Here is a 72,089-nt window from a genome sequence, read left to right on the forward strand (position 1 = left end):
GGTAGAGAGGGGTAGAGAGTACTCAGCCTCTGCTTCTAGAGTATCTAGCATGAAATCAGGAAATGTATATTCCAGAAGCTTCTCAACATAAATATTACATGTGCTGTCATATGAGTATTTGTTCCATTTAAACAGATGAGAAGTTGCAAAGGTTATGTTACATAACAGACACCTCTGTGGTACTGTATTGCCTTTAGCATGACCTTATGTGGAGTAGTACCTATTGCATAACTTCCCATTCAAACTTAAAATTATACATTTTATGCTGTGAGTAGTTCTTCGCAGGAAACATGTATGGCGCCAATATAGGGCCCTCTGCATTTCCCTCTATGACCCCAAACATTGGAATTCGCTTTTTGTTTAACTGTAGCAAGATTAGACTAGGATCTGACCAGGGTGATTGAGTGACGATTGTAAAGGCATGTAAAGGTTGTGCCACACTCCCTTAACCCTTCTTCTTCTTCTTGGTCTTTGTTAGTTTGTAACTACATTGTGAATATATTGTGTAGGTGGAAGTGACATTGTGATATGTTTTCTCACAAGTTGTGTCTTTCTTGCAAAGACTCAAAAAAATTACAGAAAGGTCACAAAGTTCCAAGTGAGCTTGGGTTTTCTTGAAAACTGGAATTTTCACTGATATTTTTCACACACATGTGATCTGTGTTGAGTTGCTCATAAAAAGTAGAGCAGAGTGTGTACCGCTGGTTCAAAATACTTGTGAGGTATAGTGGCAACATATTTTTCAGACACTTATAAGAAAGCACTAAACAAGATGTGCACTCAGATACAAAATACTTATGCATTGCCAGAGCAGCATGGGATCAGAGTACACTTGAGATAAAGCTAAGCAAATATACAACCCTCATACAAACTGCTTGCAGTTTAAAGGCACCAGCTAACACTTGCAAAAGTAAACTACACAAGTGTGCTGGTGAAGAATAAGGTGGAATCCCTACAAATTATCAGTAGATCGATAATTTGGCAATCCTGAAAACAAGGCTTGTGTTATAAAACAGCATAGGCACCTAATTTTGTAGGAGTGGCATCTGCGCTTCAGACCACTAAGTCACTAGCACTACTGACTGCACATTTCCTCCCATTCTTTTCTCTGCACCTCGTTAGGTGTGGAGATTTTGAGGTCTGTTGATATAGTTGTGAGCATTTTTGTCTTATGCAAACCACTTTTGCTTCATAAACACCCCTGCCATCCTGGCGTCTCCTGGCACTGCTGCAGTAAGCCACATCAGGTCTGAGCAAGCAAGAGCAAGTACTCTGACAACAAGCACTTGCAATGCAAGGGGTCTCGTGTTTGCTCACGTTAGAGCTATTAGTGTTGTAAACTCCTAACCAGACTTTTCTTGCTACATAAACTAATAATGAAAGGTAAAACAGTTTCACATATGCAAGCCGATGGTCGATATGAGCGTGAAGGAGACACAGAAAAGGAAACAGAAGTTTGCTTGCAGTGAAACTTATCGGCAAAAGTGCAATTATCCATGTTACCGGCAAAAGTGCAATTATCCATGTAACAAGCAAAAGTGCAATTATCCATGTAACAGGGTCAATGTCATGCAAAGCGCTCGACTTCTGCCCAGCGAGATCGTGCTGTGCAGGAAATGAAAAGATAAAGTAGTCCAGAAACCAGTTGAAAACATGAAGCCTCGTATGTTTTCAGTAGTTCACCTATGAGCTCAAGGAGGGCTAAACATCGGACAAGGCATGACGTATGCATGCCTTTCACAATGGAATGAATTGATTTTTAAAAGGCAAGCCCACAAACTAGTGAAAGTGACGAGCGTGACATGGGCGTGGTTAGAAGCCTACAAAATAAATAATAACAAATAGAAAGCAATTTTACTGAACTACACAATTAACACTTTTTGGATTCTTGAATTATGTTACTTGAACAAGTGCTGTCCTATGCAAAAGTGATGTGTTTTATTTCTAATTATGGCTGTCCCACGCTGGGTGATTTCCAGAGAAATGAGCCTTCTTACAGAATATCAGCATTCCATTGCAGTTAAGGACAATATAAGTGTTGAAAGAGGAAGTTCCTACTGGTTAGCCGCTGGTGGGTTGCTGTGCCATACAATGTTTTGGGAGTACCTGCATTAAATCAAAGAACATTTAGGTAAAAGCAGAAAACCAAGTGAAAATATGGACTGTGCTTGCCTTCATCAGACCATTACCTCTTGAGTACCTTTATCCCTCATTTATCAGTGGCATACGGGTGGTCAACAAGAGCCTATACCTAGCCAGAACAAAGTCCAGTAGGTCCTAAACTAAGATATAGGTCCCAATTTAGGGATTTTAGAATATTATGGGGCTTCAGACAGGAAATGAAACCCATCATCAAATACACATTTAAAGACAGCCTACAGTAACCATAAGGGAAGCCAAAAGGAACCTAAAAGGACCATGTTCTAGAAAATATGTGCACCACATAAGGCCATTCTCTTTTCTCAAGCTAACCAAAGAAATTGCATTCATTATTTCAGTGAGGACCTCCTTTATCTTTTGGATGGCACTGCTGACCCACTTTATTACTTATTTAGCATGAAATCAAAGTTAATCTACAGAAAAGAATAAAATGGGCCCACTCTAAGACTCATCCAAGAGGAAATATGATACAACCTTTTAAAGTTGTATATTCTCCTATAACATCCATGGACATCAGAGCGCATGGGCTAGTATGCTCCTTTCTATAACAGGTAAAGCTACAAACCATATACTGTTAAAGTCAGAGTCGTATATGTTGTCTGAGAGCCCACCAGTCCCATATAACCGATGGAAATACAAGGACTGCACATCTCTCCCTCTCTAGTTTATGAAGTAGGAGTGGTTTACTACAAATGTTTCATGATGGCTACAGGAGCCAGCTCCCTAACTGTGCTCGCCCACAGAAAGCAAGAACTATTTTTGTAGTGGATATTATACATCACGTTCAGCCATATGAATGTGATTAAAAGAAGCTTCATTACCACGACTGCCCTGAGCAGCTTGTCTTGATTCCAGCCGAGCTCCATCTCCCACTTTCAAAACTCAGTAGCTCCAATGTTCTGTGTTCCACACTCCTTCACATACCATTGGCTCTGCCTTCTACATTGGGCAACCATAAAACATAACAATGTTCGATCCTTAAAGATGTCTATACGAATTTCTGTAGCTAAAGTCCTAACTACTGTATAGCTATCCAACGACGTCAAGCTACCCGGTCAGGTCTGGCTGGAAACCACGTTATACAAAATATTCTAGAATACAAATGTTCAAAGTAAGCTGATTTATTTGAGATGAAGCTTCTGCTGGTGATATTACTTAGGCAAGGCCGCTTCACGATTACCCTTTAATGAGAAACACTTGTATTCCACGTGCACCACAGCTTTGTGAAATATAAAACCCAATATGCTATTGTGAGCACTGAAGTTAACATTAATAATTATTTCTTACGTAATCATACTTATGTTTTGATACATGAAATGTTTAACACTGAAATTAACTTATAACACATATTGTGCCTTGTTTATTGGCCGCCATAAAGTGTGAAACCTGCACGAAAATGCACAACATGAATAATGTACTAACGTTGTATTAAGAACCATGTCTCTTTTAGAGCGTTTCTAAAATGAATAGCTGAAATAACATGAGTATTTCTTGTTCTCTGCTGGGCCTGAAACTGAACAAGGTCTCAGTGAGAAGTTATTTAACTCTCGATGTTCTTGCAATGTAACAACTGTATGAGCTCATATCCACTGTATAACAGGTTCTATTGATTGAGTTTCAGACTTGTCCGACTCGGTACCGACTCGCAATTTGTGAATGCAACTCGCAAATAGGAAGGGGTGTTCCCTTCCTATTTGCGACTCGCATCGCAATTCAGAGTTGCTTTGTGACCGCGAATGCGGTCGCAAACCAACTCGCAGTTACCACCAGTGTCACACTGGTGGTAACTAATTCGCAAAAGGGAAGGGGTCCCCATGGGACCCATTCCCCTTTGTGAATGTCGACAAAAATATTTTTTCAGAGCAGGCAGTGGTCCTATGGACCACTGCCTGCTCTGAAAAAAACGAAACCAAATGGTTTCAGTATTCTTTTTCATTTTGCAACTCGTTTTCCTTTAAGGAAAACGGGCTGCAAAATGAAAAAAAAAACTGCTTTATTTAAAAAGCAGTCACAGACATGGAGGTCTGCTGACTACAGCAGGCCACCATCTCTGTGAGTGCAGGGACTCGCTATGGTGTCGCAAAATGCGACCCACCTCATGAATATTGATGAGGTGGGTCTTTGCGACCCCATAGCGAGTCGCAGAAGGTGTCTGAGACACCATTCTGCATCCGATTTTGCGACTTGCAAATTGCGAGTCGCTCAGACTCGCAATTTGCAAGTCGCAAAATCGGATTTTGCTACATCTGGCCCTTCATGTCTTACCAGATAGTCCACTGACGTCCTAGTACTTTATTATTTTCTGAGTTTACCTTGTCTGTTCAATATGGAACTAATGATCTGATGGTTTAGTAATCTTATAGTCCAAACTTCTAAACCGTCCCCCTTTCCCTGTTTCTGTCTTGATGCTGATGCTGCTGACCCCCTAAAGAAGCTTAGCTGCTTTGCTGTTTCTATAACGCTACGTAATATGAAATACTGTGTATTGTTATTTGTCTTTTGTTTTCAGGTACCAACTGCTGCCGATTTTGATAGAGCCATAGCTAGATGTTTACTAAATTAGTGTTACTAAATGTTTTGAATGAAGCCCAACATGCCAATGCTAATCTGTAGTTAGTGAGGTGTTACCTTTACACTTATGATCTAAATACTATTCCGTTGCTAAACAATTGTATGGCATTTATCTTGCTCAGATATTGTTTGTGTATTCTCTATGGAGATTATTGTACTTGTTGCTTTGTTTAAGCTAAGATTCTTTGGTGGATTTGGATAGCCTGTGTTGTTTCTTGACATGTATCATTTGGTTTTGTGATTAACATTCCTAACCTTAGCATTGTTAACCTAGGGAAGTAAATACTTTAATTGATAATCAAACTGTGTGGTTATTCATAGCCAAAGAGGCCATGGTGCATTCTTTACTGACTCCCGAATGAAATCTATTGTATTGCTTTGTATGTGGTTTTGTCATGTTGAAGCTACACAATGTAAGGTCATTTGAAAACAGTATAAAAGGTCCATCAACCTTAGAGGTGCGTCTGCTTTCTAGTTATCATAACTATAGATAGTCAAGACTCGCTCCCGCACTATTGTAGCTGCATTATTAAAAGAGGCATACAGCAGTCACACAGAACAGCACCATATGTCAAAAGTACAACAAAAAAACAGTAAACGTTCTTTGCTGCTTGAAGAGGATATAAAATACATTTCCATCAAGGTATTTCAGGGTGCACATGTATGCTCCATGTTTAATATAATTTATCTTCTAGGAACAATACTTCATTTTTTTCGGAAAATAGACAAGGTGCATGCTGAGGAAGAATTTATGCTAGCTCCGTGCTTTTACATTCGTTAAACTGGCAGCACTCCTGTTTGCTTTGCACAGTCCTAGTCATAACAATTTATGAAAAACAATTTTGAAAGGTCTCTGTGCGTTCAGAAAGGCTATTTGTTCTGTGTGAGAAGCAGCAACATTTGTCAAGTCTGTCAGAAGCCTCAACTCTCGAACAGCAATCTTCAATTACCAAGCAGCACAATATTTAGACGATCCCTATTATTTCTACTGTTTGCTCGCAATGCGATGTTTCGCCAGAAAAAGTCATATTAAACGAGTATGTGAAATACTCAAAGTCTGTTTACAATGCCTCCCTAATTATGTTTTTTTTCCCCACTGGTTATTTCTTAACGGGAAACTCACAAATGTCTTTAACCTGTTTTCGTGGCAGGTCGGAACGACTGTCCCAATGACTTAGCTGTATTTCATACCGTGGCCAGGGAGAAATTCCCCTTTGACGTAAGGGAAAGCCGGCCGGCTATATTATGAACCTATCACGTCTGCCTCTGCCGTCTATGTAGGTAACCTTAAAAATGAATCCTACAAACAAAAGTATTTACTTCCTAGCCGCCATTCAGTAAGAAGGCAACCCCTGTTCTGCAAGACTGGAATAACAGCAGCAAAAACCTAGAATAATCAGGATAAATGAACAAATACTTTTCAACTGACTAATCTTTACGAAGTAACTTTCACTTTTGAGTAATTTACACCTTTGAGTAAATTTACTACTTTTGGCCAATCACCAAATCCCAGTGTAAATTACCACTGAAAAAAACAGTGATAAATCCAGCACCACACATGGCCAACCATAGGTACTATAAAACCCTTCATTAAAAATAAGGAATGTAGGAAATTAAAATAAAACCTGAAAGGAGATAAAGTTTAATGAAATAAAAAATATTTAAAGTAGTTGAACAAATAAATATAATTTAATGCTAAAAAAAATATACATTACTACATATTTTGCATTTATTTATAAAATATTTGAATACTCTATTTTGAATGTAAACAATAATGTAACAGTATTTTTATTAAAACAGAACAACATTAATTTTACTAAGCATTAACCCCTTCACTGCTACGCCTCTCTCCTACTCCCTCCCCCTATGCTGGGCCTTTTTTAGGCTATTGGGGTAATTCACACTTAGGCCTTCATAAGTTTTTGTCCACATAAGCTATCCACACCAAACTTGTGTCCCTTTTTTTCCAACATACTGGGGATTCTACAAGTACCCAGGGTTTGTGGATTCCCCTGGAGAAGACCGAGACAATAGCCAAAATACAGCTAATCTTTGTTTTTTTGGGAAGAATGGGGAAAATGTCTGCAGAAGAAAGTGTCTGTTTTTTCCCGTGTGAATGGCAGCAACAAAGGGTTTAGGTGCTAAAATCACCATCTTCACAGCTTTCAGGAAGAGGCAGACCTGAATAAGAAAAACACATTTTTCATCACAGTTTTGGCCCTTTACTAGGCCACAGCCAATGTTTCTATTTTTGTGCTTTCAACAAATGGTGGATCCCGAAAAGCTATACACTTCTGAAAAGTAGATAACATTCTGAATTCCATAAGGGGTAATTTGTATAGATCATTCAAGGCTTTCCTGTAGAAAGTAACAGTTGAAATAAAACAAATATTGAAATTGAGTTGACAAAAACAGCTATTTGTGTCTCTGTTTTCATCTTTCATCTGTAACTTTTTCTAAATGCAGAGTTTTGAAAGGAATATACTGTTATGTCCAGTGGACCCTTCTGGTTGCTGGACATATAGGCCTCATATGTTCACCAAGAACCCCAGGTACCCAGAGCCAATAACTGAGCTGCACCTTGCAATGGTTTTTAATTGTGTACCAGGTATACAGCAATTCATTTGCTCTAGTATAAAGAGTGAAAAATAGGTGTCAAGAAAACCTATGTATTTCCAAAATGGGCTCACAGTATGGAGTTTAGAAGCACTAGTTTTTTGCACATCTCTGAATTTGTGGATACCCATACTAGCATGTGAATTAAAGGCCATTTCTCAAAGTGACTTCTTTCTTACACACTGTCTTACATCTGGAAAATGCAAATGCAGAGAAAGACACTTGGTAATAGCACTTGTTCTACTATTCTACTATTCTGTGTTCCCCCAAGTCTCCCGATAAAAATGGTACCTCTACCTCACTTGTGGGGGTAAGCCTAGTTCCCGTGACAGGAAGTGACCCAGAACTCAACGTAGACACATCACATTTTTCCATTGAACATGGACTCATTTTTTTCAGTGTGCCTAGCTGTGGATTGTCGGCCATAGCACAGCTGGCACCTAGAGAAACGTAGCAAACCTTTACATTTTCGAAAACTAGACACCCAGGGATATCCACGATGGGGTGATTTGTGTGGCTCCCATCAGGTTCTGCCAACCAAAATCTCTTGCAAACCTCAAAAGGTGTCTAAAATATATTTTCTTCACATTTCTCTGATGGAAACTTCTGGGATCTGTAGGGAGCCACGAACTTCCTTCCACCCAGCAGTCCCCCAAGTCTCCAGAGAAAAATGGTACCTCACTTGTGGAGGTAGGACTAGTGCCCATGACAGGAAAAGGCCCAAAATGCACCATGGAAACATCAATATTTTCCATGCAAAACAGACCTGTTTTTTGCAAAGTACCTAGCTGTGGATTTTTGGGCTCTAGCTCAGCCGGGACGTAAGGAAACCTAACAAACTTGTACATTTTTGAAAACTAGACACCTAGAGAAAGCCAGGATGGGATGCCTTGTGTGGCTCTCAATCGTTTTTTTTATCCAAAATCCCTTGCAAACCTCAACATTTGTCTAAAAAACACAATTTCCTAAGATTTCTGTGATGGTTAATTCTGGAATTTGCACAGAGCCATAAATTTCCTTCCACCCAGCATTCTCCTAAGTCTCCCAATAAAAATGGTACCTCACTTGTGTGGGTGGCCTGGTGCCAGCAGCAGGGAACGGTCCAAAACACAGCATGGATGCATTACATTTTTCCATTGAAATTTCAATGTTCCTAGCTGTGGTTTTGGACTTTTGTTCAGCCGGCACCTAGGAAAACCTAGCACACCTGTACATTTTTTAAAACTAGACATCCAGAGGAATCCAGGATGTGGTGACTTATGCGGCCCTCAACAGGTTCTGGTACCCAGAATCCCTTGAAAACCTCAAAATATGACTGAAAAAACACATTTTCCTCAAAGTTCTATGATGGAAAGTTCTGGAATCTGCACAGAGCCATACATTTCTTTCCACCCAGCATTCTCCTAAGTCTTCTGATACAATTGTTACCTCACATGAGTGTCTGGGCCTAGTGCTAGTAACAGGACCTTATCAAACCGAGGGCAATAGTAGCAGTTGCTTGATGACTACTGATGGCATCGGTTGGATATGTCCCTGTCCATGGCACTAGGCCCAACCCCACAAGTGGCACAGCATTTTTATCAGTGGACGTGGTGCAATGATGGGTTTTAGAAAATGTGTGGATTCCCGCAGATTCCAGAAGTTTCATCACAGAAATGTAAGGGAAAATGTGTATTTTTAGTCAGCCTTTGAGGTTTGTAGGGCATTGTTTGTAAGACAGTGGTGTGGGATGGATGTGAAGCACACCACCCTGGACTACCCCAGATGTCTAGTTTTCAGAACTGTCTGGGTCTGGTAGGTTTTCCCAGGTGGCAGCCCACACAAGCCCAAAAAGGGCAGCTGTTCACCATGGCAAGTGGGATGATACTTGGAGTTAGCCAAACTCTTCTGGCCCACTTGTAAAAACAACACCCAAAAGAACCAAATACCGTCTTGCTTGCCTTTGGGATGGAATGCTTTAGTCCGCAGGGGAGCAGAAAGACTCTTGCCCCATTTTTGAGGGGCTGAGGGCATGGTCATGCCCATCTGGGCAGGCCTCAACCTTAAAAAAAAAAGTAATCCCTAGTGTCCAGGGGTCGGAAAGACATTCCCTTTCTTGTAGGGGGGGGTTTGTCTTTGTCCATGGTGGGCAGCTGCCACCAATATAAACAGAAAAAGTAATCCCAAGTGTCTGGTGGGCTTTCTGACCACCCAGGGGCAGATGGTGGTAATTAGCCCCATCTACCTCCTTGGCGGGGGAGAGAGACTGTTTCCCTATTTTGGGGGTTGGTGGCATGCCCATGTCCATGCTGGGCAGCCCCCACCCTTACAAGTAAAAAAAATAGTAGTCCCCGGTATCCAATAGGACTTGTATCCCCAATGGGGAAGATGAGGTAATTGCCCCCATCTGCCCCCCTGGGGAAGGCAGAAAGACTGTTTGTGTTTTTTGGGTGGTGGATGGGTGCATGGCCATGGCCAGGCTGGGCAGCTCTCACCCCTAAAAATAGAAATCCTTGGTGTTAGTGATTTTCTGCCCCCATGGGCCAATCTTCTCCAAAGGGAACAGAAAATGGCCAAAATAAATTCTCAGCCCATAAGGGGGAGTGGCCCTTGTCCAGGGGGCCACTCCCCTTTTTAGTTTTTCAAATCCCTGGTGTCTAGTGGTATACTGCCCCCTGAGGGGGCAGATTGACCTAAAAGTAAGATCAATCTGTCCCCAGGGGGGTAGAAAACAGCCAATATTAATTTCTAAATACTGGGAGCATCCTTGCCTAAGGGTCTGCTCCCTGCTTCCAAAAATAAATCCCTGGTGTCTAGTGGGGTGGATCGATGCTTGCCAAGCAAGGATCCAGTTAGGCAATTCTCCCCTTTCCAGTGATACCTCTCCCATGTGATTTGGTGCTCGGGCTGAGATTGCCCACAAGCATCAAAGCAGTGAAAGTGAAGTTAGCCAATCAGCTCATTTCAGTTTCACTTTCAATGTAATGATATCAGCACCATTACATTGAGAAAAAAGTGTCTCAGGTGGCTAGGGGAAGCTCTTCCCCAGGTCCCGAGGTTTGCACTCGTGTGATGAGGACTGAATGGTTCCGTCCGTATGAGCACCGGTGCGCATGACGGAAGCATTCCATCATGCGCAACAAAGGGGTTAACAACGGCAAAACAATAAAGTTCTTCCATTAACATCTAATGAAAAACTTTTTAACTAAGAGGTGCACTCTGTACAATACCAAGATACACAATATATTTTAAGTTGTCATCCGAGGGAGCTAGGTAAGCAGGGTGCATGACTTAAGAGTGCCAGTACAAAAAGTAAATGTACTATGTTCTCCAGTTCTCCTCCATGTCACCAAAGCCATAAAAGTCAGCAAGAACACAGCAAATCAAGACTTCCTTGGATGGAACTGTGCATACCAGACATCTGAATGTGCCAAATACATAAACATAAATGTTAGAAAGGAAGAACTACAAAGAGATTCATTCTTTCCAGACTTATTGGAATTATCTCAGTCATGTGCACAATGTGTAATGCCAAAGCATAGAGACCTAACACAGCGTAAATCATCTGGTTTGCTGTTACCTTTCAGCACCTCTCAACATCACATACAACAACCACCTGGTTGATCAAGCACTTTACAAAAACAAGCACGGGCTAAGCCAATAGATCGCACATGTGTATTGACTATGCTAGTGCTTGTTATTTTAACCATTTACAGATTTATAACTGCCATCATAGTAGGGTAAATTAAAAATAAACATGCATGTACATTCATACACATCAAGGATGGGCATCCTGAAATGTTTTTTCCTCTCCCTTTCAAAAAATAGTTTCATGATGGCCCCCATGTGTTCACGTGCATAAGCTGTGGCCATCTTCTGTTATTTTATTTACTACAATCTTAATTTATCATTGTAATTGAGCAGATGGCCAAGAAGGAGAGAAGGCAAGGGAAGAAATATATCCCCAATGAGTGCAGCAGGCAAAATAAATGAAAGCAGTCCACTTAGGTTAGCAGCAGAAACCAAATATTAGTAAAGAAGCTGTCTTCGAGAAGTAGGACAAAGACCACATTTAGGAGTAATGCCATCAAATGAGAAACAGAGGAGTAAGATAGAGAAGAAAGCCATCAAATCATGAACAGGGTGCTGACCCATGCCTAATTTGTGCATTGTAATGCAGATAAGAAGCATTCAACAACCAGCGGCAAAACTGTCATTTGGTCAAGATCTAACAACTACTCATAGTTTAGTTTCATAAATAATTTGCAGTGGTTGGAAAAAATGAATTCACAACTGATTTCTCAGAGAGTAAAATGTTTCTATTGGAGAACAGTTGACGGAGTCTAGGGAATACTTCTTGAAGAGATGGATAACTTGGCCTACTTTGAAACCATGTTGAAAGTCTCCCTGGAAAAGAAATGGAATGATTATGGAAAGTTGCGGCATTGGCCAAATGACCCTAATACATTTATTAGATCAGAATGATATCCTGTTGATCTCTTGGGGTAGGTCATACTCTAGTGTTGCAGATGGGCTAAAGAAACAGATCTCCCTCCCTCAGAGCTTCTCTGTGGCAGAAAACAAGTTTCATAGGAACCTCATTAAAAGGAATCACACCTTGTGGACTTCAGGATTTGAAAAATAACCTGAAGGTAGAAATGTTGGCCGCGCAAAGCTACCAAAGATCCAGCCGCCATGAGGATTTTGACTTCCAGGAAAAAGTCTAGGGGTTAAAGTTTGAATGGAAACAGTACTCCATCTCAATGGTGAAAGAATACCTTCCCTGCCTGGCCCGATTTATAGATAGGTGAACTTAAGCATTTCTGTATCAGAGCCTACTCCAGCTCCCACCACAATTAATAATTCACTTTCTTAAATTTTTTGTCTTAGAAATGTTATTTATCTTGATTCACAAGTGTGAAAATGGGTGGCCAAGAGAAAAATGCTTCTCACCAACTGTCCAAGCATATGTCCGTCATTTTTGAATCCTCACTTTTAATATGTCTGCTGGTTTTACTTTTGCAAGGGATTATTAAATGCAGATTTCAGATGGTGTAATTGTCAATTTTGTAAGACATAACTTCACTACATATTAAGACGCATGAGTAGATGTTGACATCAGGTACTGTAATGTGGACATTAATGACTTGACTAGATAACATTTAGCGGTGAGCAGAAATGGAACATATGCCAAAATGATAGGTGTTATATGTACCCTCTTCTCCATGAGCCCCATCTCTGGTGGAGGTCAGGTAATGTGGTTTTCCTCATGCTGCTGTTGTTCAGTTCTTATTTTGGTAATAGGACTGTGTGTTTTAGGGTGGGAGCATCACCGCGTGTGGGTTACGGAGTCAGTCCCACACCATCTGGAAGCTGTCAGCCTGATTCCTGGCTAGCCTGCAGTTGCTCACCCAACCAAATGAGTAGAGGGGATTTAAGGCAACTTAAACATGACACTCTGACTTCTCAGGGAAGTCATGTTGGTCAGATCATACCCCTTTCACTCACTTACTCAAAAGACTCACACATGCCAAGGTAGAATAAGAGGTACAAAATGGATGTCAATGCATTTGTTGAAGCAATTGCTTCCTATTATAAAAAACATGGGCTGTGATACTTAGACAAATAAAACATAATACAATGATGATTCCTACAATCAGTGTGAAAGAGATAAACAATCCCACCATCTTTGTATGATCCTAAAAGCCAAAAGATTTTTACCTACACCCTATGCCTAAAATCTGAGAGCACAGCTATGGTAACCCTTCTGCCTATCCCGATCTAGGGGCAGGACCCCAACCCCATAACTGAAACGTTGGCAGGGGTCTGTCTGTTGTCTGGATGGAAATCCTCTTGGGTGGCTGAAGAGTCTGTGCCAGTCAGTGAAACTGCAATGATGTCTGTTGCAGTGGAATGCCCTCTACCTCCCATAGGCCTCTGTGGTGTTTTAATAATCAATCCTGCAGTTTTCTAAGAACAGGCGAGACATGCTAATATGTCTATGAGTTAGGGACTGACTACTGAGCTCCTGGAGATGCAATATGAGTTAGAATATCATGTATGGAACATGACAGCCTTGAATAGGTCACAAAGTGAATTTTGTGTCAAGGGCTAATAAAATGTGCAGCGCAAACAACTATGGCCCTCATTGTGATTTTGGGGGTCAATTTCCCTCACCACCAAAGCCAAAAAAGCTACTAGACCACCATACTAGGAGTTCTGGCAGCCGCCCGCCATATTTGAGGTGGATTGATCTTCTCCATCAACCAATTGGCTTGAGGTGCATACATTGCGGAAATGAACACTAAACTGATCTTTAAGTAAATCTCTTATCTCCTGCAAAACAAATTGAATACCACTGTCAGTCAGATAGGTATTTTAGACATTCTAATACACTTTTAGTAGTGACAGAACTTACAGTGACACACTTAGTGGTATAATCCACTAAAACAAGGATGATACTCTCACTAGGCAATAGCAGATCAAAAGGGCCCACCAAGTCCAGAACTAATTTGCACCAAGGTTCAATGGGAACCTGTACTGGAGGTAAGGGAACAGTTCTGACAAATTAGGACTTATCAGTTCCTGCATCCAGCCCTGGCCACCAATGACTCTTCCTTACTTAGGCTTTAGCAAGGTTCCTGCCCAAATGTCCCCCATAAGCTAGATTGATTATCTTGCTATACGATCCTGCTGGTGGAATCAGTCTCCCACCTGGTAAAGCTCACTCTTCACTATCCTCAACTCTTTTCTAACATTCCAGAAAGTTCTTGCAGCCTCCTGTAACACATCCAGTTTGGACCAATCGTCTATTATATAAACAGACACCATTTGGTGAACCTTGTCCTTGCACCTTCCAATTCCTACTATGATTTACTCAAATTCACTCATTCACTCACGATACCTGAAATTTAGCTTCCAGTGTGTCATCTCCCTCAAGAGGCAACCTAGACAGACAATCTGCAGGTACATTTCACCTTCCTTGGCAATTACTCAACATGAAAGTTAAACGCCATGAGACTTTCAACCTTCCTCTTGATGCAGGGAGTGGTGTTTTGTGTAGTCCTGTAAGAAAACATTTGGAGAAGAGGTTTATGATCACCCCTAACAACAAAAGGCAAACCCCTCCCCAATCAAATTCAAATTGGTTCATGGCCAACATACAGGCAAGTACATCCCATTCAATGATGGAATAGCATTCTTTGGCTTCCTTTAATGAACGTGAGGTAAATGCCACAAGTCTCTCTACATCATCTACTACTTTGGACAGGACTGACCCAACCCCTTCATACTAGCATCGGTGGTAAGGAAGGTTTTTCTCTTCACATCAAAATGATCCAGTGTAGGCATTTCTACAATCTTGTCATTGACTTACTCAAAAGCTCCCTTACACTCTGGAGACCACTCAAAACCTGCATCTTTTTTCAAGAGCAGCTTTCGGGGCTGCACCACACTCACAAAATTAGGTATGAACTTTGAATAATATTCTGCAAGCCCCAAACCAGAACCCTTTTCAATGTGGTATCATTCCTCAGATTGTATTCCCATATACTAAATTATCATCCTGAAAAAGCATCACAGACCTGACATCCTTTAGCACCTCCTTCATCACCCTCTGTAAACAGGATGTGGCTGAGGCCAGTCCAAAAGACTTCATATCTTCATAGAGAAGCACCTGGTGATAAGCTGCAGAGAGATCCATGACACAAAATACCTTTGATCCTCCTAGCATGGTCAAGGTGTCATTGATATTGGGCAAAGGTTGATGGTCTATCCAAAACATTGGTTTAACCCTCTCAGATCCACACACATTCTACGTTTTGTCCCATTGTCAGGACAGTAGGTGGCAACCATTCTGAAGCCTCAATCTCTTCTATCACACCCAAACACAATAGCTTATCAAGTTCCTTCTGTAAGGATTTTAACATAAGGTGAGGTTCCTTCCTGACTTTGTGTACCACTGACTTGGCATTAGATTTTAAAATAATTTTATGATTAAAATCGTTCAACAAGTCAATTTTTTTGTTAAAAACCTCCAGAAACTCCTCGACAATGTATATATCATTGCTAACATGTGAAACCAATAATACTTGATCAAGGGAGTTGGGGTTTAAAGTGATATCAAGATATATTTGGTGGCACCACACCAAAAGATTGTCATCACGTTTGGCCACATAGATCTTTCCAACAGTTTCACGCCCCTTGAAATTGATTGTCACAATGGTGTATCCAAATAAATCAATCTTCTGCCTCGCTAATCCCTCCAGATTCACATCAGGCAGCAAGAAGGTGATGTTTTTTTCCCAAACATTGAATCCCAATTCTTATCTCCAGTAATGTAAAAGCAAACCCTGAGTCAGCTAAAACTGACATAACTTTCCCACCAATCACAATATCACATTTAGTCATTTCTACCACCGTCACCATCAATATCACTCACTTGCTGAACTTCACAATCTGAAGTAGTGATATGCAGTATGATTTGTTGATTCACCTCAGAAGATCTAACCACAATGTTAACCTTCAGACTCATACAAACTCCAGCCAAACTACCTTTCCTGCTGCAAATTTTACAACTAGCATTTTGGGCAAAACAGTTTGGGCTAATAGGGAGGTGGTTAGGACTACCACACTGATAACATTCAGCTTTTGAGTCCTTCAGTGTATCACCATCCACTTTAAATCATCTGACACCTTCTGCATAAACACTACCATCGAAGATTTTATTGGTTGTAGTCACTCTGGCCAAAGTAGGGTTTGAAACATGTCACATCTCCTTAACCCAAATGGTAGTATGATCCATCCCTTCAAAATGCCTATAGTATCTTTCAGGGTAGTGCTTTTGGCTCACAGTGTCTCCTGTGCCCTCGGGTCTCTGGTGCAATGCACTAACTGATCCCTGATCAGAAAGTCAGTGATATCCACAAACTCACATATTTGAGACAAAGTCTTCAGGTAGGCTACACACGTCTCTGCTTTCTCTACATTGGCCTGACTTCTCAAAGATGTTTATCTTTCTACAAGATTACATTTATGCAAAATGCTTCTCTAACATTACCAAAGATATTTCATAAAGATCTCTTGGTTCTCTATCACCATTGCCAGTGGAGAATGCATCAAGACTCTCATATATGTTGTAACCTTTGGCGCCCAAATTATGAAGTAACACCCCATGCTTCAAGGCAGGAAAGAATTCTTCATCCCCAATGGCAAACAAATATGAGTCGAACAATTGTATGCACGGAAACTCCAATATAGGTTTCCCACGCTCTGTGGTGGTTGAGACATACTAGCAGCTGCCATTAGAAGGTACACATAACTGAATTAAAATAACAATCTACAAAAATAAACTAACACAAAAACTTAAAAAGCAATAGATACAAAATATTCAAATAACAACATCATACTCCCTTCTTAATGCACTTCCAGGAATTTCATTCCAGATATTTTCAATACACTGCTGGCTGTAGCGTGGCCGCTTTAAGCAAGTGCTTACAAGTATCCTGTCAAGAATCTTATCACTGAAAAATAACCCAAAACATAATTACACTTTCTTCAACTACTCCTTACTCTTTCATAAGTAATAGGCAGGCAGTTTCCAGGCAAACTTATCTATATGCTCATACCTTGCGTATCAGGGTTTCACTAGGCATACACAAAAACAACTAGTCTGCTATGCTATAGCTAGAGTAGTTCCAGTCCCAGGTCAAGTGTGATCATGTGTTTTCAGCATTGGATTGCAGCTTAAAGGCACATCCCTCACTCCAGGATGCACGGCTGCCAAGATGTTCCGCTCATGCCAGGCTTTAATGTGCTTTTGCTGCTGCCATGGGAGGCCTCCTGAAACAACACAACACTCAGTAAATTCTCCATTCGTACCCTCTGCCCAGCAATGCAGATCACTCAACGTCACAGCTCAAAATGAAAGATGTGTTCAATGCGGTGATGCACACATGAAATTTTCACAGCATAGGATGCCTGACACTCCCCCATCACAACACGTCATCCATGTGCTGAAGCTTGTGCAGGTACGGTAAGTTGCTGTTTACCTTGTCAAACTGAGAAAATACTGTAAAGTACCTGATGAGTACAACTGTTCCCAACATAACGTTTGGTTTTCTGATTTACAAGCTCCAATTCCGTTTTCTGATTTCCTCATTGGAGTTTCACTGTAGGAGATCAGTTTCTAATGTATAGAACAGCACATTGGGTTCTTGAAATTGGAGATGGATGCAACAACTCATTGCCCCTGTTAAAAAGTACTCAAGTAGTTGTAAGTTAGACACTTTGGGCATATTTACAGGCCCCTCGCACCTCCTTGCACCACATTAGCATAATTTTTGTTTATGCTAATGTGGTGTTAAGGAGACATTTTTGTCACACCATACTTACAGAGTGGTGCAATGCAAGCATTGCACCACTTTGTAACCTCTTGCACCACAATATGCCTGTGCCAGGCATAATGTATGCAAGGGAAACTTCCCCCATTTGGAGGCCCTGAAAAATGGCTCAGAGAAATTTACCACATTTCACTGCACCTTTTTTAGCGTTGTTTTTCATGACTGCCTTAGGCAGGAGGTAAAGTGAAGCTCCCTTGACTTTGGTGGATTAGCGCCATGATTTTCAGCCCTAATCCACTAAAGTGCCCCAATAGCATCAACATTTTTGACGCTATTGGCGTAACTTGCACCATGGCGTGTCTTATTGTAAATACAGTGCACACATGGTGTCGTTAGGGGGGACAAAATGGGGCGCAAGAAAAGTGGCACATCATCTATGATGCACCACTTTCTTGTAACTATGCCCCTTTATTGCATCCAGCTCAAGTCACCTTTAAAATACACCTTCCAGATCAAACCCACTTCACCAACTGCCTTCCAGTTACCTTAGGTACCCCAAGGTTCTACCTGATGTCATCCAGTAGTTAAAGGGGCAACAAGAGTAAAATTACAATGCATGCTTTAGGATCTATATTTTATTTGAAAGCGTTAATTGTAGCATTGTTTACACTGAAGGCCTCATCACAAGTTTGGCAGTCTTTTGGCAAGACCGCTACGGTGGCGGCTGCCAAAAGACTGTCATGTTGGCAGCAATCTGACTGCCATATTAAGAGTAAGACTGTGAAATCCACCAAAAAACAGGCAAAATCCTAAAACCGCCAGGACAGTGGAGGACAGAAAAGAGGCGGTCCTACCACCAGCACTGGCAGCCCGACAATAATCCTTTCATCATATTACGATCCACAAATCACGACAGCGGTTCTTCCATGGTAGAAAACCATTGGAAGTGCAAACTGCGGGGGTCTCAACTCTCTTCTGTCAGAACACCAAACCACATTGGATAATTTGAATACCCCACACCTGATGCACAGCCACACACCCGACACACCTACTCACTGCACTATATAACATACCCCTACACAACCCACAATCATTTGCAATCAAAATGCTACACACAGCCACAGACAACCAGCATCCCAGAGATTTTAAATTAACAAGAACAGACACCCATTTACACTTCACTACGCACACATCACACATGTGGACAACATACAAATTACACATATTAGTACCACACACTTGTCACCCACTCACATCACAGCACCTACACCTCACCATTTACCTATCTCTGCAAACTTTCACTTTGAACACAACCACACCGTTTATACAACCACTACCTTGTCCCCACAAAAACACCCATATTTCACTGATGAGGAGTTGAGGGTCATGGTGGATGAAATGATCAGAGTAGAGCCCCACCTGTTCAGACCACAGGTCCAACAAACATCTATTGCTAGGAAAATAGTTTTGTGGCAAAGGAAAGTTGACAGGGTCAATTCTGTAGGCAGTTATCCACATACAAGGGAGGACATCAGGAAGAAGTGGAACAACCTCAGGCAGAAGGTCTGTTCCATGGAATCCAGGCGCCACCTTGCAGTACTGAAGACTGGCAGTGGGCCCCTTCCTCTTTCCCCTACTTTCACATCTTGGAGGAAATGGTCTTAGACATCCTGCATCCGGAGGGCCTGACAGAAATACCTGGAGGAGTGGAGTCTGATAAGTACCAACATGTCCCACAATTGTCTTGTCCTGCAGGCTTCCTCACCACCTATATCCACCTCAAATTACATTCCACCCACTACAAATCTCTCCTAATCACCTAATACCCCTCCCTGGCATGCTGCATGTTCACTAAACACATTTAGCCCCACAGTCCTTGGAAATGGCACATGAAACACTGGCTAATCCCAGAATGCTAAATCCCATCATAGTCAATACCAGTATACTGCACCAAATATTACTTGTCATTCATGTCAAAGCAATATCTGATCTAACCCATCTTGATTGTACTAGTGTGGAACAGTGTATGGCAATAACAGCGATGCAATGGCTCACTGACACTAATATCCCAAGCAAAACACAGCTATAGCTGAGTGCCCATATATAATGGCCACAAAACAAAGATACCAAGCTAGAAACATACTAACTTGGTTTGGAAAGTCATATGGCTAAGTGGATGCATATGCAGTACATCCATATACAGGTCAATGTCCATTCTAATCTAATATACTGTGTTCCAACAAGGACACCAATGTGTATTCAGCAGCTCTTATTTGTGCCAGATATCATGCCAGACAGCTCAATAGGTAACAGAGGTGAACAGCCATGTTAATTATCCAACCATATCAGATGCCATCAGCTGTACAATCACTACCAACCTGGTTTACCAGCTTAAAAAATGGGGTATGGAGTTGAAGTTACAGAGTTTCATGTTGTATCCAAGTTACATAGTGCATCAGCTGCCAATGTCATTGCTGATGATCATATCAAGGCACTGTCTGCAACTCACACAACCGCTACAATACCCCCATTGTAACCTGATATCTGTGTTCCACTCTCTCCACAGGTAACCTTGCCATTGTCACCATGGAGAGGATTCCAGAGACTTCCACTACCCCTCTCAATGAAGGCCCCAGGGAGGACAATAGCTCTGGATATCTGTACACTGACAAAGATCTTGGCCCATTGGGACATCTGGTTCCATCTGGTCAGTCAACAACTGCCAGCCTCACCCTGACCGCATCAACTCATCCCAGCCCTGTTGCATCTACATAAGAGGCAACCTTTTGCCCCCTAACCTGTGTCCCAAGGACTGTGTTATCCATTGTGTTCCCCGCAGGACAGGTATCTGAGTCTCACCTTGCCACCCCTGGCAATGACGGACATGCCACCACTGGGAGTGGGCACACAATGCTGGGGCACAGGCATGTGGGGACACGGTGTGTGGAAGGGATGCTGAGGGCCAGAGGATGGGGTCTCAAAGGGACACCATCTGACCAGGATACATTTCCCAAGTCTTGGGAGCCTACCAAAGTTCCAAGGCATTTTGGGCAAAGTTATCACCATGTTGGGAGAAATCCAAAGGCCGCAGAGGGGCAATCACCAGAAGGTCATGCAGCAGTGTCAGACACTAAATGCACACTTCCATTACAGGGGTGCTGAGACACTTGAATACCACACTGACTATGGCTTACACTCAACATCTGGCCCCCTCTTCTAGCAATGATACACCAGGCCCTTATACTTCTAAAGCTGCTAGTGAAATGGAGGCCCTGCCAGGGGAAGGACATGCCTCAGACACCCCACCTTCTGTAGCTGAAGAACCCCACCGCAAACATGGATGTCCACCCAGACATCCAGCTGTAGCAGATGCCAAGACCAAACCCACTGCCAGGAAGTGAACCTCTCCTGAATTGTTCCCCTTATGTGCCACAGATACAAGCTGGTGACTGTTCTGTAACCTATCTCCATTTTCCTATGGTGCAAGAACAATGATCCAGTGTTCCCAAAAGGTGTAGCAACTACCCTGATGATGTTATCCACCATGACTAAACCTATCACCATTTTTTGTGTGCGTTTAACGTTCATAGTCACATATGCGTTTGGTTCTCCTTAATAAATCACACTTAAACACAGGTCCTGTGTATGCCTCATTTATCAACCATGTACAATAGTTAGGCATGCCAACTCTAGTCTGATCATGTCCCTCGGTATTGTACACCCAATGTTATGGACCCCATACAACAACTCATCAGGAGGAGACTCTTTACAATAGGATTGTAACTGGACAGATACCAAATAGGCTATAAAATGCAACTACACACAATCCGTGAAAGATATGCTAAAAGCACAAAGACCATGACTGAGAGTAGCATCAAAATGTCTGCTAACGTATCACACAATGCTAAACTACATGATTCAGAAGTTAGGGTCATGTCACTCTACCAACAAGGCAGAAGGCACACAGATTGGTCATTTGTATCACCTGGCAAAGCCTTATCACATACCCATACCATAGCATCCAAATATAAATATCCTATGGTGGAGACAGAGATCAATACTGATCTATCCTTACTGGAAATTTTAACTCACATTGGCCACATACCTGTAGGCTTGTCACCCACCTATGTTATTCCACAGTGAAATGCACATTGGTCTGCAAAGTAGGAACATACTGACAGCTAAATTCAAGGTACAATACATAAAACTGCTACCATTGTGCAGGGCAAGACTACTGTCCCACATTTCCACGTATTCAGACACAAATGACTACATTAGACAACATCATGTACCCTACAGGTGACCTTGATGAGAAAGCAAACACTTTTCCACTCCATTTCCTGACAGTCTAACAATGTAATTCACATTCCACATAATCAAGACTCAGTACCTGGTATCAGCCATGTCCACTTCTCATGTCTGTCTGCAATTCCCATCTGCATCTGATACTGTCTGTCCATGGCAATGGTTGATCATCCAAACAGGATCCAGGGACATCTGTGTTTGTAAGAGAAGAGGGATGGGACATAGCAGTATACACTCCTCAGTTCAGCGAAGTCATGCCGAGTAGTGTAACTTTGCACTTGCTATAACAGTACATGATAATGAAGATCACTCTGTTCTATACACAATACAAATTACAGTTTGCAAGCACATCCCACCCATAGGCATAGGAGCTATCTACAACCCCACAGATGATGCAATGCATGAGGTGACATGTTACCCATCTACCTCAGGTTGAAAATTTTAAACACAATGTTACGTCTACTTCACACACCTTTTAGTCAGTTGAAGTACTGATTGATGAGATCTGCCATCTTCCTCTGATTGTTCATCTCTTTGTAAATCTGCATTACTACCCACAGGTTCTGCTGGCTCCCCCAAATCTATTTTTGGTATTTGTCTTCTCAGGGCAAGATTGTGGACCATGAGGCAGCCAACTGTTATTGGCATACCTTGTTGGGTGAGTAGAAGAGGGCTCGTCCTGATCTTTCCAAGCACCTAAATCTTGCCGTCACGAGCCCAAAAGTCTTCTCAATGACACGCCTTGCCCTCTTGGGGACCTCATTGTAGCGGACTTCCCCTGGTGTGGGTGGGTACCTCACTGGTGTCAACAACAAAGGACGGTTTGGGTAGCCAGAGTCACTACACACACATATATGTGGGACATGATACATTGTGATGGCAGGAGACATACATTGCAATTATATATTTCAGTTGTAACGTAACCAACCAGCCAGGCCTTCTCTGTGTGAAGTTGTGTCATCAGCAGTGCAACATTGCTGTTCCACATGATGAAGGAATCCTGGGCTGATCCAGGATACTTGGCACTGACCTATGACATGCACTGGTCTGCCAAACACACCACCTGAACGTTGATTGAGTGGTAGTTTGTCCTGTTCCTGGAACTGGGGGGTACCAAGGCTACATGGGTGCCATCTATAGCTCCAACCACATGTGGAATGTGTCCTATGGCATAAACTTGTGCCTTCACATAGGCCAAATCCGCACATTGGGGAAATCTGATGTAGCTGCCCAGGTGTTTCAACAATGCACACAGTACATCCCTCAAAACTGACTGAACATGGGCTGAAACATTCCTGCAGGCCACGGTATTCTGAAAGGACCCAGTGGACAGGAAGTATAGCACTGATGAGACTTGAAAGATGGGAGGTTTGCAATAGGGATTGAGAATAGCAGCCATCAGATCTGGCTCCAATTGATCACAAAGATCCATAATAGTATGACGATTCAGCCGATAGGGCTGGATACAGTGGCCCTCATTATGACATTGGAGGTAAGTCCTGCTTACCGCCATGCCGACTGCCGCCAATATACCGTGACCGCAGCGTTATACCGCTACCCATATTATGACCCACACATAGCAATCCGTCACTATACAGATACACACACAAGTCCGCCAGCTCAAAGGTCAGTAATAAACTGGTGGTACCAAAACCCACACTGTTATACCAACAGAACTACGCCCACAGCTTTATGACCCACGAATCACCGTGGAGGACATTCAACTGCAGTAACCATTGGCGGTACATACCGCCCTGCTCAAAATACACACAACCTAACAAAACAACACTACATTTGTCAATTCAAAATACACACACCTGACACGCATACACACACCACACCCACAACACTATAAAACACAAACACACATTACCTACATCCCTTTACAACTAACAAAAATTGCCACTAGGAGAGATACAGCAAGAGTACCCACACAACCAGAGCCACAAAACACAATCACCCATACACCATCCACGCACCTCACAGCACACACCCCAACACATCATCCCACACACCCTCACACACACCACTCACACTACACCCATGGCACCACAAAGACACCCCAGGTTCTCAAAGGAGGAGCTAAGGGACATGGTGGAGGAAATCATCCAGGTAGAGCCACAGCTATTCAGATCACAGGTGCAGCAGACATCCATCGCTAGGAAGACGGAGCTATGGCAGAGAATCGTGGACAGGGTCAACGCTGTGGGACAGCACCCAAGAACAAAGGATGACTTCAGGAAGAGGTGGAAGACCTACGGGGAAGGTGCATTCCATGGTAGCAAGACACCAGATAGCAGTACAGAAGACTGGCGGTGGACCCCCATCTCCTCCCCCACAACTAAGAACATGGGAGGAGCAAGTCTTGGCAATACTGCATCCTGAGGGCCTGGCAGGAGTAGCAGGAGGACTGGGCTCTGGTAAGTCAAATCTCTATTACTATCACCCCCCTACCTGCATGCCATCACATACCTCCACCCCTACCCTCACCCCCATCACCTCACCACCTCATATACACCCCACCATCACAACCCACCCATTCCAGTACCCAGCACTGCATGCAATAACAATGCATGGACACCACTCACAGCCCTACATGGACACCCATCACTACAGCAGGCACACTAGAGAGAATCACCTAGCCCACAAAATAACTACGCACACAATGCAAAGCTGACAGGGCACTCACAACCATGGAGGCCAACACACCCATGCACAAGATGTCACATGCAGAAACAATAACACTGCATTTACATCCTCACAGGTCCCACACCCAACGTCACCGGAGCGTAGGTGCCAGCAACATCCAGTCCCCCTCACAGTGATGACAGCAGGTCTGCTCGCCTGGATCAGGATGACCAACCTGGCCCATCAGAGACTTCCGGACAGTCGGTTACCTAGGCACAGTCTCATACCACCACAGAGCTTCCCCCCTCAGGAAACATCACCACAGCACCCACCCATCGGGCCCATACCTCTGTCCCCAGGACACATCAATCAGCAGTGTGTCCACCACTACAGGGACCCCGGGACACCCCACAAACACAGGACGATTAGGGACCTGGGGTCAGTGGAAGTGGGCACATGGTTCAGGGAACAGAGGCACAGGACAACAGGGAAACTGGGAGGACTACTGTGCGACAGGGGGAGGACAGGCCCAGGGAACTGACTCGCCATGAGGCACTCAGAAACATCCTGGGAGCATACCACTATTCCCAATAGACGATGGGCCAGATACTGTCCAAGTTGCAGGAGACCCAGCGGCTGCAGGAGGGACAATACCTGGGGTCAGGGAGGACATGAGGGACATCCACACCACCTTGGTCACCATTGCAGGGGTGCTGGCAGACAATGCCTACACCATGAGGGAGGCAGTGGCACACCAACGGGCCCCTGACACTAGCCACACTGATGAACAGCCCTCCATCGATGCTGACGCTAGTGGACAGGAGGCCCAGCCACAGGAACAACAAGCCACCAGCACCCAATCCCCTGCAGAAGGAGAACCACCCCGCAAACGGTCCCTGCGATCCAGGCAGAACCCAGAAAACTTTGCCAAGACCCCTGCCAGGAAATAAGACTCTCCTGATTGTCACCCCTGTGTCCCACTCTGTCACCCTGTCCACCTTGAACTGCCATTGCTCCACTTCCTATGCCCCCTTGGACAATGCACCTGTGATATAAATAGAATGGGCTCTATCCTGGACTCTCCTCCACCATCCCCCAGCCTATAGCAATACCCCATCCACTTATTAGCACATGAATAAAGATCCTTGTAAAAAATACAAGTATTGAGTGTGTCAAGTGATTGAACTATGTATTTGTTTCACAATCTGTAGACATTGCTATTCAACTGTACAGTCATGTATACTTAGGTATGACCTGTAGTTTGCTGCAGTCAATACACCAGGAGCCAGAGTGGGGCACACATATCTGTGAATAGACATGTCAAAGGGCACAGTAAGTGGCCAAAGTAGTGGGAACATCAGCCTGCCAGTGAAAATTTACAACACAAAACTGCAATGGTAGGTGAAGTTACAGTGTCTTACCTGTGTGTCACTAGAAATACTGTCGAATGATTGCTATTCTGTTGTCCACATCCACATCCTCTGCCTCATCTTCATCACTGTCCACAGGCTCCACTGCTGCCACACTCCCATCTCCAGCCTCATCCTCCTGCAGAAAAGGAACTTGGCGACGTAAGGCAAGGTTGTGCAACATGCAACGTGCCACGATGATCTGGCACACCTTCTTGGGTGAGTAGCACAGGAAACCACCTGTTATATGGAGGCACCGAAACCTGGCCTTCAGGAGGCCAAAGGTTTGCTCTATAATTCTTCTTGTTCACCCATGTGCCTCATTGTAAAATTCCTCTGCCCTTGTCCTGGGATTCCTCACTGGTGTCAGTAGTCATGAGAGGTTGGGCTAACCAGAGTCACCTGCAAATACCGAGGGATACCAGTTAGCCAGACACTAACCCTTAGGGCCAACCCCACACCCATATACCAACATCCACTGGGTGAGGACCATGGGCTCACCTTCTAGCCACATCCGGTGCCTCTGGAGTTGATCCATCACATATGGGATGCTGCTATTCCTCAGGATAAAGGCATCATGCACAGACCCAGGATACTTTGCATTCACACAGGAGATGTACTGCTCTGCCAGGCACACCATCTGCACATTCATAGAGTGAAAGCTCTTTCGATTTCTGAACACCTGTTCATTTCTCCGGGGGGCACAAAGGCAATATGTGTACCATCTATTGCCCCAGTAATGTTGGGGATATGCCCCATTGGATAGAAGTCAGCCTTCACTGTGGCCAAATCCTCCACCTGGTGGAAAACGATGTAACTGCGCATGTGTTTCATCAGGGCAGACAACACTCTGGTCAGCACGTTTGAGAACATTGGCTGTGACATTCCTGCTGCCAAGCCCACTGTCACTTGGAAGTAGCCAGTTGCCAAGAAATGGACTTGCACAAGAGGGGGATCCCAGAGGGGTGACGGGTGGCTGAGATTGAGTCTGGCTCCAATTGGGCACACAGCTCTTGGATTGTGGCCCTATCAAGTCTGTAGGTGAGGATAATATGCATGTCCTCCATTGTTGCCAAGTCCACCAGGGGCCTGTACATGGGGGGATGTCTCCTTCTCCTATTCATCCTCAGCAGTTGTAATCTAGGGGGCAAAATGATGAGCATCTGGTCAGTTTTCAACATTTTCTAAATATACAGTGCATTGCGTGTTGTGACAGAAACAGTATGTTGATGTTTAGCCCCAAAAAGTGCCTATGTGTGCTGTGACGCAGTTAGGTGCCATGGCCTGCCCCCCCCCGAAATGGTGGCCGCCTGTCCTGTGTGGATGTACAGGTGGAAATTAGGTAATGCCACAGATGTTGTGCGCTGTTGCGGGAGGCAGTCGAATACCGCCGTGCAACTCCTCATTGGTTAACATTGGGCCCTATAGGTTGCAGTAGCCAATGGTGATGTACGCCGGCGGTGACGGTATGCACTGTGGCCGACATGACCGCCATTTTCTATCTGTTCACTCACTTGTTACCTGACCTTCAACAGGAGAGGACCTACACTGCAAATGCTGCTGTGACCTGTGTCTGGAATCGACCATGGCTCGTGTCACTGGGGAAAGGGCCCCGCCTTCAACGCTGCGGAGTTGGAGAGACTAGTGGATGGGGTCCTACCCCAGTACCAAATGCTGTTTGTGTCTCCAGTCCAACAGGTGAGTACACTGTGAGCATGATGCATGGGACAGGGGGGGTGGTTATGGGGTCCTGGGCAGTGTGCTGCATGTATGGCGGGCAATGTCTTTGCATGAGGGGATAGGAGGGATATGGTGGGCCATGAGTGTAACAGGCGGGACGCTATGACTGATACCTTTTTCTATGTTTATTTCTCTGCAGGTCAGCTCCCATCAGAAAAAGGGTAAATGGCACGCCATAGCCAAAGACGTGCAGACCATGGGGGTCTACGGCAGGCGGAGCACCCACTGTCGCAAACGGTGGGAGGATCTGAGACACTGGGCACTGAAGATTGCAGAGGCCCAGCTGGAGATGACCTCCCAACGAGGAAGGGGTGCCCTTTGAACCCTGAACCCCCTGATGTTCCGCATACTGGCAGTGGCCTATCCGGAGCTGGATGGACACTTGAGAGCATCACAGCAGCCACAAGGGGTGAGTACAGTTCCCAATATACTACTTGCGCGTGGTGGGGTGGTCTCTGGGTGGGGATGTGGGCCTGTTGGTGCCCCTACGCCAGGCCGGACATTGCAGGGTAGAATACATGTTGGGCAGGGGCTGATGAACTCCACCTCCAAACAAGCTAGTGGGCATCCACTACTGGACAGGGCTCTGTGGGTCTCAGGTATGCTGCAACTGGCGTAAAGTATTACTGTCTGTGGCCTTGTGACTAGCATTCTGACTGGTAGTGCATTGCCTACTGCGTACATCTGTTCCCTGTGTGTTGTGTATGCCAATGGTGGTGTTGTTGCTGCCATTGACCAAGTGTATCCTCTGTCTCTCCCCCCCTTTTTGTTTTGTCATCCTGTCCTTCTGTGCATTAGCATCTTCTGGGGGAGGAGTAGAGGCACCGGGGATGGAGGGAGCTGCATCCCACCGGGCCAGGAGGCCGAATCCACCAACAGTGAGGGCACCAGTGGGACAGAGGGTGAGGGGAGCACCACAGCGGAGACAGGAGGGGAGAGTTCTGAAAGTGATACCTTCTCCAATGGAAGCTCCCTAGTGGTGGTGGACAGCTCTGTGCCCACCCCAACTACAGGTACATCCCCCACCCCCGTACCAGCACGCCCTACCAGGAGCCCCTCAGCGAGTTTCCCATGCCCGCTCACCCAGAAGGGTGAGCATCTCCTTCGTCCCAGGCACCTCAGGCCCTGCCCTAGTTAGCCCTGCTGCCCAGAGTGAGGAGGCTATTGACCTCCTGCGATCCATCTCTATTGGGTGGTCAACCATAGTGAATGCCATCCAGGGCCTGGCAGGGCATTTGCAACATACAAATGCATTCCTGGAGGGCATTAACTCTGGCGTGCGGCCCAACAGAGATCATTCCAGGCTCTGGCCTCCTCCCTGATGGCAGCCATTGTTCCTGTCTCTAGCCTCCCGCCTCCAATTTTCTCTGCCCAGTCCCGTGCCCCTGAACCCCAACCTATCCCAAGCACACATTCAGACCAGCATGCACCCAAGACAACACACAAGAGTGGCTCAGGCAATCACAAGCACCACACATCATCCCACAGGCACTCACACAAACACCGTCCAGATGCCAACATATCAACATCCACTGTGTCCCTTTCCTCCTCCTCATCCACCTCCCTCCCAGTCCAAGGAGACACCGATCGGCACTGGCAGTGTGCACCAGCTGCCAAGGGGAAGGGCAAGGATGTACCACCAGCTGCCAAGGGCAAGGAGGCCCTACCAGCTTATAAAGGGAAGGGCAAGGTGGCACCACCAGCTTACAAGGGCAAGGGCAAGGAGGCACCACCAGATGGCAAGGGGAAGGGCAAGGAGGCATCTCCAGACGGCAAGGGCAAGGACAGTAGGCCTGGTGCTGTGACTGAATCTGAGCCCCCAACACCAACCATGGCGCTTCAGCCATCCGAGGCTGCAGGGGAAGGGCTGGAGCCTCCCCCCACCACTGGCAGCTCCAACACCAGCACTACTGCCAGCACCGCCCCCTGTACCGCCACCAGCACCACCACCAGCACCGCCACCAGCACCACTACCAGCAGCAGCAGCCCCAGTGGGCAGATGTCCGAGGCTGCATGGGAAGGTTTGGAGCCTCCCCCCACCATTGGCAGCCCCGGCACCAGCACCACTGCCAGCACCGCCACCTGCACCACCACCAGCACCACTGCCAGCAGCAGCAGCCTCAGTGGGCAGACGTCCGAGGCTGCAGGGGAAGGGCTGAAGCCTCCCCCCACCACTGGCAGCACTGACACCAGCACTGCCACCACTGTGCAACCGTCGACGCCGGCAGATGGTCTGTAGTCCTGCCTCCATGGAGTGTAATGCATCATGCCCTGGGTATGACACCCAGGTGAGAGACTGTGACCTTGTACTCCCAAAGCATCACAGGGCACAATGCCCCCTCCAGACCCGTGGAAGAAAGCATCCACGCACCACTTCCTTGCCAGGATGAAGCACACTGGGCACAAAGCCCCCTCCAGAACCAGTGGAAGAAGGCATCCACTCCCCCCATCCTTGCCAGGATGAGGCACACTGGGTACAATGCCCCCTCCAGAACCAGTGGAAGAAGGCATCCACTCACCCACTCTTTGCCAGTATGAAGCACACTGGGCACAAAGCCCCCTCCAGAACCAGTGGAGAAGCCACCCAATTGAGAGACTGTGGCGTTGCACTCCCCAGGACCAAGCAGTGGGCAAACCACCCACTTCAGAGACTTGAAAGACTGTGGCTTTGCACTCCCCAGGACCAAGCAGTGGGCAAACCACACACTTGAGAGACTTGACAGACTGTGGCTTTGCACTCCCCAGGACCAAGCAGTGGGCAAACCACACACTTGAGAGACTGTGGCCTTGCACTCCCCAGGAGCAAGCAGTGGGCAAAACACCCACTTGAGAGACTGTGGCTTTGTACTCCCAAGGACCAAGCAGTGGGAAAACCACCCACTTGAGAGACTGTGGCTTTGCACTCCCCAGGACCAAGCAGTGGGCTTGGAGACCCCTCCAGGAGCAGTGGCGTAGTACCATCTTCTGGCTGAGGTGCCCCCTTCCTTCCCCATCCCCCTGAGGTGCCTGTGTGTTTTCGACCTGATGCCCCTGCAATGTTCTTTCCGTTCTGAGGCAGGAGTCAAGTGTGGGCTTTGCTTATGTATTATGGCCCAGTGGGCCACGGACTATTTTTGTGTGGACATTGTCCCTCATTTTGTATATGTTGTATATATTGTAGATACTGTTTATTCTTTTCTGAACGTATTTCTACGTATTTCGACAATTACACTCATTTGACTCCATTCCTTTTGTCCTTGCATTATTCCTGAGGGTTACGGGCTGTATATGTTGTTGCATGTGTATGTGTGCATGGTGTTGGGGCTGGGGGTGGGGTTGTTGCGTGTGTGTGTGTGTCACTCTCTTTTTCCTCCTCCATCCCTTGTGTGCTAGGTACAGTACTCTCCGTGGTTGTCGTCGCCGGCGTTGGTGCTCCTGGTATATGAAAAGATACACCAGCATGGGGAAGACATGCAGCTTGGGCTCCATGATGCCCTGGTTCTTCCTTGAGTGTCGAGAGGTGAGTGGTTTCCCTTCAAAGTACTGTTTCCGCCGTGCTATTGATGGTGTTGGTACCGCCCCGGAAAATCTGATGGATGGGCGGGTTGTATTGGGGTGGGCGGTACATTGTCTTCCACCTGTCTGTTGGCGGTTACTGCCACAGTGTTTGTTGCTACCGCCGTGGCGCCGGAGTGTTAAAGTGGCTGCATGTGTTGACGGTTTCCGCTGTGGTCATGATTCCATATTTGTTTACCGCCGGCCTGTTGGCGGTATTACTGCCGCTTTAACACTGACTGCCAGGGTTGTAATGAGGTCCATAATGTGCTTAAAATGGCGGCTTTCTGACCAACTGTATTGGACACATGAAAGTGACCTAAGTCCACCCGCCTAAGTTGTCATGGTGGTAGGCGGTCACAACCGCAGTGGAAATTTCCATTGGAAGACATTGTTGCCTTTGGTAGACATGGGTAAATTGCGATGTCCGCTGGTGTTGACGGTCCTGTACGTGGCGGATGTGACTGCCATCTTCTACAGTATTTGTCACTTGACTACTGACACTGCTGTCAGCAAGACCTTCACTACCTGAGCTGCTGTGTACTGCCTCTGGGAGCTATCATGCCATGTCCTGCAGGTAATAGGGCCCCATCCTTCATCCCTGAGGAGCTGGAGAAGCTTGTGGAGGAGGTCCTACCCCTGTATGATGAGCTATATGGTGCACCAGAGGAGCAGGTGAGTCCAATGCAATACCAATGCATGATAGGTGTGATGAATAATGGTGTATCTGAATTTTAAAGTAGTTAAGATATTAATGCATGCAGATGCCAATTTGTAAATGAGTGTGAGTTGGGTGGATGAGAATGTTTGCCTACTTGCTGTCACTGATGTGTTCTGTCTACTACTATTGGTATGGTGCATGTGGAGGTTACTTTTTCTTTATGTTTGTGTCATCCATGCAGGTCAACACCCATCAGAAGAATGGAATTTGGCATGCCATCACCAAGCAAGTGCGGACCCTGGGGTTTTTACAGCTGGCAGATCATCCACTGTAGGAAGCGGTGGGAGGATCTGAGACTCTTGGCCCCAAAGACTGCAGAGGCCCAGCTAGGGATGTCTTCCCAGCAAGGGAGGGGTGCCCATCCAACCTTGCCCCCCCCAATGGGCTGCATTTTGGCAGTGGCCTACCCTGAGGTAGATGGGCGTTTGAGGGCAGCACAGCCGTCACAAGGGGGTAAGTACTGAGAGAACCCATGTACTTGCCTCTGATAGTTTAGTGTATGATGTCTAAGTATTGGAGCTGTGACGATGTGGTATGTGCTACAAGAAAGATATGGTACTACAGTTGCCAACATACAAACACAGATGAGGCCATTGTATTGTGCATTGAAACATGTTAATCAGTTTTGTCTACCATATTGTATTACTGCATGTGGAGATGCACATGTGACTGAGTCATAAATGTGACTCTACTCAGCCATACATAGTTGTAACCTGCTCTGTCATCCTTCTCTCCTAGTGTTCCCAAGTCCATTTACACAAATGGTGAGTTGCATAGCTCTTTGGTCTCTGACAATTCCTATTCTACTTGATCTGCTCTATGTGCAAAACTGTGTCTGACAGATGAGTAACAGGGCCAAGTAATCCTGAAACAGTTGGACACTTCATGTGAGGTTGTCATCCAAATCAGGATTTTGACATGGCCAACTTACTACACTCCCTATGAGGTCTGTCAAGGTGTCCCCATTGTCATGTCAGATTCATACGTTGGGAAATGTGAAGTTAGATAAATGTCAAAGTCACCAGATCCTCGGGTCTGTGCACGTTCCCAACACGTCCACCACTGAACAGCTCCAAGACTCTGATAGATAAATCACAGAGACTGAGAGAGTACAAGAGGGGAAGAGGGGATTAGGAAGGGAACAGCTGTGAAGGAGACCTGTAGTAAGAAAAAGGTTAGAACACACAATATGAAAATTATATCTCCTGAAATCAATACTAGATTATGATTCTAAGCCTAGTCACTCTGAAAACAAGAACAATCTAAGAGTTAAGATTAAAATGACTAAGTTTCAAGATGGCCGGATACCTGTAGGGGAATCAAGATGAATTAAATGAAAACTTTCTTATTCAAGTACTTTCCTTTACATGAGAATCAGAAAAAACATTCTGACAAAATTTTAAACCAGTCATATAAATCCTGTTTTGAGAATGTATACTAGGACCATACAATATTGCATCTAGAAACTCTGGCCTTCTGTGTACTCTTAAAATGTTTCAACTCAAATTGCGCATATTGCAGATATATATATATATAAATATATATATATATAGTAAACACCATAAAAGGATTGTGCACCATGAATAACACAATATGGATTCAGGAAACAAATCACATAACTTGTCAACTCGAATATTGCATAATAAATATCTTAGAATAGTAGCATACAATAAACAACATGAATTAAACTCGAGGAGAGAATCGTGCATCTTGCCAATTCGAGTGTTACCATGTAAAATACCAAGAAATGGTAGCACACAATGAATATCAAAGTCAAATCATCATTAATCAAATCGAGCATCTTGCCGATTCGTAAAACACGATGTAAATGTCAAGGAATAACAGCTCACAATAAATAACAAGATCAAAGTACAATGAGACGAATCGTGCTTCTTTTGTTGATTCTTAAGCCACAATGTAAAATGTCAAGAAATGGTAGCACGCAATGAACAACAAAGTTAAATGCTCAGGAAATGAGTTGTGTGTCTTGCCAATTCGTAAAACATCATGTAAATGTCAAGAAATAGTAGCGAGCAATGGACAACAATGTCGAAACACCATAAAACGAATCGCGTGTCTTGCCGATTCTTAAGCCAGCATGTAAATGTCAAGAAATGGTAGCGTGCAATGAATAACAAAGTCAAACCTTTATGAAATAAATCGCGCGTCTTGCCTATTTGTAAACTACCATAGAAATGTCAAGAAATGGTAGCGCGCAAGTAATCTGTTACTCATTTAAGAATTTAAACCAAGAATATGAAAATTCTAAATAACGGAGTCGGGACAGTCCAACCACCGTCTTACCGCCTGGAACAATGATCACCAATGAAGGATTAGGGCAGAAGACTGGAAGATCCAAATAGGCCGCCGGGACAGGAGCTCAGGAAGAAGCCGCTGCTCTGCACCGGGACCTCTGAATAGTGAGCACTGGGATTTGGGCTGGCTCTCTTTTATAGAGTCTTGGCCCAGCCCAGAACCACGCCCAGGCATGTTGCAGGGAAAGTCTCTGGAAGGCCCTGGAAAGGGGCCACACCCTAACACACTCTGAAAACCTGCAGCAATACATTGCAAAGGAACGGTATTTGTAAGCATATTAAAAATAAGTTTCCAGGATTGAACTCTGCAATGCAAAAGGTTAAACCACAACATATCAGCACAATGCATAAATTACTTTGTTTTTAGAGTGTTGGGTTTTTGCATTTTTGTCACCAATAGAGCACGTACTGCTCTGGTGTTGACAATAAGGATGGACAACCTACAATATGGAACTACTGGTGACAATAATACATTGACATTTCATGGTCTATCCTAATGTATTTGGTATAGAGAAGGTAAGTGGCTAAGCTGCTGAACCTTTAGCCTATATGTATTGTCCATACTGCATAGGCCAATACCATACCCATATGAGTGTAACATATGCTATTTGCTGCCTACATCATGTCTCAATTGATACTTTGTGCCTGATTTGATATTGTAGCCACTTTTTTCCCAGACTTACCTTTGTAAATCTGAGGCTGTTTGGACAGTTTTGGTTATGGCTCTGCTAATTTCTGCCTGACTTAATGGAGTAGCATTTGTTCCATTTCACATATACCTGTTGGTGTTGAGGGATATGTTTTCATTCAATTAGCTTGACTCTAGGTATATATGTCATTAATGGGTACATTAGTAATCCTTTGTGTAAGTGTTAATTCTGGTATTAGGTAGTGGGAATCACATGTCTGGACAGTTGTTAGTGATGTAAGTGTTCAGATGTTGTCATGGAGAGGTTTCTATTCAGCATGTATGGTGGAATGGTATGAGCCCTTCATCCACATTGTTTGGTGTCCATTGTTTTATTGATGTACCTATGCTCCATGTGGTTGTCTGTTGATGCATTCTCTGTACTAGGTAAGACCCTATTGCAGTACATAGGATTGTTGTCTATGTGACAATGTATCCGATTAATGGCTGCAGAAACTCCTAGTGAAGTTTTTCCTAGTATTTAACTAGATGTTTCAATTACATTCTAGGTCATTTTGTGATGCACACTGTATGGGAAAGCCACTTTTAGTGTACTCATCTGAGGTTTTTGTCGTTGTGTAAGCTGTTTACAGAATGTTTAGTTAGGCATGTGATTGGAAAGCAACATGCTGTGTCGTATGTGAAGTGAGATGAGTTTATTTTCTTGGAACATGGGTTTTGGTGATGGAATGGGCCGGTGTGGAGTAGGAGTGGGCATGATATAGTGTTATCAGTCAACTGCATTTCCTTAGACTGATTTGATGATGGACAGTGATGATCTATATGGGGATAGATTTTTGATGTAGCCAAACCATCTTGTGCATGATGCTTTTGAGTTACAGGTGATGTGATGGGATGGTGAAGTAGTATTCAGATGGTTGGCTTAAGTTGTGGGTGAGACTGTTGTCATATGGGAAATATGGAAGTATCTTGTTGAGCCATGATGTGGACTCTGAATAGTTTCTAAATGGGGCTTTATTTGCAAGAGATGCTTTGTATTTGTTGTGCATGTTGTAATGTATGTATGTGTGAAGAATGTAATGACCCTCTCTCTCTTTCTCTCGCTTTCTGTGCATCAGCATAAGCAGGTCACAGCTGAGTGGGGAAGATGCTGGCCACGGGAACTGGAGTGCTGAGACTACCAACATTGGGGGACTCAGTGAACCGTAGGGCGAGGGGAGTGCCATGGGGAAGACAGGATCTGCATCTTTTTCATTGGAATCGTCCTCTAGTGGACACTCCCTGGTGGTGGCAGACCCATCTGGGACCACCCCAGCACCATCTCTGTCCACCACTGCCCTCCTTGTAGCTCCCCACCGAATTGGCCATGCCCACTCACCAAAGAGGGTGGACATTTCCTTTGCTGCTGATACCTCTTCCCCTGTCAGCCCTGCTGCCATCAGCGAGGAGGCTATTGCCTTGACCTCAGGAGGGTCAGTCGGCCATTGTATATGCCATCCAGGGACTGGCAACTCAAGTCCAACAGAGTAATGCATTCCTGGAGGACGTTAACGGTGTCCTTGCTGGTCTACAGAGATCCTTTCAGGCTCTGGCCTCCACACTGAAGGCAACTAGTCAGCCTTTGTCTTCCATCCCCCGCCACCTTCCTCTTCCTAATCCCAAACCTCCTCTTCTCTGACCCAGCCAAAACACACACACAGACAAGCATGCATCCACGTCAACATCCAAGGGTAGCTCAGACAATCACAAGTACCACAAGACACACCACCAGCATGCCCACAAAGGACATATACCTGCACACACATCAGCAGTCACTACCTGCCCTGACATACCCACCACCCCTGTATCACAGACACAACTTCTGACGCACCTATACCACACCGATATTTACTGATCCAGCCACTATACCTATTTACTTAGAGACAGCACCACAGCAGACCCTCAGTCATCCACCCCAATTACCAGACCTGCAAACATCACAACCACTGACACTCCTACATGCAGCACATCCACCAGACCTGCAGTCACCACCCCCAACAGACAGTCACCCACCCATCACGGCATCTCGCAGCATCTCCACCCCCTCAGTCCCATATACATAAGCACCCTCACTCACCCACCCAACAGACAGCCACCACCCACAAGCATACCTCCAACAGGCACAGCCCCACGAAAACCACACTGACACGCCAGACAACCACTCCCTCACCCTCCCAAATCCCTTTCTGATGGCCATCCCTGTGTGCCTAAAACTGTGTTCCTTTCATGTTTTGCCCTTTCCATACACCTCTTCCCCTGTGAAACCCCTAAACACTCTGTTTCCCTCCACAGGCACCATCCCTTCCACCTCCAAGGTCTTCCCTATCCCCCTACAAGTACCCATGCCCCTGCCCGCGCCAAGAAGTCTACCCCTCCCAGGAGAACCCAACCCTCCCCTAACCCTAGACCTAAACCCCCCTCCCAAGCCCAATCCTAAAGGACCCCCTCCCAAGGCTAAGCCCAAACCACCCCCTCTCCCCATAATCCTTGAGATGCATGCCTACCCCCTTGATGCCCCTACCTGTGGAGGTTACATTGCAGTCAGGAGTCAAGTTCGGGGCACCAAGATGTGCATCATGTACATAATTGGACAAACCAGTTGTGGTTTCAACATTACATATTTGTCCTGGATTTCTTTTCTTTGGACGTTTTTGAAAATGGCTGACATTGTTTGTGTGTAACTATTTGTATGCAAGTGGTGCTTGTGCTACCTGTTTTGTCAGGGCAGCATGCAAGGTTGTGTTCAGTGTATTTGGCCCTGAGTGATGGGTGTGTGTTGTGTGATGACCATGTGTATATTGGGGACATGTTGCTGTCATAGTATTGAGTGGTGTTTGTGTTGACATGTGTTTGTTGCAGTGTTGTGGGCCTTTGTGTGGTTTGATCGTGTGTGTTGAATGGTATTTCAGATATGTTGTGATGTGTGTTAGCTAGGTATGTTGAATGCTGCATTGTATGGTTGTGTGATAGTGTGTGTTCATTCCCTGTTGGTGGTAGGTTGTGTTGTATGTGTGATTTGCCAGTGGGTAGTGTCTATTGGGGGTGCTTTCTAATGCTTTGATGGTTTTGTAGTCGTGGTGTTGTAGTGTTGTTTGGTGGTATTGTGTGTTGTTGTGTGTGACTGTGCCGGTGCTGTGTCTCTGGGAGTGGGTGTGTGTTTTTTGACGTGTGTGTGATGGCTTTAGTGTGTGTACTGTTTATGTACGTGTGTGTATTTGGCTGTGAGTGTGCGGGTCAGTGTCAGGTTACGTGTGCGTGTCGCCCTCGCCACCCATAATCAAATCGGTATGTTGTGTGAGTGTATATACTTTGACAATTTACAATAGTGACAGGTAAGTGTGTGTGTACTCATGGTTGCTGTTGTTGTCTTCACTGTTTATTTTGGTGTCTCTGGGTGAGCAGGAGCAGCAGGAAGACGTGTAGTTCTGGTTCCACAGTGGATCAGAATGAGTGTAGCTTCCTGAAAGTTAGTGTCTCCCTTTATACGGATGATTTCCACCTGGATTTCTGTGGTTGTGCGACCATGTCAGAAAGTTTGGCGGTGTGCAACCTCGTAATCTGTCCGGAGGAAACATTGGCCCTCATTATGACATTGGCGGCAAATGCTGCCTACCGCAACGGTGACGGCTGCCACCATACTGTCGCTGTGACTACCAGCCACCCATCCGCATTATGACCCTCGACGGAATTCTGCCAGAAGGCTGGCGGAATACCGTCGATGGTCAATGGCGACAGACAGCGGTAAGGTGGCGCTGCTGCGGAGCAATGATACGACCTGGCGGTGTTTTGCTGGTGGATGCTGCTGCTAACAGCAGTGCCACATCCCATCTCCTGCCAGAGAACTGCCTGCGAGCAGGTAAGTTGGGTTCTCTGACAAGAGAGGGGGGTAAGGGGTGGTGTCTGTTTTTGTATGCTTGCATGCAGTTGTGAGTTGCATTGAATGTGTGTGTGAATGACTGAATGCGAGTGTACATGTAAGTTGTGTGTTATGAATGCATGTGTGACAATGTATGTTGATATGTGTTGCGGTGTGTGGGTTTGTATGAGTGCATGCATGGGTGGATGTGGGTATGCGTGTGTGTATGATTATGTATGTGTGCCCGTGTGGGTGTATAAAGCGACTCTGGGGGGAGTAGGAGGGCGGGTGAGACCCTGATCAGTGCCAGGGAAGGAATTTCCTCGCACTGATAGTGCCTACCGCCTGTTGGCAGTACCTTTCCCAAAATTACTGCCGACCGCCAGGGTCGTAATGAGGGCCGTAGTCTCCACCGGTCTGCAGGTGGCTCCTGTCATCCGTGAAGGCTGGGCTTGCACTGCTGGTCCCGGCTGTGCTTTGGCTGTGTTCTGTTGGGAAAACCACCATGTTCATAATGGTCGTTTTTCTCTGCCGGCCTTTTGGCGGTGCGACCGCCACTGCCAACATGGGGTCCCTTGGACCGCCAAACTTGTAGAGAGGCTTTGAGTGTCTGTTTTGTGTTTTATAGTGGGATTATTTGCTGGTATCTCTATTATTTGCTAAATTCTTCATGGATCTTTCTTGGTTTTTTGTGACAGTATCAGAAAAGTTTAGCTATAGGCTGTCTACACCTGTGCTGAACTGGGCAACCCTTCTGTTTCTATAAAATGCTAAACAACGCACAAACAACCCGCAAAGGTTTTTCGGTTTCATACCTTGCATAATACTCTAATGTTTGCTGTTTTGCACACTTGATTTAAGAAATAAACAAACTGCAGCATGAACTATGACATTCATTCCTAATAGTTCCATAAGCCTAGTAGAATATTTTGTTTTGTTTTGAAGATTTGCAGATAGAACTGCAATACTCACTTTAGTCTACACTGATCTAAGAAGATCCAATCACATAAATTGAATTAAGCTGTCCTGAGAGAGCACAAATGCTGTTTTGTTCCATATATCCCACTTTTGGCTCATATGTCTTTTTGTCAGTAGTGTTATTAATGATAGCAAGGCAATTAGTGCCTGATCTATAGTTTCATTAAGTCAACCACCATGATGGACTACCAACAGATTTAGGGATCACCACTGAATTTCATGGCAGTTCTTGTCAAGATACTAAAACTGTAGTGTACAGCAGCTGTCAATTTTGACAGCCATGTACCAAACCTTATTCATTTTCTTCTGGTTCAGACACAAACTCCCAAAGTTTTTCAAAAACATACAAAAACTATTGACCTTCACACCCATGGTGTTTGTGTACCTGGTTGGGGGAACATTTCTTCTTCGCACTTAACCTCACTGCCAGGTTTCACCCCATCCACCCTAATTAGGGCAGTCAGTCTAATGCCTTACTCTGACGATCCCTACTTTGCCGGGTCATCTGAGGAAGCTTCCCATCACAAAGCCAATGGGGTTTCATTGAAGGAAAGCTGTTGATCTTTCCAACCCTAAAAAGGGGGGAATCATCAGTTTGGTGGATAGGGTGTTCCATTACTTTTAAATGTGACTGATTAACCTGTTTAACAAACTATAAATTAGACTGCTGCACTGGGGTCTCAAGTACACCATCGAGTTGGCAGTCTTTTGCATGCCTTATTATGATGCATGCAGCCTGAACTGCCGACCGAGTTGATGGAGTGTGTACCGCCTGCTAAGCATCAGAGCAATGTTGGCTATACGTACTCCATCGCTGTCAGGGCAACCTGCTCCAGCTGAGCACATTACAAAAACACAGCGGCACTGGGGGTCCCCTGGTGGTTGTTTGCTGATGGCAGTCAACTGCAGTGGTACGCGCTCTTAGCAAAGCACTATAACAGTTGCCATTGGATAGAATAAAATACAATATCACTGATGTTCATTTGCAAAGAGGATACACCTTCAAATCACACTATAAAACTCCCTCCATTCCAGACCATGATCCTTTGGCACTCCACTGCAGCACAGCCATCTAGACGTATCATTTTGGTGAGAGAAGGCAGGTCTATTCTTTTTCCCCATACCTATGACTACTCACTGCACACCTTGCCAATACATTTTTTCTCATTCACTTGTGTAGTTTTTTTGTTGGACTGTCACTTTAATTTGGGGCTATGTCATTGCCCAAACACCACGCTTTTCAGAGGAAGAGTTGATAGTCATGGTGGATGAAATCATAAGAGTAGAGCCACAATTGTTTGGAGCCCAAGTTCAAAATAACCCTATTAGTCAGAAAAGGAAAATGTGGACTAGAAAGGTAGACAAGGTGTATGTGCTGAGCACCACTTTGCACACACGGGAAGAAATTAGGAAGAGGTAGAATGACCTGAAGGGGAAGGTATGTTCCCTGGCCTCCAAGGAACACCTGGAGGCCAATAGGACTAGTGGGGTCCCTCCCAGCAACCCAATGAGATAGTTCCCATTGGAGGAGAAGGTCTTGGTCATCCTGCATCCTGAAGGCTTGGCAGGAATACTTGGGGGAGCAGACTCTGGTAAGTTATATCTCACTAACTGTCATTAAACCTCAGTGCCCTCTCTGCCTCAATCCAGATTTTGCCATTTTGTTGTCTACCTAGTTTTCTAATGTAAAATCCACAAAGTAGCAGTGGATTTGTCTTATCATTGTCAATGTACGTTGTTGCAGATAAGATCACATGTATCAATTACAATCACATGCCACTTGTTGCAATGGAGTTTGTTAGCATAGTCCCCCAAAAATCTAATTTGAGGACCCATTATATGTGTCAATTGGTAACTAGATGGTCCATCCCAAATGCATTTTGTGAACAGGTATGTTACACTTACCATTTTGTAAGTGTTGGCAAGAAGACATTGACATGACTAAAACCACTGTGAGGCCTTGTTTTTGCAAATCAAAACATAACAAAAATGGGATTTAGATCATTCTCACTTGTCTGACATGTCACAACTGATGTCCTTGTCACCTGCAGTGAGCAATCAACATACAATGCTCTACTCAGAGACATTTCTGCCTACTACATAATTTAACTGTATGTATTTAACTCCTACAAATGTGTCAAGACCACTAATATTAACCTTTATCTATTTTGTACTTCATGTATCACAAATGTTTAGGATGTAAACAACACACTTCCACCAATAACATTGTTCTCTATTTCACAACAGTTCTATCTGGCAGAACACCTGGCCAGAGCTTACAGACAGAGGAGAGAACCACACCATTCCAGGATAAAGCCTTCGGTGATGACAACACTCCTGGTGATCTGGATCAGGATGCCTGGGCTGGTCCATCTGGTCAGCCTGGGCAGACATCAACTGTGATTGTCACTAGGTCCACAATCACTCCTCCCACCCTAGCTAAAACACATCAGCAATCAACCTCCACCACAAACTGAGTACCTAGGACAGTAGTCACCATCTTTGCCCCCAGGTGCTGTATCCTGATGTGACAATCACCACCATAGTTACAGAGGAGCCAGGAACCAGTGGCAGTGAGCACCCTGGGCCAAGGGCACAGGCTCATGGTGTTAAGCGTCATTTGGAGGGTGACTGTGGGCCAGCAGAGGGGGGCACTGGGGACACTCACACCCAGGACACTTTTGGCCAAGTCTTGGGAGCCTATCAGGAGTCCCAAGACATGAGGGCGGCCATGTACTCAACAAACGGAGGGAGATGTAGCAGCTGCAGAGGGACATATACAATCAGATGGAGGCCCATAACTCAAACATGGGCTCACTAATAGAGATGCAGATGGATATCCATCCCACCTGTGCAGGGCTTTCCCTGTACATCTCCTTCCTGTGCCCAACTGCATCAAGACCTTTAAAATCTGCTGCAGACACAGAAAGGGAGGCCCCATCAGGGGAAGACACACCTTCAGACACCCATGTCCCCGCAGCTGTGGTTACCCCCCCCCCGACCCACCACTGGCATGCGGAGAAATCCACAAAAATTACAAGGAGGTAAGGAAGGCAAGACCTCCACCACCAAGAAACCTCAAAACTAATTTCCTCCAGTATGTGTTACACATTCACTTTGTGGTCTATTTCTGGACACATCTTTTAGTCAGCAGCAGTATTTTGGACTCCAGATAATATGACCATGGTTTCATTTACTATGACTGACTTCTTCAGTTTTCATTTTTCATGTTTGTATTACTCAATGTTTCTTTTCTCCCTGTCCATTAAAATAAATCAGTTAGTATAAAACACATTGCCTGCTGTTTTATATCTCACACCTGCCAATGTGTACATGTCTTCTCCCTCTCTCAAGATACCTATATGTGAATTGCAAACAGTATAGGAAGGTTGGTCACAACTTCCACAGTAACAGATGTGCCAAAACCCATGTGACAAGACATAACTGTTTCAGATTAAAAAAAATACATTCTCATTTAAATTGTATATTGTGCAACTTTCATCACCATTCCACAGTGTTGCCTTGAAATGTAATTTGCCCATTGATGTGTGAATTATACATTACTGATGTATAATTTGCACCTTTTGGTTTTAAATTTCTGTTAGAGAAAATATTGTCGATAGTGGTGTAAGGTCCACCACACAAATCAAGCCTAAATGCACACTAACGCACCAGGTAGATGAAAAGTTAAAAGAAAACATTTGACATTGGTTATTATATGTTAGCAGATGCTTCCTCTCATTTGTAGTGGTGGTGATGCAGTTAACAGTCATCACTACAGCATTACAGCCACTTAAATAGTGGCTGCCTGACCTCCCATATTGGACATTGTGTGTCTGATGGCGTTAGCAGAAGTTGACCATACAATGAGCAGATGAATACACAATAAACACAGCAATAGGCCAACTTTGGTGGTTGTGGCAGTCGAGGGCTAATGGCTGTGTCTGTATACGCTGACAACTGCTTACGTCATGTACATATATGTTGCGGTTTGGAAGAAAGCCTCACTTGCCTCCTGACACTGCTGCCATCAAGACCTCCTTCTTTTGTAGCTGTTGTTTGTCACCTCAGGGAGCATTCACAGCAGGTCAAGCAGGTGAGAGAGCCTGTACCTCTGTTGTGTAGGTTCTCATTACTCTAATGAGGCTACTGGTTTTGGGCGACAGAATTGCATAGATTGTGGGGTACTAATTATAGATCCACACCATGTGATGCATGTCAGCCTATTCCAGGGTTTCTGGCAAACTAGCAGCGCCTCATCTCTGCCCAAGAACAGGGATGATTGTGGCAACCGGGTGCATGAAAAGAAAGACTCCTCTGGGGAATCGTGGTCGATCAGATCTCATCCCTTTCTCTCAGTTACATTAGTCTCACACAGGCAAAGACAAACAGACGCAGAATATAGTTCAATAAGGGTTCATTGAAGTAACTGCATATTAGATAAAATGGCTCGTATCGCAATAACTAGGATGATAAAACACACTAAAAGCAAAAAAACACAAAAATAGTCCCATCATACTGTCACTAGGAGTGATATATATATATATATATATATATATATATATATATATATATATATATATATATATATTTCTTATATGTTACGTGTAGGTCTGCGCCCCCACGGCAGACTGAGACGGTATCGCAAAAGTAGCGCAAAAACAGTGATAACATAGTGGTGTGAGGGAATGCTAACAAAAATGCCATGTATATTGAAACACTGCATATGGTAAAAAGGAGAACATAAGGAACACCTATCGTTCCGTATAAGGAAAACTGTAATGTAAAAAGAAATCAATTGTTTCCATAGAATCTATGTTTAGTATACCCGTGTAACGAGCAAAACAAAAACAATGCAGTCAACGCGGTGCCCAAAATTATTGAAGCAAACTGTCCTGTGTGGCCACAAAGTGTCTATTTCACGAGCGAGTGTAGTGAAAAACATAGCGATGCAAAGGTGTTAGATAAGCTGCTAGGAATATCCTCAAATGGATAAGGCAAAGAGCCCGTAAGTTTATGCAAAGAAAAGGATAGGAAACTAAGCATGCTCACCTTGTTATTTTGTTGGCTGTGTTCTGAGGCGTCGGGTTCACATTGTAACTATAATGCGATGTGAAGCGAGGCGATTTAAAGCTTGGAGTGGTTACAGAAACAGAAATGGGACTCAGTGAGGAGCATGAACAAGTAGTAGAGGAAGATGAGCGCCATTTTGTAGTGGACTCAGAGTGTTAGACAGTATTAGCGAACTGTTCAAATTAACAATATAAATACGTATACAATAATAGGTCAAACACAATTAAAACAGTGAGGGCACAGGTTTTTCAGTGTAAAAACGTGTTCCTAAGACCTATATTGATACAGTTGATGCAGGCTAAATAACATGTTTAACATATGAGACTGTATGGGAAACTACATTCAGGGACGATAGGCAACAGCAGTAGAGATAAGACAAAGTAAAAAATGAACATCATAACTGAGCAAGGAAGCCTGTTGTCTAAGGAGACACCGTCCCCATATAGGTCAGGGATTGGGTAGTTTGAGCAAGCAGCTGTAGCAAAGGCAATCAGCTTGCAGTCATGATCATTTTGCTGGAATTGCCCTCTAACGTGTATGGGACAAAGGAGTGTTTTTATAATAAAACAGTTGATATTCTGGGAAAAGCTCCCCCATAGGATATGTATGTGTCTGTGAATGTCGGAGACACAGAACTCCACTTTTGCAGGTAACCCTATCTAACTGCAGCCTTGAGGAAAGCACAAAGTGCAGTGCTAAGGACATGATGCTTTCCTAGGCAAAAGAACACATAATTATAGAAAATAAAACAACACCACAAATGTGGCTAATGCTAGAAAAATAGTGCAATGCTGAATAAAATGTATTTGGGCTAAAGTGCACAACCGCAGGCCTAGTTTGCTAAAATAAAGGGTCTAAAATATGGCTAAAATAGCTATTCAACACCTTCTCAGCAGAGGCGCTGGAACTGCTGGCAAATTAGGTCCTATTCCTGCATGGCCAGCTCTATGGGCCACCAGAGGAACAGGTAACTCTGTCAATTGTATAAGTTTCTATTTTTTTCTCCATAATGTTCCTTCCCACAGGGGAAGTAGTAAATAGCAAAATTGTTCAGTCTGATTACTTGTGTAAAGTATTGTGGTCCCTACATAGGATAATGTCTGGGATTGGCCAGCATTACACATTGTCTACTGAGCATCATCATATGTAGACTTATATGCGTGTGTAGCTTTCATTATATCTGTGACTAATTTAGAATTCATAGCATGCTAAGTCTGCAAACACATGCATGAGCCCTTACTGCATGAGCTGTGAATGTATTCTGGACTAAATCATTGAGAATTATGTTAGGTAGGTGTAACTTTCCACATATCACTCAGTGTAGATCGTGTCTCTAAAAACATGTTGCCTGTGAACTACCAATAGCTCATAGACTCTTCAGAGTGCCACACAGCCTTGAGCACACATATGTAAAGACCTCAAGTTGCAAAATGACATTTTGAAATGTGATGTTCTGGTGGGATTAGTATGCTCTGCTTGCAGGTAGCAATGACTGAGATTGAGTTGTGCTCAATCATTACCATGGGCCAGGCTGGGACAGGGGTTGTGTGGCAATACAACTGACCTGCGGTGAACATGTAATAGGGCAGGTGGTGTTCTGTTCGCAGTGGTGGGCAGGTGGGGGGATGAATTTGGCAGGCGGCCTATGCCGCCCACCAAACTCATAATGAGGGCTATAGTATGATGTTACGTTAACCCCTAGAGTGCGAAGTGGCCGACGCCCACACTATCTCCCTGGTACGGGTCACAACCAGTGGCCGACACCAGGGAGGGAATGAAAAAATCTGCAACCGAGGATTTTTTTTATTTGAAAATACCCCAGGAGACACAGAAGATCTTCCATGTGTACCCCTGACCCACTCACCCGACCCTTTGTAATATCAGCGTACCACGGGGTGCTTCCTACTCTGATGGGGAAAACGTCCCCAAACGCCCTTCCTGACGTTCGGGAAGGCCTTGTTTGAAAGGGGAGCACAGCTGCAATTGAGGGCCAGGAAACTCCAATAGACACCAGGGACTTCACTTGGGGGGGTTGGGCCCCTCGCAAACGGGCAGGTGTCTCCTGGGGGGGCGCAATCGCGTCCGATCGCACTCCCTCCCCCCCCCCCAGGGCTAAATGTAAAAAAACAAAAAAAGAAATTGACAGGGTTCGCCCATGAGCCTATTTTTCACTCTTTATAGTTCAGCAAATGAATTGCTGTATAACCGGTATAGAATGTAAACCCATTGCAAGGTGCAGCTCATTAATTGGCTCTGGGTACCTAGGGATCTTGATGAATCTGCAAGACCTATATATCCCTGCAACAAGAAGAGCCCCGCAGATGTTATGGTATATTGCTTTAAAAAATCTGACATCACAGGAACACGTTACAGAGTAAAACATGGAGAAAAATGGCTGTTTTTTTCAGCTCAATATCAATATTATTTTATTCAGAAGTTATTTTCTGTAGGAAAACCTTGCCTTGTAGGATCTACACAAATCACACCTTGGTGATTTCAGTATTTTATCTACTTTTCTGAAATGTTTAGCTTTCCTGGATCCAGCATTGGTTTCACACCCATTCCTGTCATTAACTGGAAGTAGGCTGAAAGCACAAACATTTTTAAAAATGGGGTATGTCCCAGTAAAATGTCAAAATTGTGTTGAAAAATGTGGTTTTCTGATTCAAGTCTGCCTGTTCCTAAAAGCTGGGTAGATGGTGATTTTAGCACCGCAAACCCTTTGTTGATTCCATTTTCAGGGAAAAAAAACCACAAGCCTTCTTCACAGCCCTTTTTCCCCATTTTCTTTTTACTGAAATTGTCGCTGTATTTTGGCTAATTTCTTGGTCTCCTCCAGGGGAACCCATGAACTCTGGGTCCCTTTAGAATCCATAGGATGTTGGAAAAAAAGGACACAAATTTGGCATGGATAGCTTATGTGGACAAAATGTTATCAAGGCCTAAGTGCGAACTACCCTAAATAGCCAAAAAAGGGCTCAGCACGGGGGGCAGGGGAAGGCCCAGCAGCTAAGGGGTTAAGTTGTCAACATGTTTACACATCAGCATAAAGGAAGCTATCACAGGTCATAATAGAAGGGCAGTTATGAGTGTCCAAGTCTTAGGGTTTAGTTTGGGTTATGCTTCCCATTTGTATGTACCGTGTGCATCAGTTGATGAACCTGGCTGTGAAGGTGTCTGTACCATAAAGCAGAAATAGTGTGCTGTACTTAAGCTCGCAGTGGTGTGTCATGTTTCATAGTGGCTACCATGACAGTATATGTATGATGGCTCAGGGCTCCATGATGTTAGTGTGCTGGCTCAGTCAGTTTAGGACATGACCAGGGATGAGGATAGTCAGCAGATGACTACCTAAGTGTCTATTCATGTATTTGTGGAGGTCAACATGTTGAAACCCAACATGTTATGTGTTCACTTTTCATTTGCCTTGTGCTAGTTATAGACAAATTGTGTCACAACAAAAACAATAGCACGTAATTACAGTGATATGCAGTTCTTTTCTGTCTTGTGTCCATACAGGTCAATGCCCATTACAAGCATACCATTTCGAAAGCCATTGTCTGGAAGGTGTGGACCCTGGCGATCTATCGTCAGTACAATGTCCATTGCAGGAAGCGGTGGGAAGACCTGAGGGGCTGGACCAGGAAGTTCACGAAGGTCCAACTGGGGAAATCCTCCCAAAAGGGGAGGAGCATGAGTCAGCAGGTGACTCCTTTAATGGCCCGCGTTCTGGCGGTAGCCTATCCTGAGCTTGATGGACAGTTGAGGGCCCAACAGCAGCAACAAGGCCGTAAATCCTGGCCAGATGTGTCCCTGTTACCATACAAACAATTTTTTTTGCAGGTAGCCATTTGCCCAACAACATTGTTGGTGTGCCATGTCCAACACACAGGAAGAGTTCTGGATTGTGTACATGCATGATGAGGTGCTCTGTCTAAAGTCTTTGTGACAGAGATCAGAGTCAAGTCCACTACCAATAGTCTGTTTAGACCAGACAAATGCTAAAGCCATGATCACCTCATGTTATCTGATGTTCTGGGTGAAGGTTGTACCAGACAGACCACTTGTTTTAATTCTGTTAGGAGTGATACTACCTCATTACTGTGCCTCATGTAATGGGAGCCATATTACATGTGACATAGCATACAGTGCACTTTTGCTGTAGTGACTGAACTGTACTTCCCATTGGTACGTTTGGATTGTATAGTGACATGAGTATTTTAATCATCACTGGTGGCATCAGCATTAATGCTTACATGTTAATCAGTGTACCTTTCCCTGTTGTTGTTTCATGTGAAATATTGTTTCAAGGTACATTCACTGACTGGTGACATGCACTAGGGAGTGAGGTATGTAGCAATGTTGGGATTATATGTGAGTGTATGCACTCATCTTTACAAGGCCATTGGTGTTTCAAATACCAAGTTGTGCAGTGTTGTGCCACCCCAACAAAACTGAAGTGTGTAAACCTCTTCATGTCTTTGCTACTCACTGACATACAACAAACCTCAAAGGTTTTTTGGCTTTTAGGAATGCAATCTGAGAATGCTGTTGTCACCAGTACCAAGCCTGATTGGGGATGTTCATAGTGCTATATGTAATAGTATAGTGTGTGCATTTGTAGCAGATATCTTCAAATGTCTATGCCATGATTCTTTCCAGCCTACGTTTCTATGCTAGATGTGATAGGTATTGGAGTTACCTGCGAACAGCTTTCATTTTCCTAATTTAATAATGGATATATGATCATGTATCCACAGATAAATGAAGTCAGTGTGAACTGAGCATTTGCATGTGACATGATTTGTGCCACAGCACTTTGTGCATCTACCTTACTGACTGATCTGCCCATCATCATATCATGATGCTGTTTTGGGGAAATGAATATTATGAGAATTCTGTAGAAATTACTTATTGTTAGCCATCATATCTTGTGACATCAGTTCAGAATGTTGTGCTACAAGGGCCAAAATATATGAGGTGATTGACTGTGCTATTATATACATTATATACATGAGAATGGAGTGTTGACAAGTTATAATATGGTATAGGATCTTTTTGGAGTTATGACATCACTTTGGCCAACTATTTTCTGCCAATCTAGCATGCATGCCTGTGCTTATGTTGAAGACTGTGTAGTGAGCATGCAGCTACAGTAGTCTGTACCCTTCTGTAAACGTTTGTGTTTGAAGCTGATGGTCATGTAGGCTCATTATCCTAATGAGACTACTGGATTTTGAGCTACAGAATCGCCTGCAGTGTGGGAGACTGAGTCTGACCCACTACAGGGGACACCTGTCGCTCCAATTGGGGTTTCGCTCAGGCTAACTAGAAGTGCCTCATCTCTACCCAAGGGCAGGGATGATTGGGCAGCCGAGCACATTACATAACTGATTTCTCAGGGAAGCCGTGGTCGTTCAGGTCTCATACGTTTCTCTCGGTTACATTAGTCTCATATACACAATGGCAAACAGAGTCAGTATATGTTTCAATAATATTTTAATAAAGCAACTGCATCTTAGATAGCAAAGCATGGGCTGCAATAACCAGGACGATACAGCATGACAAGTTTAAAATTGTGACAAGGAGAGTAAACCATAGAAATAACGCTACCATATTGTCACTACAGTCAATAGACTAATTCCTACCTAGGCCATAATAGAGCACAGCGTGTTAAGCTCTAATTCTGCTCTTCAGGTTCCCCTGGGAAGACATCATCCCCCATACCTGAGCAAAGGCCTGATGTCTGCATAAGCAGCTGTAGTGAAGCATTCAGCAATCAGAATACAGTGGTGGCTCTCTGGCTGGAATCTCCCTCTAACGTGTAAGGGACAGGGAAGTGTTTTTATAAGAAAACAGATGATGTTCTAAGAAAATGTCCCTACATGTTTTCTATGAATGTCAGAGACAAAACTTTATATCACGTTCACCGGCAACCTATCTTACTGCAGCCTTGGAAGAAGCACAGAGTGAGCAAGAATGTCTTGTTTGAGGACAGAGTGCTGGCCTAGGCAAAAACAGTTAGACAGAGAGAAATAAAACAAGACCGTAAAAGTGGCTGTTATAACAATTATAAATGAAGCTGAATAAAATATATGTAGGTTAAAATGCACAGTGGCAGGCCTAGTATGCTAAAATAACGTACTTGGAGCTATAACTAAAACGGCTTCACAACAATGTATGTGCATACAGATGCAATCACATATTTCTAATGTGTCATTTCAGGATCAGCCAGGGCAAGCGAAAGAGACAGTGCCAACGTAGCTGGGGAAGCAGCTGGCCACAGTAGTTCTAGGTACGAATCTTAAGGCACTGAGGGACCTAGTGGCTAAGAGGATGGGGAAGTGCCACAGAGGATGCTAGCTCGAGCTCTTCATTATTTGAGTCCTCCTCCAGTGGACACTCCAGAGTGGTGGCAGACACCACAGGATCAGTACTACCTTCGTCCATGTCTGCCACCACCAGTATCTTCTCCCTCTCCATGTTGCACCCCACCCAGTTGGCCGAGCCTACTCTCCTAAGGGGGGGGGCAAATCCTTTGCTCCAGGCAATTTATCCCCTGCCCCTGTCCCTCCTGTGCCCAGTGAGGTGGCTATTGACTTCCAGAGGACTATCTCTATGGGCCAGACTGCCATTCTAAATGCCATCCAGGGGAAAGGCAGCCATCTGCAGCACATGGTGGCCTACCTGAAAGGCGTTCATAGTACAATGCCTGGCCTACATAGATCTTTTCAGGCTCTGGCATCCTCTCTCAGTGCAGCCTCCTATTTCCCCACCCAGTGTCCCTTCCCTACCCTTTCCCCACACCAATACCCTATTCCCCCACTTGTGTAATGCACACACAAACATTTATAGTCACCCACACATACAGACCCAAGCAGCACATCCATACATAGGGACAAACCCCCAAAAAACAGGCACGTATCCAAATGTACAGACACTGCATCCACCACCACAGACTCCATCACTGTCATCACAACCACACCCACTGTTAGCGAAAAAACTTTTCCAACCCTCCACAGAGTGACGTAAAGAAAACTCAAGCACCAGGCAAGGCTACGGAAAAGATTAAGGCCCTCATTACAACCCTGGCAATAAATCACGCTTACCGCCTTGCAGAAGACCACCAACACACTGCTGTGGCGGCGGAATTCCGTTACAGCTATTACGACCCACAGCTCGGAATCCGCCATAATTCAGACACCCACACAAGTCCGCCACACCAAAGGTCAGTGATAAACTGGCGATAACAAAACCAACACCGTCACGCCAACAGGAATAAGCCCACACTATCACGACCCATGAATCCACGCGGCAGTCTTTCAACCGCCGTATTCCATTGGCGATACACACCGCCTCGCTCAAAATACACACACATTTACAAAACACAACCACATTAGACAATTCGAAATACACACACCTGATACACATACACACACCACACCCACACACTCAATCCAATATAAAGCACACACCCACATCACCCACAAACCCTTACTACCAGAAATTGAAAGCAGACCAGAGAGATACACTACCTTAAACAACAGCAGCATCCACAGACTCACAACATCATCACTCACACAACATCCACACACCTCAAACAACACACACCAACACATCCCCTCACACATCACAACACACACCACCTCACACATTACCCACACCACATCATGGCACCTCAACGACATCCCAGGTTCTCTGAGGAGGAGCTCAGGGTCAAGGTGGAGGAAATCGTCGGGGTAGAGCCACAGCTATTCGGATCACAGGTGCAGCACACCTCCATTGCTAGGAAGATGGAGCTATGGCGCAGAATCGTCGACAGGGTCAACGCAGTGGGACAGCATCCAAGAACTAGGGATGGCATCTGGAAGAGGTGGAACGACCTACGCGGGAAGCTGCGTTCTGTGGTCTCCAGACACCAGATTGCTGTACAGAGGACTGGCGGTGGATCCCCACCTCCTCCCCCACAACTAACAACATGGGAGGAGCAAGTCTTGGCAATACTGCATCCTGAGGGCCTCGCAGGAGTAGGAGGAGGACTGGACTCTGGTAAGGCAATTCTTTACTACCTTATCCCCCCCACTCCACCTGCATGCCATCACAAACTCCCACCCTTACCCTCACACCCATCACCCCAACAACCCACAGATACCCCACCAACACAACCCACACATCCCAAAACCAAGCCCTGCATGTAACACCAATGCATGGACACCCATCACCCAAGCATGTCCAGTACAGAGACTCACTCATGCCCCAAAATCACCAATCACACAAGGACCGAGCCAATAATGCAAGCACTGGAGTACAGGGTCACTCAGCCATTGCACACAATGGCACACACAGATGCAATAATCATGCCTTCACACCCCTGCAGGACCCCTACCCAACGTCACCGGACAGGAGGTACCAGACATCTCCAGTCCCCCACAGAAGAGGCCCACAGTGATGACAGCAGCTCTGCACAACTGGATCAAGATGACCAGCCCGGCCCATCAGGGACCTAGGGACAGTCGGTTCCCCTGACACTGTCACAAGCCACCACAAAGCCTCCCCCCTCAGGAAACACTAGCACATCACCCACCCAGCGGGCCCATCCCTCTGTCCCCAGGACACGTCAATCAGCAGTGTGTCCACTACTACAGGGAACCCAGGCAAACCCACCAACCCAAGACAATCAGGGACCTGGGGGCAGTGGCAGTGGGCACACGGTTCAGGGGACAGAGGAACTGGAAAACAAGGGAATTGGGAGGACTGCTGTGCGACAGGGGGAGGACAGGCCCAGGGAACCCACTCTCCACGAGGCCCTCTCCAATATCATGGGAGCGTACCATCATTCCAAGGAGACGATGGCAACGGTACTGGCCAAGTTTCAGGAGACCCAGCGGCTGCAGGAGGAACACTATCTGGGGATCAGTGAGGAACTGAAGTCCATTAACACCACCCTGGTCACCATTGCAGGGCTGCTGCAAGACCTTGTCAACACCAGGAGGGACACTGTGGCACAACAAGGGGCCTCTGACACTAGCCTGGATGATGAACCGCCATCCACCTCCGCCGGCGCTAGTGGAGAGGAGGCACAGCCACAGGAACACAACACCAGCACCCCACCCCCTGCAGATGGAGAGCCACGCCGCAAACGATCCCTGAGATCCAGGAACAAGACAGAGAACATTGCCAAGAACCCCGCCAGGAAATGAGACCCCCCTGAATGTCACCCTTCTGTCCCACTTTGTCACCCTGTCCATCCATCAACTGCCCTTGCTCCACTTCCTTTGCCCCTTTGGACAATGCACCTGTGAAACAAATAGACTGGACTCTGCCATGGACATTCCTCCACCATCACCCCTGCACATTTTACAACCCCCTCCACTTATTTGCACAGAAATAAACACACTTCAATCACAAAACAATCTGGAGTCAGTCTGTGCTTTCGCAGAGAGCTGTATCTGTTGTGTCCGCCAACGGTAGTGGTGTTGCATGCACAGAACATGTCTTTCTTCTGTCTCCCCCCCCCCTTTTTGTGGTCTCCCTATTCTTGTGTGCAATAGCATCATCAGGTGGAGGAGCAGTGGCACCGAAGCAGGAGGGAGCTGCATCCCACTTGGCCCTGGGCGAAACAATGGAGTCTGAAGCTATCAGTGGGATGGAGGGCAAGGAGAGCTCCACGGCAGGGAGAGGAGCAGACAGCAGCGACTCCTCCTCTGATGGGAGCTCCCTTGCGGTGGCGGGCCCCTCTGTGCCACCCGCATCAACAGGTACAGCCGCCACCCCCTCTACCAGCACCGCCATCCCAGCAGCCCCTCAGCGTGTGTCCCATGCCCGCTCACCCAGGAGGGTGGGCATCTCCTTTGCCCCAGGCACCTCAGGCCCTGTCCCAGTCAGCCCTGCTGCCTTCAGTGAGGAGGCTATTGACCTCCTGAGATCCCTCACTGTTGGGCAGTCTACCATTCTGAATGCCATCCAGGGTGTTGAGAGGCATTTGCAACAAACAAATGTAAACCTGGAGGGCATTCATTCTGGGCAGGCAACCCAACAGAGAGCGTTTCAGGCTCTGGCCTCAGCACTGATGGCAGCCATTGTCGCTGTGTCCAGCCTCCCCCTCCAACTTCCTCCACCCAGACCCAATCCCCTGTACCTCAGCCTATCCCAAGCACACATCAGACCAGCATGCACACACCTCAACACACAAGGGTGGCTCAGGCAAACATAAGCACCACACATCCCACAGGCACTCACACAAGCATCATACCCATGCACACATACCAACATCCACTGCCTCCACTGTGTCCCCCTCCTCCACGTCTCCCTCCTCCCTCCCTGTCTCATCTCCACTCACACCTGCATGCACTACATCCTCAGCCACTACCTCCATCACCAGCACACCCATCACCACACACCGTTCACGTGCACTCACCACCCCCACTACCATTCACACATCCCCAGTGTCCTCTCCTATTGTGTCTGTGAGCCCTCCTCCGAAAGTACACAAACGCAGGCACACATCCTCCCAACAGCCATCCACCTCACAACAGCCACCAGCCCATGCACCTTCACCCAAATTCAGCAGACGTACACCTCCTACAACCACTACCTCTACCTCCACTCCCAAACCCCCTCCATCTACCCATCCCAGTGTGTCTAAAAAACTTTTCCTGGCAAACCTTGACCTCTTCCCTACACCTCCCCCGTCCTTCCCCTAGGGCCAGGCTTTCCAGGTTGCAGCCCAGCACCTCAGCCACCACATCCCCAGACACAGTGGTGCTAGCATCTGCGGGGTCATGGAGTGCGCCAACCATCAGGGCTGCCAGTGTGCCACGGAGCGAGGGCAAGGACATTCCACCACCTGCCAAGGTGAAAAAGGTGCCCACATCCCGGAAGTAGAAGCCGAAAACACCTGCCACCAAGGGGTCAGGGAAAACGAAAGGTGATAGTGGCAAGACAGCTGCGCCACCATCAAAGGTGGGGAAGGGCCAGAAACTGAAGGGCCCAGTGTCACACCTTCTATCCACGTCGACGCCAACCTGTACGGCAGTGAAGACCGCCACCTGCACCGCCACAGAGCCCACCACCAGCACCGCTGCCACAGAGCCCGCCGCCAGCACCACTGCCACAGACCCCGCAGCCAGCACTGCCGCCATAGAGCCCGCCCCCAGCACCGCTGCCACAGACCCTGCAGCCAGCACCACCGCCACAGAGCCAGCAGCCAGCACCACCGGCACAGAGTCCTCTGCAAGCACCACTGCCACATAGCCTGCAGCCAGCACCGCCGCCACAGAGCCCGCCGCAAGCACCGCTGCCACAGAGCCCGCAGCCAGCACCGTTGCCACAGAGCCTACCACAAGCACCGCTGCCACAGAGTCCGCCGCAAGCACCACCGCGACAGACACCCCTGCAAGCACCGCCAGCGGCCCCGCAACATCCTGAGCCAGTGGCACCACCGCAGACATGGCTGCCATCCCCAGTGGCAAGTCGTCTGAGGCTGGTGGTAAGTTACAGGACCCTGGGCAGCTTCCATGAACCATCACTGTCATCACAGTTGTCACCTGCATATGGAATGTGAAGCCGCAGCAGTGTGGGGTATGTCTCTGCCTCCATGGCATTTCAACCTACCTGTACCTCGGCAATCTCGTGACACACACACCCAGGCAAGTGTATTATTGCGGCCACAATGCACGTGGAGCACTCTGGGCACAAAGCTCCCTCCAGAACCAGTGGAGTATCTCATCCACTATCTCAGTCCTTGGCAGGATGAAGGACTCTGAGCACAAAGCCTCCTCCCGAACCAGTGGAGAAAGGCATCCACTACTTCAGTCCTTGGCAGTATGAAGCACTCTGGGCACAAAGCCCCCCTCCAGAACCAGTGGAGAAAGGCATCCACTACCTCAGTCCTTGGCAGGATGAAGCACTCTGGGCACAAAGCCCCCTCCAGAACAAGTGAAGATTCACATCCACTACCTCAGTCCTTGGCAGGATGAAGCACTCTGGGCACAACGCCCCCTCCAGAACCAGTGGAGAAGGGCATCCACTACCTCAGTCCTTGGCAGGATGAAGCACTCTGGGCACAAAGCCCCCTCCAGAACCAGTGGAGACTGTTATCTACTTGAGAGACTGTGGCTTTGCACTCCCCAGGATGCAGCAGTGGGCAAACCACCAACTTGAGAGACTTTAGAGACTGTGGCTTTGCACTCCCTAGGATGCAGCAGTGGGCAAACCACCCACTGGAGAGACTTGAGAGACTGTGGCTTTGCACTCCCCAGGATGCAGCAGTGGGCAAACCACCTACTGGAGAGACTTGAGAGACTGTGGCTTTGCACTCCCCAGGATAAGGCAGTGGGCAAACCACCCACTGGAGAGACTTGAGAGACTGTGGCATTGCACTTCCCAGGATACATCAATGGGCATGGAGCCCCCTCTTGGAGCAGTGGCGTTGTGCGTTGATCAGGCTGAGATGCCCCCCTCCCCCTACCCCTGAGGTGCCTGTAAATTTTCTATGTGATTTCCCTCCAGTGTTCTCTCCATTTGGAGTCAGGTATCTAGTGTGGGCCTCGCCCATGCATTTTGGGCCCAGTGGTCCACGGACAATGATTGGTGCACTATCCGGACTTGTGTAGTTGGTGTACATAATTGTATATACCGGATTTTGAGTTTTGACTGATGGATTTTTTTTATTACAATCGTTACAATCATTTCCTTTTGTCCTTGCGTTATTCAAGGGGGGGTGGAGGGGTGTATATGTAATGTTGCAGCATGTGTTTGTGTGTATGGTGTTGTGGGTGTGGGTGGGGGTGTTGCATGTTGCGTGTGTGTGTCACTCTCTTTTCCCTCCCCCTCCCCTGTGTTGTAAGTGCAGTACTCACCGTGTTCCGCCTGTCTGTTGGCGGTGTCCGCCGTGCTGTTTGTTTGTACAGCCGTGGCGGTCAGAGTGTTAAAATGGCTGTCTATGTTGGCGGTTTCCACCACAGTCGTAATCCCATTTTTTTTTCCACCGGCCTATTTGCGGTATTACCGCCGATTTAACACTGACCGCCAGGTTTGCAATGAGGGCCTAAATGTTTGTTGAGGTACCAATGTTTATTGGCAGGCCAAGGCAGAAGGCAGATGCACATCCCAGGGTTACGCCAAAGAAGCATCTTCTGTCCTGAATCATTTTTATTGGGCAGTTATATATGTTAGAAAGTGTTGTCACAGCAAAACCCAAAAAGGGGACATAGTCCAACCATGGGAAAGCATATATAAAATAGAAATGCTGTATATACACAAACTGCAAGACCACAGAGTAAAATTATACGTAATGCAGTGTGGGAAAAACAAGTGAACAGACAACAGGTGGACTGTAGGCAAAAGGGGTGTGTGACCTTGGTTGTGGATTGCTAATGGGCTGAACTTAATATGTGAGACAGAGCTAAACTTATCATGGCTTTGAGAGGCTTGTTTGCACAGGTGGCGTAGGATCAGAGAGGTCAGCAGGTATGCCTTGATTCAGTGCTGAAATAGTAATCTGAAGGAGAGGGAACCATTCTGTGAATGAGAGGTGGGGCACATGAACAAGCAGCTTGGTCGGGGACAGGAATAGATAGCTTGGTGGGATTCAGATAATACGGGAGATAACTGGACCTTGTGTATCATATCTATGTGGTACATACATAGGTATATAAATATGATTTTTTCAACACCCACAACTGACAACACCACATCCACTTACTCACACCACTGCCCCATCACATTCATATACAGCACAGATCACACTATACACACATGCACCCAACATACCCCCATCACTGCATCCACAGCCAGTATATACAACACCACATCCACATGCACTCCCCCTCCATCACATCCATTCACACATCACACACAAACACACCCACAGTCACCATCACATCAACATTCACAGCACCCACACCCACCACTTCCAAAACAGAAGCCACCACTGACACAACATTCACTTCATACTTACCAAAGAAACACAGATGCACACACACAAGCACCCAACACACACCACGTTTAGTAGACACACCCATACTTGCAGCACATTCACCAAACACCCATGTACCTCCACCCACAACAGACAGAAGCACAACATACCCAGTCACTCCCTCTCCCTCCAAGAGCACACCCATTCCCAAACCCACTCCTAAGGTCCCTATTGAGAATGTGTCCTCAGGGCTACTTTTAGGTACTTGGACCTCACAAAACTGTTACCCATTACAGAATAGTTCATTCACCTAGCCTTTCCCTCTATGTTCTCCTTTGTTGTGCTCCCATTAGACGGATTTCTTGACTAAAGGTCCTGTCTTCAGGCTGGGACCATGCTCCAGTAATGTACCTGGTTCTTGCTCTCCAGGTGACTGTGTGTGAGTGATTAACTCTCTGCATTCCCTTAGTCTGTCTCCTCTGTTTCCCTGGGCCCCATCTCTTAGTTGTAGTTCCCACTCTGAGGGGCAGAGTGTTTTAGGTACAGAGAAGAAGAGTTGCCTTGTCATTCCCACTTTTGCTGGTTATGCTCGCAGATGGGTAGATTGATTATATGGTATGGCACTTGTTTTCACATTGTTTAAGGTGAGAAAAACTTATTTTATGAATAGTTAAGTAGGACTTGATTCTAAAAGCTTTTTTATGTGACGAACTGTGTCCTATTGGTAATTTCTCCAGATTGGTAAAATATGTTTAGGCCCAATTCACAATAATGTTTGTATGAGCAGTTATTTATTACTGATGTCCTGGTTGTGAATTACCCTTGAATTGTCAGGGCAGAGTTAGTCTTTGTCCACTCTTATTTTGTCCTTCTTGTGAAATTCCAAGAGTAAACAGTCTTAGTCACAGAAAAATGTTTTTTCTAATTCACAAAGCTCTTCTCTTCAGATACAGGAGTTTCTCTGTAGGTGTGGGCTGCAATGGTTACAGTTTTGTTGCCTCTTTGAGTTATCACATCAGTTTCCTTCCTTTTCCTTATGCATGTGGTATTTCATGAGGCATTCTCCTACATGTCATGTGTCTATGAAACCCACTGGCACGTGCAATTAGTGTTGAATGATATTAAGGTAAAACTATTTCTGGGATTCACCAAAATCTCATAATTGCAGATGTATAAAACAAACTCTGTTTGGGATATGTTCAGTCAGATTTGGTTGTGTAGGAAGTGTCAGAACATGGACCTTAAATACATAATTTAGATTTATCTGCATACATTTTACCAACTCATCCAGAAACACAAAGTCCCTGCTCTATACTAGGCCTAAGGTGACAGACCTTGGGGGTAGGAAGGAAATTAATCAGAAGCAGTAAATCAAAACATTCTATTCATCCTCATAAATTATGATTTTATAATCCTTGAATATCATTTGTTCACTACAATTTATTGTCATCTCTCAGCAGCACATCCAATCAGGCAGCGGTGTCATCATGGGAACAGGACACCTTCTGTCATTTAAGCAGTCTAAAAGAAAGGGCTCCTAAACATAAGATAAAATATGCTACAAATTGAAATGTAACTATCAATTCAAAATCGGTTCCCAGTGCCTCTTACTGCAAGACAAAAGCAGTTCATGGTTAGGACACTACATTAATATATGGGATCCTTCCCCTTTTCCATATGCTTTTATTGACAAAACATTCCATAAAGAAGCATTCTAGGAAAATTAAACTGAACATTTTAATACATTATTGTATTTTATTAAAACTATGCCTGTGAGAAAGTTGAAGTATAACAGTTCTTGTATCCAATTCATTGTCTCAGCTCATTGTTTCAGTAAAGGTTTATGGCCCTCAATTCAACTTTGGCATAGTTTCCGCCCGCCGGCCCAGCGGGGATCTCGGCCGCAACACGGGAGCCGGCTCAAAATGGATCCGGCGGTGTTGCGGTGGTGCGACCGGTGCAGTTGCACCGTTGCACTTTTCACTGTCTGTAATACAGACAGTGAAAAGCTCCATGGGGCCGAGGCAGGGGGCCCCGCGACTCCCCTTTCCGCCAGCCTTTTCATGTCGGTTCATACCGCCATGAAAAGGCTGGCGGGAGGGGGACTCGTAATCCCCTAGGCAGCGCTGCAAGCAGCACTGCCCTGGGGGATTACAACTGCCGGGACCAATGTGGTGGGAAACCGCCAGTCGTAATCCCATGGGAAGCATCCCCAAGCCTGTTAGCAGTGCTTCCGTCGAAACAGCCCTGGCGGTCAGCGTAAAGGAAAGAAAACACATGCATTTGTCAGTGTTTTTAGGTAAATACATATGGCTATGGAACCTTACTGCCGTTTAAGGCCTACATATTTATTTCTAAATGTTAATTGCATTCAAGGTACTTACTGCTGAGGTGATACCTCTATATTCAATAATTTACAAGATATGTCTACATGATTTGTAACCAAAAATACTGCCTATTTAAATAGTTTCATTTTTTTTTAAAACATTGTATGTATTTTTTCTGACTTTCCTGATTTAATTCAATAATGAATTGAATGTCCTAGTTTTAGATGAGAGATTTGTTAAAGTGATTTGTTGTAAACTCATTTTTAAATTTTTTGGCTAAACTGTGTATTCCAGTTTGGTGAATGGCAGATAGACGTACATCAGGTCTTCAGCTTTTTTAAACACACTGCCTAAAGACAGGGCCACATGCCCAATTGAATGGAATCTCTCAGCTGCTGCCAATATCATTCTCTCTGCAACCTAGGTATCCTCTTGCCCTAGTTTAATAGATGGGACAAAGCTGATATTTGACACATACATTTAACAAACCATCATTAGAATTCAGATAGGCCATTGCATTGTAAAATATCCAATAGTCAAAAATGTATATTATGGACATTTCATTTTCAAAAACATTTTGTGATGTTCTTCTCCCATCTTATATTTTAATTACACTGATTATAGATCATTAACATAAAGTCGATCTGTTAAATGCTGCACATAATGATGCTACCTACCCAATCAAGCCCCATATCTGTAGATAGCCAAGTGTAGTCTAGTAGTAGGGAATCCACCCAAAATATCAGCAGAGAAAGCATGGAATCCCCTTAAGATAACTGCTGAGTAGGGAATGGAATATCAATGGTAACCAAGATGACAAAAGTGAACTTTAGAAGGAAGGTCGTAAGAAGGTCTATGGGAAATATAATCAACAAAATAGTAAGCAGTATTGTGAGGATGCTCGCAAAAGCAAAGGTCACACCACAGGTCCACAAGGGTTAGAAAACAAAAAGGCTTGCCATATTTAGTAATTCATTTACACTCTTCAATTTTGTTCCTATTTTCAGGTTTGCAAACTTGATCCATAAGTTTGCCTATGTACATCACAAAGCCCTGTCATAATTCTGTAGATATCTTCATGGATCTCTACTGACATGGACAATGAACAACTATCATTACCTCTGACTCCTCACCTCTCACATCCATCTCTCTTTTGTCAGACAGCATGATACACCCAGATTCCCATCCCTCGACCACAGAATTTGTACTTCTTTTAGTGAATTATTCCATACACAATTGTTACAGTGTTTGTTTCCTTTGGCATTGATCATTAACATTTTACTGTTCATTATGATATTTCACAATTACTGAAAAGTGAAGGTTTTGACTTGAGACACTGTTGATGTCAGAAATATATTTGAACAGCACTGCTATTTCCTGTGTGAGCATTATATGCATGCATTCGTTTCTGTAACATGCCACTGCTGTCATGCTACATATGGTAGTTTTTTTCATAGATAAATAACATTCAAAAGCAGATTTCTATATCCACCTGAAATATGACATTATACAAAGAACAATAAAATCAATGTGCCTCTAGTTTTCATTGGCTAAAAGCAAAGTAACTCTTATGACCCTGGACTAAGCATACCTGCTTCCAGTCATACTGCCTGTACACAATTAGACTAATGAGGGGAAGGCCAGTGTCTGAAAGAATGAGTCCCCTGCTGGTAGAAAAAGCCTCTCTGCATAAAATATACCTCCATGGTTGAGGTTTTCATCAGGCTGTACTAAGAACGAAGGCAAGGGTAGCGTAAGGTCAAGCTTAGGATAGATAAGGACTGGGTAACACAGAAGAAACTAGGCTGAAGAGCACCCTTGGATCAGCAGCAGGCAAAAAAGTGGAAGGAACAAAAATAAGGGCTGTACTGGTGACCATCTTGCCTATACATTACTACACCTGCATTGCAACACAGCTTAATAGAATGAAGATCTACTTATATGAGGGGGAACAAAAAAAAGTAAGGGCCTGATTCCGAATTTGACGGTGGCGGCAGTCCGACCCCTATCAGGTTGGCAGCCAGACCACTATATTATGATGCATGGAGTTCCAGAGATCAAAGACTGCTACAGTTCTGCCGGCACAGCCATCCAGGTCAGACCGCCGCAAGATAAGCCAATAAGGTAGTCAGATCCACTGTTTCCACCTGAAAGATTATGATGTTGCCTTCTACCAACGTCACTGTGGTGGTCCAACCACCACGTCCCAGCTGATGGAAAAGGGGAATAAAAGGCAGGAACTCACCTGTAGGCAGGGTCACAGATCCTATGCTGCCATGGAGCTGATCCTTCACATTCTGCTGCTGCTGCCGATAGATGGAGCCCAAAATCAATGCTGCTATAGACACAACCGATGGAAAGACCACAAATCTACCCATGTTCCCAAACACCACAACAAATCGATGCGCTGCCATCAACCTGGTATGGGGGTTGTGCTCTGTGGACCAAGTATAATCTTGTGTGTCCCAGGATGGAGTTGTACACAACGTATGGCCCAATCAAAGCCCGATGACACCCCCTTTGGACAGGTTACTGACACTGCACTGCCACACTCCTCAAAACTACACATGTCTGCACATCCTAGTTTCAGGGACAGTGAAGTATTCATAACATTGTGTCACACAACTGCAAACCACATCAACATCACATATACTAAATTATCTGACACCCTCACATTGCTCACATGCCATGACCTGTCATGATACTGAAGACACATATGTATGGATGCATCATGTAATCCAAACACCCCTTTGCATGCAACATCCCTGTAATTAACCTTTACATTTCACCCACATTGCAAGACGATGGAAGGTATATGGGATGCACAATATTTTGATAGACAAATATACAAAGCTCATAATGTAAGCAATACCTTCAGAATAGTGATGGTGGCATCAGGGGATCCCTAGAAAGGATGCTGCCCTGGGACGCATTTCACTTTGCACATGCCCCTAAAGCACTATTTGCACAGGAACTGGCCCTTTAAGTATCTCAAGGACAACCAATAGTATAACCAAGTGGCATGCCTATATGTCAAATGTGTAAGTGCAAGTCAAGAAAGCAAACACAACAGCAACCGCGTGGGTAACATGTAGCTGAAGTAGCTGGAAGATACAGACATGAAAATGGACACAAGGTCAGTCAAATGTAGAAGAAGGTAGCACAATTGAATACCCTCTATGTGTGGTCAAACAAAACTCTAGCTTGCACATATGAAACAAATGCAAAGTCTACATAAAGAGCACAAATCTAATCCAATTTATAGTGACATTGGCCAAGCCAAGATGAAATACTTACGATATCAAACAAAACACAATGCAATGATACCCTAATGGGATTACCACCCACATATCCATCCATTGAACATCTCCCCTTGTCCTGGGTGACTCTAGTACTATTCAGAAAGTCAGATCTTGCCAACCACAGCAAACGGATCAGCAACCAGGGTGAATCAAACACAACTGTAGGCATACATCACAAATTACCCAGCAACAGCAAAAGGTAGAAAAGCAATGGCAGGACAAATTTGTACCTATAGCTTGGGTTTATTAACAGGACCTTTAAATATATTAACTCAAATGGCCAGTCCACAAATATAAGTCTTTTTGCACTACTGTGTACCAAATCTTGACTCACTGGCCACTGGCATATGAACCTCCACAGGAAGGGGCTTCAAGTGGGCATGCCAGGCACCTCAATGCTTCCCCCTTGGGTCGGGGATATCAGAGTTACGATGGGTGGGTTTGGTTTTGGGAGTGGTGGGTTCAACTTTGGGAGGGGCGGCCTTAACTTTGGTATGGGTGGGCTTCTTCTTGGGGATGGGTGGGCTATGGCTGGTTTGAAGGTCAGTGGGGGCAGGTATAACAGGGGCAGACTTGGATGTGGAAGGGTTGGACTGGGATGTGTGGTAGTCCTTTTGGTTTTGGGAGGGAATTATCACAGGGTCTAAAGCCAAGGTCAAAGAGGAAACTTTCTTTGGGAAAATTGGTAGGCTTACAGAAGGGATTAGGGGTTGGAAGGTTGAGGAAGCACTTGTCTTGGCTGTGTGTGTTGTTGTTTTTGGTGTGTCTGTGTGTTTGAGGTATGCTTAGGTTTGGGTAGTGTCTGTTGCATGTGTGAGTGTGGGTGTTTTTGTTTCTTGGGAGCTGTGAGGTGGAGGAGATGGCCAAGGTGGGAGTGGTGGCTGTGTCTGTGTGTTGAAGTAGTGCCTGGGAGTATGGTGTGTGGGTTTGTGGGAGCTGGGGTGGTGTTTGGAGGTATGGTGTGTGTAGGTCTGTGGGTGCTGGGGTAGTGTCTGGGCGTATGGTGTATGTGGGTCTGTGGGTGCCAGGGTGGTGTCTGGGGGAATGGTACGTGTGGTCTGTGGGCATCGGGGGTACCTGGGAGTATGGTGTATATGGTGTTTGGGTCTGTGGGTGTTGGGGTGGTATCTGGGGGTATGGTATGTGTGGTGTGTGGGTCTGTGGGTATTGGGGTTGTATCTGGGGGTATTATGTATGTGGTCTGTGGATATAGGAGTGGTATCTGGGGGCATGGGATATGTGGTATGTGGGTCTGTGGGTGTTGGGGTGGTGGCTGAGGGTATGGTGTGTGGGCCTGTGGGTGATTGGGTGATATCTGCGGGTATGGTGTGTGGGTCTGTGGGGTGGTGTCTGTGGGATATGGTGGGAGTGGTAAGTGGGTGTTGAGGTTGTGTTTGTGGGTATGGTGGGTGTGGTATGTGGGGTGGAGGTGATGTCTGTGGGAATGATGGGTGTGGTGGTCTATGTGAGTGACTGTTGAGTGCTTACATGCCGGTGTGACTTGTGGTGCCTGTGCTTATGTATGCTGCTTCTGTGTGTTGAGGTCAGTGTGTGAGGATGGTAGGTGCATGAGGATGTGGGTGTGCTTTGGACAGGCATTGGAAGAGGGATATTGGATGGGGAAGAGGTAGGTAGTGAGGGGTAGGATTGTGGAGGGTGGAAGACTGCTGGCAGTGAGGAGGCCAGAGCCTGAAGAGATCGCTGTAGGCCAGGCATGGCAATATGAATGTCTTCCATGTACACAATCACCTGCTGAAGCGGGGTGCCTTGCACCTGGATGGCATTCAGAATAGCAGATTCACCCACAGAGATACTTCTCAGGAGGTCAATAGCCTCCTCACTCAGGGCAGCAGGGGAAACAGGGAAAGAGTGAGGTGCCTGGTGTGAAGCAGACGCCCACCCTCCTGGATAAGTAGGCATGGCCAACTAAGTTGGGTGCAGCAGGGAGGGTGGAGATGGAACTGGGGATGGCGGACAAGGATGGAACAGGTACAAGTCCTTATGGGTCTGCCACCATTAGGGAATGGCCACTGGTGGAAGAATCCGAAGATGAAGATGTTCATCTTCTGTTCTCTGTGGCATTCCTTTACCCTCCGGGCCACTGATTCCCTCTGTGTCTGATGTCTTGTTACTGGCGGTAGCGTGGCCAGCTGCTTCCCTACTGATTTCAGCCCTGTCTCCTCTGCTTGCCTGTGTTGATGTTGGGGCCAAAAGTTTCAGCAAAGTGGGGCCAACATTTGCAACACCATTTGCATGCATGCTACATGAACTGTGAACAGTTGCCCACGGGAAAATCGGAAAATCAGAATCACAAACAACTCCAATTGGGTGAAGTTGTACAAGTACAATGCCCATGGAGCAAATGGGAAATCTTATCACTTTGAATGGTTTGGCTTATGTAGCATCCCTAGGTAACCTGTTGGCACAAAATAGAATGGCAATGCCATGTTCACCCTCACAGATCCCACACAAGATCATGCATCCAGCTAATCTTCATATATCCAATTCTACAGATGAAATAATGGCCAAACAATCCAGCCATGTTGAAACAACAAGTACAGTAGCCTAAAGAAAGTGACAGGAAACATATGTCACACTGTTAAAAATCCCCAATGCTAACTTCACAATATCTACATTGTCTAAATAGACTCATGGAAGTTGGACCAATGTAGCTCTGACAGATAACACATTTTGCACAGAAAGGTACACTGGAGACAATTTGGCCAAAATGACTGGGAAATTTGTCTACAAATCTCCACATGATCTAGCCCCAGGGAAATCACCTGTATTGATTGGTACTGCTGTGAATACCCTACTCAGATTGCATATGTAAAAGACAATAGTCAATTGAATGTTATAGCAGCTCAGGGATCGTCCAATACCTGTAAACGGCCCTTAACATGTTGCTCAATGGAAAAGCACATCACTGTGCATTTTTGTGATGCAAACACAGATTTGCTTGGATGAATGGGTGTACACAACCACATATGATTCCCACATTCCTGCAAGTCACTCCCTAAAGCAAGTCAACATGCAGGTAGGTAATGAACCTTCACCATTTAACATGTGCTAAGTGCTTCACCAAATGATTCCACATCAATGGCATGAAAATGCACATTGTGAGTAAAAATGGTAGTCCTACTTGTCATTTTCCTCATTGCTTCTGCAATTGTACAATGCCAAATTACATGGAGTGACAGGTGAGGGTATATCTGAGCCACCAAGCAATGGTGACACACTCCTGTCTGTGGCACCACATGAGCTGTAGGCCCATCACATATGTCCAACTCCTAACACATGTTGGCATGCAAACATGTGAGGGAATCAGACATCATCCTATGAAGACGGATAGACCAAGCATGAAGCAGCAGTAAAAATGATACGGCAAAAGTGAAAGGTACACATGATAACATCTAGGCACAAGGAATGATAGCAACAGTGATGTTACCAAAATAATGCCAATGGACATTCTCTACTTACCAATCGAAAGTATTACTCTGTGATTGCACACAAATGGCAATGTATGCTCTGTCATATGCACTCGAGACACACTGAAGACAAGTGGCCTGTGGGGGACAGATGCAAATATACTCACTTGAGCAGTAATGGCTGAGTACAGTGGTCTATTACCTCATGTTGTATGGTGTTGGGGCTGCTAAACTGAAGACAAGTGGACTGTTGAGTAGAAATGACACTCACAACAACAAACAACATGACCTGATTAATCACTGTACTGCATCATGTGTTGGCCCTGGAGAGTTAATTGGTTTAGAGCAGTACACTGTTATGTCCTAGGTCACTGGGCCAATAGGCAAGGCACATCAGCATGCACCAATTTCCATACCTACACAAACAATTACTCATCTTGTGTGTCACACATGGTCCTTCTCCAATCTTCAGGAGGAGATAGCAGACGCTAACACATCAACTTGGCAATGGAACAGGCAGGAATATGCCCAGGACTCACCCCCTTGTAGCTGGTGTGCCCGCCTCAAATGCCCATCAGGCTCTGGTAGGCCACCTCCAGAATGCGGGCCATGAGGGAGGTCAGGCTCCAGCTTGCACCTCACCCAAATTGGGAGGAGAGTCTGAGCTGGACCTCAACAATCGTTCAAGGCCCGCATCTCCGATCGTGGCTCTTGTGACAGTGGGTGCTCTGTTGGCTATAGACCCCAGGATCTGCACCTTCCGAGTGATAGCTCTCCAAATCCCTTTCATATGATGGGTGTTGACCTGTTTGGATGCCATAGACAAATGAAAAGGTTACAATTCCAGTTTTTTGGCCAATTGTTTGCATCACCCACATTTCAGAAACACTAAGAACCATTTTAGGGTCATGCCTGCATTCCATGCGCTCGCGCATGCGTATCGCTAGCGAGACACTTTAGGGATTAGAGAAGGGCTCGGAGCCCTGTCGACGTCACGTCATTGGCAAGTTGGCTTGCCTGTTAGAATCCGCTTCTTTTGATTAGTTGAAAGCACGCATACGTCATGCCTTTTCCGGTGGTTAGCCCTCCTCGAGCGCAGCGACCAAGTACAGAAAACATGCGAGGCTCGCTGGGTTTGTGGACTACTTTTTCTTTGTTTTCGCAGCGCGATCTCGCTGGGCAGAAGTCCAGCGCTTCGCATACTATCAACCTTGTTACTCGGTTAATTGCACTTTTGCCAATACTTTTATTAGTGTGAACTGTAGCAGCGCGATCGCGCTGTTTTTTTTTATGCATGCAGATCATCTCTGGTATTAATGCCTGCCCTCTCTCATTGATTGTCATTGGCTCCCAGGAGAGCGGCAGCAAGCCCTTGTGGCTGGAGTCAGACTGCCGTGGAGTTAAGTCTCAGCCTGACATCGAATTCACACCCCTCAGCTACCTGGCACCTTTACGCCCCCACCAGCAGCAACAAGAATATTTTCCCTGATGTACACAAGCGCCCCTGTGCTCTGGCCTGCTTATTAGCCTTTAGATATGAAGATATGTGTGTGGTGTGCGCCCAAACTTTTTTTAAATGTTTCAAAACTGTTTCTATAAAAGCCAAAAACATTCATTTTGTATAATTCAAACTTGTGTCTGCAAATACTACAGCAGTCAGTTCACACGTGCCCCCTTGGCCGGTCTCATTTACTCACTACTATGTGGTGACCATGCTTGGAGTTTTTTTTTTATTCCATAACAAGAACAATAGAAGATTGCCTCCACAGCAACCACAAACGCTTTTCAAATTGGAAATGCTATTCTTATTTCACACATTCCTGTGCAGGCATTTAGAAGCCACTGACACCATTTTTAGTAACGTGTGTGTAAGTAGGTCACACTCTGTCTCACTCACGCTCTCTTTGTTCCCCTCTTTATCACCCCGCTGACTCTTTCTCTCTCTCTGCCCATTCTCTTTCTCCATCTCCCCCCCCTCTCTCTCTCTCTCTCTCTCTCCATCTCTCCCTCTCTCTCTCATTCACTCTCTGTATGTCTCTCATCTCTCTCTCAGCCATTTCTCCTTCTCCATCTCCCCTCTCTCTCTCTCTCCGTCTCTCCCCCTCTCTCTCATTCACTCTCTGTATGTCTCTCATCTCTCTCTCAGCCATTTCTCTCTACTTCTCCCCCCTCTCTCTCACCCTCTGTATGTCTCCTCTCTCTCAGGCCTTTCTCTCTCTCCCCCAACCCTTTCCCTCTGTTCTCCTCTTTGTCACCCCACTCGCTTTTCACCTCTCTCTGTGTCTCTCTCTCCTCCCCTTGCACTTCTCCTGTCTCTCTCTCCTACCTTGTCTCTCTCTCTCCCCCTATCGTTTCGTCTTGCACTCTCTTGTCCTCTCACTGCCTCTTTCTTTCTTCCTCGGTTATATTTTGTCACACCAAATTCACACGCTAATAACGACAAATCACTTGTCTGTAGGCATTTATTGCTGTCATTGTTAAAGACATGAACATGGAGTTAAAGAATAGATAAAAACAAACCAGGAATTAATACCACAGCAAAAAAAAGAATATAACCTGCAAAACAAAGAGTATATGGAAAAGCACATTATATTATATTAGTAGCATAATGGAAGCACCCGTACACTAGAAAAGCGTCCCAACAGAAGCAATGTGGTTTCGTTGGTGGGAGGGGATACCTGGGAGTTTATTGGGGCCTAAGAGAAGGGGGAATGGGAGCCAGGGCGAACAACAACAGCTGTTTACAAGACAGATGACACGCACGTTGAAGAAAAATAATTCAGGGAAACCCAAATGTAAAGTTGTTGGATGGTCACAAAGCAAAAGCATATGAAAAGGATAGCGTAACTGGTGTAACAAGAATGAATAAACACAAATCACCACACAACCATACAGGTGCAATTCCTAATATCACAGTGCTGACAGCTGTGCACTTTATATTTAAGAAAGGGAGCAGAGATGTTTGCACTGCACCATGGATCGGAGGAGGGTAGACAGAGAAGCCACAGAGACTGCTGTGAGCCACAGTTACTAGTACAGTCAAGTTTTTTAGGGTCGAGCACAAAGCGCTTTGTCCCATGCTGTAATCTCTCTTTGGGCTTCTAACCACGCTCATGTCACGTCAGTCACTTTCATTGGTTTGTGGGCTTGCCTTTTAAAATCCGCTTGCTTTCATTTGTGAAAGGCATGCATTTGTCATGCCTTTTCCAGTGTTTAGCCCTCCTACACAGTACCGGTAAACTACTAAAAACATACGAGCCTTGATGTTTTCCGCATGGTGTCCGGACTACTTTATCAATTTATTGTTCTTTTTCTGTACAACGCTAATAGCTCTAACTCGAACAAATGCGAGACCCGTTGCAATGAAAATGCTTGTTTTTAATTGTCAACAAACCAGAAGTGTAAAGCACACATGCTGATAAGTACAGGGACATAAATAGACACTTTTGGAGGCATCTGCAACCATCCCCCCTGCCCTGCATGTGGTCTACACTGACTAAGCAAGCCCGCTGACATCATGTAGCCCAGGTTCTAGCAAAATGTACTGTGATGTGAGCCACAATGAAACACAACACACGATTGTAACCTTCTGAAGGGTCAACACCTTTGGCCAGACTGGACAGACACATTTACATCCAACCACATTGACTCACTGCATACAGTCCCTACAGGCAAATGCCATAGTACAGACTATACCCTAAGACTTAAGTGACAATTAAATGACTGCCATGGGTGGAATGTGAAGTTTTTTCCCTGTGTATGTGTGGACATGTGGGCTACCCAATGTAATTTCATACCACTTCAGAGTGGGATTGTGTGCCACGTACTTGAAACACAGAACACACCTTTTACCATATGTAGCAATCCAAAAGAGATCACATCTAACTCACTAAGGTATGTTTGAGCTGATTGGTTGCATGTAACTAAGCTCTTGAGTCACTAATGAGTCAGATGTCATGCCCACCCCTGAATCACCAACTTTCTGCACTGTAGGTTTGTAACTTTTGCAATACGCCTGTACTGTACAAATATGACTTATGGAATGGTGGCTACAGAGTTTTGGGAGTAATGGACCTGTCATTAATCAATGACCCACATTAACAATTATGCTCAAAACAAATATGTTCTAGGTCAGAAAGTTACATCAGGGCCCATTTATAATATAGTCAGTGTACAAAGGCCTTCAGGTCAAGTTGTGCCA

The sequence above is a fragment of the Pleurodeles waltl genome, chromosome 1_1 (assembly GCF_031143425.1).
Source record: "Pleurodeles waltl isolate 20211129_DDA chromosome 1_1, aPleWal1.hap1.20221129, whole genome shotgun sequence".
Taxonomy (NCBI): domain Eukaryota; kingdom Metazoa; phylum Chordata; class Amphibia; order Caudata; family Salamandridae; genus Pleurodeles; species Pleurodeles waltl.